General features: G+C 35.4%; 1 pseudogene; it reads right to left on the reverse strand.

Moving 5' to 3' along the window:
- Positions 1-31822: 31822 nt before the first annotated feature.
- On the reverse strand, positions 31823-33725 carry LOC149141038 (alpha,alpha-trehalose-phosphate synthase [UDP-forming] 6 pseudogene; annotated as a pseudogene).
- Between the last annotated feature and the right edge of the window lie 38364 nt (positions 33726-72089).

A 72089-nucleotide genomic window follows, 5' to 3' on the forward strand; every position in this document is an offset into this window, starting at 1 on the left:
ATGTTTGAGGCCACAGTGTTGTAACTGGGCTCTGATACCAATTTGTCACGTCCTCATAACATATACATAAAAAAAAAATTTACAATGCAAGAAATGACATTTACACAAACCCATGTGTTTCAAAGGTTCCACGTTTAACTGTTGCCTTTCCCCGCATTACTTTATGTCAGCTTAATTTACATGTTAACCTTAGGTTTATTGCTTAATATACTTATGTTGCATGGTGATCATTTTCGGTGGAATGGTTTTCGTTTAAACTAACCTACCCCCACCTTAACACTTGGCAAGCATTGAATAGGCACAGTGGTTGGAGGTCCGGCCGCTGTCTTTACCAGCGCCAAGTCATCATCCGCCTGTAAGGCTTGAGCTCACATGTTGACGGGTGGCGTGGGTTGTCAGCGGGGCCATGTGACTTCTCAGGCCTCCGCACCTCGCTCTTCCCGCTCCATCTTCCCGCGCAGTATTGACGGTCAGGATCATAGCTCCAGATCGAAGGGCTGGATTGTGTCTAAGGGTTTAGGGTTGATACTTAAACCCTCTCGCTGCATACCGAGTTCATTTGTTACTCAGCGCTGCGATGTCTTCGGGTTCCAGTCTTCGGCTCAGATGTTGTTAGCCGTCCAACTGAGACTTGTTCATCGCCCTACCCAGGTAATACAATACCCTTCTGCACATTCACTAATAATTATTCTTGTTTCCTTTTGATTTCTCGTTCAGGCTATGTATTTCTCAGAGATTTACACTGACTGTTTCCTGGTTGGTATTATGTGCAGGTGGCTCCGTCCAAGCTTCTGTCGGCAGCATAACCTCAACAACTCGGCCTACTCTGTGATTTCTAGGTTGGTTACATTTCACATGCGTTCATTCCTGGGTGCGAGAGCTTGAAGCTCCCTTGACCCTAATACATATCCGTCTTGTCTATTGCAGTATGGTCTTTTGTGGTTGATTCTCTTTGCTCTCATATTGCAAAGGTACTTCTCGAGGGAAATTCCTCACGGCTTATGAAGGTTGTATGTTTAGTTAGGTCATGTCCGGCTACTGGGTTTACAGTCCACCAGAATTATTGACCCAAACACCTACAGGGCTGGTTTAACATCGACGGCCATTAAGGGTTTTGGCACTGATGCCTCTGTTTAATTATCATAGCCATGTAATAATTAACTATATACCCATCTCTCGGGTTAACGGTACTCTGTTATGCATTTTCTCACTCAGTTTTGTATATATAAGTGTTATTTTCCAGACTTATAATGTTGGTACAAATCCTATCTGGTATTCGAGATTTGCCTGTTATTGAAATCTCTCACGGAATGATTATGTTTAAATACTATCTCCTGTAATTTGAGGTTCATATTGTTGATAATGATTATTGTCTTTGGCTGTAACCCGAATGTCTATCAGTTTCCGGACAGTAGTGTTCTCCGTTTTCTATATCGCTTTCTTAACATCTGATAACAAGGAAGGTGTCATATCCTCCATGTAAATCTGTGTCGTTAAATGGTTTAGACAATGATTTGTTGACCCGGGTTACGCGACAGCGTTTACATACTTTTCTTCCTGCAGAATAGATTGCATTTCATATAAGTTATATGGTAGCATGTACAGTTTTCTGTTGATATGAATTTATAGAGAATGATTTCATGCCGCCGGCTCACGGCTGAGGTAGTGCATACTCGGGTCTGTCGCACTTCCTTATTACAGTGTAGGTTATATTCCATAACTGGTGTATATAAAGTTACTCTGTGGTTTGCAAGTATTAAGCGTTGTTTTAAAAGACAATAGCTACAATAGAGTTCAGTACTCCTGCGACCGCAGGGTCTACTCTCTGTTTTCTTGAGGAACATGTTAATCTTTATTATATAACAAATATTGTATCCTATCGAGGATTCGACCTCTGTCTGTCAAGCTTAACAGAGAGGGTTGCGGCCGGTTGTGTTCTTACATGGCTCGACAACTTTCCAATGTTATTTTCGTTATTTTCTTAACTGTTTTCAGTCCACAGCATTCTCCAAATTACTTTAATGCATGCGTTTTACTTACAAAGAATTACCTCTATACCTCTATTCCTTTGGTATGTATGAGGTTAATGGTCTGCATTTCTAAGGTTGTTTGTCATCGGTTCTTCTATGTTATCAACAAGATAATCTGATATTTAAGTTACTACCACTGTTCAACCTAAATCATTCGTTATGATAATAGGTAACAAAATAAGTTCTCTGAACATGCAGCATTCGTTATGGTTTTAGTTGTTCAGCCATAGAGTTTTAAAGATTAAAACACACAGCCACATACAGACTACTATAAACCCTCTGTATATTTCATTCTTATACACTCAGTCTTTTCCAGCAGTATAAAATCGTACCTGGTTCACCAGGAATGCAATGAGTTCTTCAGTAACTTCACCTGCGTGCTAGTTCTGCTCTTCCACCCAGCCATGAGACCCATCCATCAGATGGAGTTCTCCCCCGAGCCGTCTTGCAGGCCTCTAGCCCTCAACAAGATAAGTGCACTTTGTGCCTGGTTATCTGGTCCTTACCAGACTTAACCTCTTTCTTTTCCTTTGTCTTTTTCCTTTTTCCTTAGAAAAGAGATTTCTTCTGTCTGTCCCAACAGCACAGAACTTCCTCCCTACAACCAGGACTTTTCCTGTTTGGGAGGGCAGTTTCCAATCAGTTATTACAACTGATCTCTTTCTTTGAAATCCACCTCCCAGAGGCTGCCAACATTTCAAGAAAATATTTAAATTATTCAATAATGTAGTTTATCACAGTTTTGTTTCTTTTAAACATAAGCAATAACTGCTATATTGTCTTTTACCATAGTAAAATTCACATTTACATCTACTGGGGTCATTACACTCAAAGAGCTTGATAAACATCTTAATTTCTTCCATGGTTTTCACCTATGTCAGAATTGTTCAATGTCATATAAAGCCCTCCAATTTCCTCATCAACAAGAGAAGATAAGTCAAGGTTCTCAATTTGATTTTAGCATTATTTTGTCTCATAATTTAGCCCAGTGTAATTCCTTCATAGACACTTGTGCTTATATGAGTCCTGAAAGGTCCGATACAGATGGGTATGGTGGATGCTCTGTAGATATATGGAGTTTGGGATTATCTTTGCTACAATGTACACTTAGAAGGTCTCGTCGTTTATGTCCAGGGTAGAGGCTTGATTGGCCTACTTTAATGGTGGCCATTTGTTTAGGTGACCCTCAATCCCCGCTGCCTAATGCATCTCCAGAGCTTCATAGTTTTATTAGTTGTTTCTTGCGAAAGGATGTGTTACTTCGCCATACTACACATGGTATTCTTTCACATCCTTTTTTGAAGAAGTATCAATAGCTATCTTGTGACCTGTTTCCCTCCTACAGTGTTTACTGTACATGTAGAATTTTGAAATCCTTTATATTTAGAATATTGTACTTGAGATCATTCATTGACTTGTAAGGAATGTACACTCTCTTGATCTCTGGAACTCTATTTCGTAAATCATTTTGCAATGCAACTGCAATTTTTTTACAACACTTTGTCATCATGTTTCATTTTGTTTTTCCAGTGGTAAATTCAAATGTATTCCTTGGAAACCCAATCATTGTCCCTTTCAAGCATCCTAGTTATTATTTCAACTATGTAATGTCAAAGTTATTCTTATTTCTAATTATGGCATGCAATCTTCCTATTTTTCCAAAATTTCATAAATATGCATTGTTTAGGATATGTTTGGTCTCCTTCTGCATCTTGGATATTCAATATTCATTGAAAGAAAATTTTGTTCTATGTGTTGTATTTAGTTATCAAGACTGTCGATCCATCTCATTAGATATAGTAATAACAATTCAATATTGTTGGCATGAGATAAACCTTCTACGTTTGGAAAGATAATTACTTGTATTGTACTATTTGCATCTTATGGATCTTTACCATTACCATGTAATATTGAATAGTTTTTTCTCTTTTTTTATGCACTAAAAAAGCTCCCTTTAAAGTTTACAAGGGAATGTTTTTTTGTTGATGATTTGAATCTGGTTTCTTGTTCTATATTACAAAAATTTAATTTAAGTTTCGGAGTTATTTATTGATTAATTTAGATTGCAAGCACAACTGCCACTAATTTCATGGTCCAAAACTATTTCCTTAGGTTGACTAGAACTATTATCGGCATGATCTAAATAAAGCAGTTCACATGGCTTAGTGTTGCTTATACAAGTCTGTGTGTGGAAAAGGTTGGCGGAAAGAAAAAATCAAAGGGTAAAAGGCTATTAGGAAATGAGGGAGAGAGTTTATTTAATTTTAGGCATGTTTGCACAAGTCTGTGTGTGGAAAAGGTTGGCGGAAAGAAAAAATCAAAGGGTAAAAGGCTATTAGGAAATGAGGGAGAGAGTTTATTTAATTTTAGGCATGTTTGCATTGAATGCATAGCTTGGAATATTTTTTCAATATTGTGAGTTTTCCTTTGAGCAATATGTGGTTGCAAGGGTCACAATTTGTTTGGTAATATGACGAGATGGTAAGTTATTTTTAGTATGCCCATTATTTTTAGGAATCGGTAGTAAATTGGCTTATAAATTTCTTATTGAGAAACAAACTGCGCATTACATTGAAATCAATATTTCAAGTGAAGATTTTAGCATTTGTAGGATATGATGTCAAGCTATTTGATTGCTTGCACTAGATGCATTGGTTCTAGTAGAGATGTTGATTTCTAATTATATTTGATTGTTTGCACTAGATGCATTGATTCAGTGTAGATGTTGATATTTTATTATATTTGATTGCTCGTACTAGATGCATTGATTTCATTGTAGATGTTGATTTCTAATTTGATGGCATTGGATGTATGATGGTACAGTAATTTTGAAGTGAATGTATTAACCATGTGATTGAGTTTTGTGTAAGCAAAAAAAATATTGACAATGTGCATTGATTTTTGTGTTATAATAATTCAACCCATTAATATTTGAGAGCAAGAGAGAAAATGTAAGATGTTTACTACAATAGCTCGAGTTAAAGATTTGAATGGTTTACGATTTGAACTACACTTTTCATATAATCGATATGAAAATATGGAAAAACTAACAGGAGTGACAATAAGAATAATAGAAGAAAATAGTTGAGATTGATAACAATGAAGACTATTTATAATTGACTACATTCTTATTATTCACATTTTTTTCTATGCAACACTATTGGATTGTCACTTTGCATTCAAAAATTTTATTTCATTGTTTTTCATAATTAAAGTTATTAACAATATCTATCATCTCGACAGATTGAGTAACTCAACAAATTTAAAATTAAAACTACTCTTCAAGATATATTTAGTACTACCTTGAGAGACACTTTTAATAATTAATTAGTTGTCAAAAACTATGATGCATAAAATTAAATGAAATAGATGTGAAATATCAATCCTCCTGCGAGATATTGACAAGATTGTCTTCCTTCTTCATCACCGACTAATTACTAATACACAATTACATACACATATAGAAATATAACACAAAAACTGTAACAATCACAAACATTACCATCCAAGTCCAAACACATAAAAACAAAAACCACTCGAAGCATCCAACAACTCAAAGCATCCAAACATAGATGTACAAACCATTCAAGGAAACCAACATAGATGAAATTAAAGAACATAATTATATGGCCATTTCAGGACAAGAAAACATAATGTAAATTTCAAAGTATAAAGTTTATCTCAAACATATACATAATAATGATAATCTAAAAGTATGGCATTGTTGTCCTTAGTTGGAACTCTTGTAGATCCATGTAACTCTAGATCTATCATGCACCGAGAGGAATCAAATCTCTCGAGGTGTAAACCTTTCCTTAAATGCTCTTGATACATGATAGATCCAGAATTAGATGAATCTAAGTTGGTGGTATGAAAAGGAGTCGATTCCAACTACTACCACTAAAAGCTCTAGAGATATATTTATAATCTTTCAACACACAAATGAACAAAAAGAAATTAAACACCAGAACACCTTACACATAAAATTTTATTTACACAATCATGGCCATTTAAACTACAATAACCTAACTTGTTTATATATTTTAAAATACATATAAATAATAAAAAATACAAAATCACAAAACACTAAACCTAGACTCTGCCCTATTGTAATTGCCTCACCTTGTGATCCCACCCTCTAAAAAGCATTTTACTTACCTCAACAAATAAATACCTTGTGATCCCACCTTCTCAAGAGCATTTTATTTACCTCAACAAATAAATCTGAAATCGAGAAAAAATCTGAGTGTGGAGTTACAGAAGATTTGAATTTGGATTTTACGAATTTTCGCGAGTATTAGTTTTCTATATGTGATGGACAGACTCCACATTTGGAGCCATACATCAATAAAATAATGATGATAAATTAAAAATAGAAGTCTACAAATATTTTACTTCCGAAAAATTACGTCGACATACCCCATATCACGAGCCATATGTCAATGAAAAAATAATAAATAAAAGATAGAGTTTGACAAATCTGTTACGTATCAAAATTTAAATAAATAAAAGATAGAGTTTGACAAATCTGTTACGTATCAAAATTTAACGTAGAATATGACAATTTTATATATATATATATATATATATATTTTACTCTTTCATTAGAAAACATAATGTTAGAATTAGGAGAAATAGTCTACTTCGGTTGGATTAGAATATAACGTAGGTACATGGTAGCTTATGCGGTGAAGCTTTAATATGTCATCGCAATCCCCTTTTTCCACAAACCATTATATTTATTTATTATATTTTTTTTTTTTTTTGTTTAATTTGAATTATATTTATTTATTATATTTTTTTTGTTTAATTTGAATTTGGAAGGTGTGGGATTCTGGTTCTCTGGTGGGTGTAGAAAGTAGGTGCACATATGAAGTCTTTGGTGGGCTGAGTGGAGCCACAACATGTGGCTCTTGTGGTTTTTGGTACATACTGGGGAAGGAGAGCTACTCTCCTGCAATTCACTGGGTTTGAGTGTCAAAGTATTCAACGAGAAGGGTGTTGGTATGCTTTGGTTCGAGTGGGTTTCATTTGAACCACTTTGAGCCTGGAATTTGACCACCTCGGTGCTTTTTCTAGCCACTTCCGCGGTGGAATCAATCAGTGGAGTGGCAAAGGGTGGTGGAAAGTAAGGTACTACTTCGGGAGAGGTATTGCCAGTTCACATTCTTACTCAAGTGATGGGAGGGTATTTCAGAGAGAAGACGGTGGTGGTTTAGAGCCGAGCTCACCTGGTTAGTGGGTGGTCGCTCTGTCTTTCCTGTTTGTAGTGGTTTTTGTTGTATCACATGCCCCTTCAGGATGAGGCCATCCCTACGGTATAGTCGGTCTTCGCTCCCTGTGAAGCATAACTCGACAAGACGTGAAGACACAAAATTTGCCATCCCACGAGTGAATTCGGGGCAGGAGCGTGATGGGTCGAGTTAGGGAAGCAAGGTTGCGGGACGTTCCAGGTGATTAGCTGTTGGTGTGTGAGGGGGACGAGGAGGTGGCAAGCAGGCGACAAGGAAAGGTGGGAAACCTCTATAGGCTCAGATGTGAGGAGGAATGATGCGTGGTGGGAAGAGGAACCGTGGATCTGGCAACTGCTTGGAAACCGACCCGCTGGAAATTTAGGACTATTGCCTCGAGAGTTGTCAAGAATTAATCCAGCCTTTACTAGATCAGATGGAAAAAGCTAAGAGAATCAGAAGGGACGAACATGCAGTGCTGGTAGCCACCTTCAATAGAATGCACTACTTCCAATGCCAGGTTTGTGAGCGAGTGGTGGTGGTTTGGCATGGCCATAACCTGCTTCGAAATGGTGGAAAAGTTGGTGTCATGGATGGCTCACTTCGAAGGGCATGTCCAATGCACCTTCTGCTCACTGCCTCCTCCAAGAACAACCCTGGATAACCCAAATTCCATCAATTCTAATGAATAGCATGATCACAAGTGCCCTCCTGGTATTACTTGTTTTTTGGAGTCATTGGCCCTCTCGGGATGAGAGTATGTCTTTAACATCATTTTTGTATTTTTGTCACCTCTTGCATACGGTGGCCAACAAACCTAGTCGGGGTGAGACCATCTGTTTTTCAAACTTTGGATGCATATTTTTTATGCAATTTGAATAGAATAGTGATTTAATATATATATATATATGTGTGTGTGTGTGCGTGTGTGTGTGTTTCATAATTTTTTAATTAAAGGTAAGGTATATGTTTTACTTGTCATTATTTTTATAATTTTGTTCTTTGTCAATCACCATGATAATATTAACAATTTTTTCCATATCATAATGACTCAAAAAAATAAATGTTATTATTTTTCTACAATAGAATCCTAAGTTGTTATGGAGCTCATGCATCCATGCATCACCTATTTATTGAAATTTCATCTTAGCAATGGGCATTGAAGATCGAAAGCTTTCATTGTGGGGAATCATTTCATTGTAAGGTAGAGGATAAACAATTGCAATTCAAATCAACTCCCTATGCTCATGTTGCTTGGACTTACAAATTGTACCTACCAATCTTCCATGGCTACACCTGCAACTCTTGTTAGTGCTTACTCTACCTGATTGTATTTACTTCATACTAATATTGCTTGTGTTTACTACTTGCTCAGCATGTTTGCATTTATGATTATTACTTGCATGTTTTTTTTATGTCTACTTAATAACAAGAAATGAAAATGGGCATAATGAACGAAAATTGATTCCATGCATGTGTGGTTCCTTATTATTAGAAATCCAATGCTAATTAAGTAGTATTGAATTTAAACATTCATTTTTGTTGACAAAAAAGAATGTTATTTTTCTGTTCTTTAGCCTAATTTTTTTTTTCTTCAGTCTAAATCAAGTAATAAGATTTTTGGAGAAAATTGTCAAAACTTAGAAGGATATAGATTATTACAAATAATACTTTATTTTGATTTCCTTAAAAAAAAGCAATGTAATTATTTAAATAATTAGACCAATTACCACTTAAGAAAGGAACAAGTTTATTGTAAATGGTCCTATTAAATTCCCTTCATATGATTACAGTATAGATTATAAGTAAATTATGTAACTAAATTCCCTCTACATAATCTATATACAAAATGTAAGTAGTTATATTAAATTCTTTATATTATTCCTTCGTACCTTATAATATTGGTGAACATGTTGAAATATAGTGTTCTAGTCTATAGAGAATATTCTTTGTTTCAGTTTTGAAATCTACACAACTTGACACCAAATGTAATATGTGTAAAATATATATAAAATTTAAAATTATTTTTTATTTTCATATGAAAAAAATAATTTATTTTATATCATGAATGTAACTAAATAAAAATACATTTAATCAATAAATCTAAATACATTGTATAAAATATCCATATTCATTTCATTTAAATTAAAAAACAACGACAACATTTTTTTCCCTATAAATCTCTTGATAATCCTTAATTGCCTCATCTCTTGATTAAAGTGGTTGGATGGAGACAAGAGCAGAGGAGCATCGTGTGAAGTACTGTTTTAGCAACTACAAAGATCTCTGGTTCTCTGCACGTCATTTCCCAATGAAAAATCACTACCGAATTCCCGGGTTATTGTTGTCTTGCGATTCAATCCGCCTTGCGGGTAAAAATTGCCTTTATAGCTATTTCCAATTAACTCATAAATATGATAATCAATGCAGAATGCAGGTCAGATCTGATTTCGCTAAAATTATCAATGTGTGTTACTGGAGTGGAAAACGAATATTTATTTTCGTTAATGTTATGTTTTCAAAAAATAATAAAATTAATTTTATTTAATGCTAATCAAAAAAATTAAATAATCATATAAATAAATAATTAAAAATGGTGGAAAGGTTTATTTTACAATCTAGTATAAAGGACATATGTAAGTATGACATTTCGTCAAAAAATAGTAAAAATTATTTTCATTAATGTCAACCAAAAAAATTTAATTAATTAACCATATAAATAAACAATTAAAAATCAACAAAAGGCTCATTTTACAATCCAGTGTTTCACTTTTATTCTACTTGGTTCTTTGATATTTCATTTTCACTCTTCAAGTAATAAATAAAATATTTCCATGTCTATCTTAAATAATATAATTTTATATAACTTTATAGAGATAAAGTAATTAAAAATATATATATTTTTCCTATAAATATTTCAATATAGAACTTAGATAGATTGTTTGAATACCCATATTAACTAATATATTTCAGTATGAACTTTCTCTCTCTCTCTATTATATGTGTATTAATGTTTACCTTAGTAAAATATACCAAAGCTAGAAAGAAAAAGTAATTGAAGATAAAATAATGTAGTTATGTCATATCTCCTATAAATATGTTTGGTAAAAACATTACAATAATATATATATATATATATATATATATATATGCAAAGTTTACCACTGTATGTATTTAATTCATATCCATTTACTAGGTAGGTACAGATGAGTAATAGCGACATGATACCGCTGTTGAAAATCTTGAGCTTATCATTTTGGGTTATGTGTCAATGGTGTTGTTGCATTTATTACCCATGCGCTCGACTTTCTGCCATAGTTGTTGATGTCGGTCCCATGGTGCATCAACTCTCTGATTTTTTTAAAACTTATAACCTTATGGCTTGCTGCTTTGGTAATTTGGTTAATTCTCGTTGTGTATTACATGCCTGCTTCGTTCCCTGTACGTGGCGCGATCAGATCTGACCTATTACAGCTGCCACCTCGGGGTCCTCATTATATCGACGGAGGTAAATCCTGATGGGCGATCCAACGGCTGGGTTGCTTCCAGCAACCTACACCTCCCTTAGTGCTGAAACGATGTTTCATTTTCCTAGTAGTTCCCATGGCACCTGCTCTGACTCCTATTTCCGCTCACGGGCTCGCTCAACGATCGTTCCAAAGATCAGATGCAGATGAAGAACTCTCAGAATACCAGTTCTTAGTCTTACTTCTGGAGACTGCTTCCCGGGTAAATTTGGTAATGTGATTGTGTTCACGGCATTGTTGTACAAATTTTCTAACAGAAGGTTGAGCTATTACAGGCTATGGCATTCTCTGAGTTTTAACTTTATTTGCGGTGTTCTGTTTTGTAGGAAAACTCCACTACAGGACCCAAGACTGTAGCTGCTGCCAGATGGGGTCCATGACTATCCTGAACAAGGGTACCATCCGAGAGTTTCCACCAGGTATGAAGGTCTTCAACCTGATTTTCTTTCGACATGGTATATTTGTTTAGATGCTGAAGCTATGGTTTCAAACTTCTATCACGAAAGGGGTTTATCCTTTCCTTCTGTGTAAGCTAGTTATTTATTTTGGGGAATGCCTACAAGGGTTAAGGAATGTTTGTATATACTTCCCTGGAGAGTCCTCAATTCCTCTGGTTATGGTCCAGAGGCCATGGACATGGTGATAATTTTTATGCTAAACTTATTTATTTGAGGAGGGTTTTACCCCTCCAGAAGAACTATTGAGCCACTATGGCCACCTCCGGAAATTGCAAACTTTGTAAGATTGATTCTCATGTTCTAGCCTCGGTTTCGATTGACACTTAATCCGAATTTTCATTTTGGGTTTATTTATATATTTGTGTGTTTGCCATTCTGCAATCGTTCATGAATTTCATATTCTTGGTTATGTACAGCTTAGAATGGGTATTTAGATTTATTGCAATGACATCTTAAGTTATGGCTTTTCGCCTATTTTCTCTGTTTATCTGGTTACTCTACTCTGTAATAATTTAGAATGGAAAATTGTCTTTGTTCCTTGCAAAATATTATTTGGCTCTTGTCATTCTTCATAGTTGAAAGTTGTTCCCATCGGTGTAATCATTTTGAGGGTTTTGTACCCAATTGGGGTTTTAGAGAATCCTACCGCCGGAATTATGGGGTTGAACATAGGGTTACGGAAATATTATATGAACCCCTCTAAGTTGTTTCTTTGGTTCGCGGACCTCCAAGGTTGGCCGGAGTCATCAATCTCATGGTCTTGGGTCTCACCACTATATACGCTGGTATTTTCTTGAATGATCTTAATTTAAATTCTCTGTTTGCAGTTCTATTACCATTAACTGGTTAATAGGAAGTGATTCACTGTTTCTCCGCCAAGATGACTCTGTTTTTTTTTTTAAAGGAAAATAGACTGTTCTATTTCTGAATGGTTCTGTGCAAGTTCAATTTATAGCTAGATTGTTTTCAGTTTCACGAATGTTTTAGGGGCAAATAATCCGGTTCTTTCTTTTTATTATATCAAATAAGTTTCATCATTAAATTCCATTTCAGGAAACGTTTACTCATGCAGATCTTTCCTACACTTGGAGTGTTCCGCTTTAACAGTTAATAGCTACTACTGTAAGAGAATTATTGATACGAAGAACTACCAGTTAAATTTGGCACCATTGATTCTTCCTCGATATTTAATAAGCAGAATAAACTATTAACTCTATTGTTTGTTTCTTGTTATCTAATGAGCATAATATAGTTATAATTCTATTGTTGTTCAGGCGCTTTGTACCACTAGATAATGTATCAACATAGTAAAACGAACTTCCTTTATTTTCTTTGTTTAATGCTTCAGAATACCTTTTTAATTATTTCCACTTACCTGCAATGTTGTAGGTTATGAACCTCTTCAAGGGCCGAGATCACCTCTATTCTCCTGTGGCTAGTCTACCACCTGTCCTTGAGATTCATCTTTCGGGACCAGAATCTCCCCCCTAGCTTACTTGCAAGACCACAGTCCTCAGCAAGTTTCTCGCACTTAGTGCATTGCTATCTGGTCATCACCAGACATAGCCACTTCCCTCTTTCCTGCCTGTCATTACAGCGCAGTTTTTCCCTCCCCCCACTTCCTTTTCTTTGGAAGCCTTTTCCAGTTAGGGGAGGTAGTTAGGGTTGTATTTCTAGCAACTGTCTTTTCCAACTTCCCTTTTTCCAGAAGTTACCAGTTCTGCTGATACTTAAATCATTTCTCATTTTCAATAATTAAAAATATTATTCAATTCAAATAGGTAATAACACTAAATATTCAGTTTGTTCTTACTGCGGTAAAATAAAATATTTACATTTTCCTGGGGACATTACATCTCCCCCTCCTGAAATCAAACATCGTCCTGATGTTTTCCGGCCATGAACAGTCCTGGATAAGCTTCTCTCATGAGTTGTTCATCCTCCTAGGTGGCCTCATCTGGCCCAAAGTGCTGCCATTGCACTTTAACCTGGGTGATGGCTCGTTTCCGCAGCGTTACTTCTCTCCGATCGAGTATATTCAGCGGCTCGACCAAGATTTCTCCTTCCGGTTCGACCTGAAACACACAATATTTTAAGTCATTTTTTCTTTCTTAGTCACAATCTGATTGGTTTACTGGAGATACTTTCTTACTTGTATGTCCTGCCAGCTGATTACATGCTTAGGGTCATAGACATATTTTTTTAATACCGATACATGGAAGACATTGTGGACCCGTATATGACTTGGCAGAGCGAGCTGGTATGCCACCGGCCCAACTCTCGCTAAGATCTGAAAAGGTCCACAAAACCGGGGTGCCAGCTTGGCACTCCCACTCCATTGTAACATGCTCCTCTTAGCTCGAATTCTCACATACACATGATCACCTACTTGGTATTCCTTAAAATTCCTCTTTCGGTCAGCAAAGTTCTTTTGCCTGTCTTGGGCTGCCTTTAAATTGGACTGTACCTTCTTGACCATTTCTTCCATCTCCTTAAGCATTTCGGGACCCAACATCAGCCTGTCTTCTGGTCCACCCCAGCTTGAGGGTGTGCGGCATTTTCATCCGTACAGCACTTCAAACGGGCTCATTTGCAAGGACGTATGATAGCCATTGTTGTACGCAAATTCGACCAAGTGCAAATAATCTTCCCACTTGGATGGTTGCTGCATTACATATGATCTTAGCATATCTTCCACAACCTGGTTCACCCGTTCTGTTTGTCCGTCGGTCTGAGGATGATAAGCAGTACTGAAATTCAGTTGAGTTCCCAATTCCCCAAACAGAGTTCTCCAAAAGACCGATGTAAATTTTACATCACGGTCAGAAATTATTGTTTTTGGTAACTCGTGTAGCCTAAAAATATTTTGCATAAAGATATGGGCAATCTGCACAGCTCTGTAAGTAGATTGCACTGGTATAAAATGAGCTGATTTTCTTAGTTTGTCCACCACCACCATGATGGAATCATTGTTTCTTTTTGACTTGGGTAGTCCTGTTATGAAGTCCATAGAGATGGTTTCCCATTTCCACTCTGGAATTGGTAGTGGGTGTAATAACCTAGCAAGGTGTTGGTGTTCTGCTTTAAGTATTCAGCCATGTCTTTCTTCATCCCCGACCAATAATATTCCTTCCGGAGTGTAGTAATCATTTTCTGATACCCCAGGTGCCCAGCATAATGACTTTTATGAAATTCATCTAAAATCAAGATTTTAATGTTATTTTGGTTGGGCACATACAACCTTTTTTTATAATACAGCATGCCAGCAACATCCATAGCATATCCTTGCTAATTTTCTTTGCTGTTTGAATTCTGAACTTGCTGTCCTATTTGCTGATATGTTGCATCTTGTTCTGCTACTTTTTTAATCATTTCATCGAAGGTACTTCGCCCCTCGCTGCAAGAAATTTCGTAGAGACACTGTATTTTCCGACTTAAAGCATCCGCTACCCGGTTCTCTTTCCCTTTCAGATGCTTAATCTCAAAGTCAAAACCACTTAGAAAATCCACCCACCATGCTTGCCTAGCATTTAAAGTGGGCTGACTAAAATAATTAGTCAAGCTGTGATGGTCCGTCAATAATAGAAACTTTTTACCCATCAAATAGTGACGCCACATTTTTAAGGCGTGAATAACAGCTGCCAACTCCAAATCGTAAGCTGAATATTTCTGCTCATGTTCTTTTAATTTCCTAGACTCATAGGCGATTACCTTTCCTTCTTGCATCAATACCCCTCCTACCCCTTCCTTACTCGCATCAGTACACACCACATAGTCCTTACCCGGATCAACTATACTTAATATAGGTGCTGTGGTGAGCAGATGCTTGAGTTGTTCAAAACTTCTTTGGCATTCTGCAGTCCATTTAAAAGTTTTTCCTTTTTTCTGCAAGGAAGTGATAGGGTAAGCCACTCTCAAAAATCCTTCCACAAACCGCCTATAGTAACCCGCTAATCCCATGAAGGATCTTATGTCCGCCACGTCCTTTGGCATGGGCCATTCCATTATGGTCCTTATCTTTTCGGGATCCACAGCGATCCCATCTTTAGTGATTATGTGTCCCAAGTATTGTATTTGTTCCTTAAAGAAGTCGCACTTGCTATATTTGGCATATAATTGGTGCTCTCGGAGAGTTTTCAATACCAATCTGAGGTGCTCCTTGTGTTCCTCCATATTCCGGGAATATATCAATATATCGTCAATAAAAATTAACACAAACTTGTCTAAATACTGATGAAATATGCTGTTCATTAAGCACATAAAGGTTGCAGGGGCGTTGGTTAACCCAAAGGGTAACACCACAAACTCATAGTGTCCATATCGTGTTCTAAAAGCAGTTTTGGCTATGTCTTCCTCTTTAATCCTGATTTGGTGGTATCCTGATCGTAAATCAATTTTTGAGAATACCATTGCCCCTTTTACTTGATCAAAAAGTTCATCAATATGAGGTAAAGGGTATTTATTCTTAATTGTCAATTTATTCAACTGACGATAGTCCATACACATACGAAGGGTCCCATCCTTCTTTTTAACGAACAACACTGGGGCTCCCCAGGGTGACACACTGGGGCAGATGTAATTTTTGTCCAACAGCTCCTGCAACTGCATTTTTAACTCTGTCAATTTTGGTGTGCTCATTCTATAAGGAGCTCGGGATACCAGGGCTACCCCTGGCACCAATTCGATAGTGAAGTCTATATCCCTCTTGGGTGGTAGTCCTGGTATCTCCTCCGGGAACACATCTACAAAATCTCGTATCACCGGGATACTTTCCAATGCGGCAGTTTTGTCTTTTGAGTTGGCATAACCCACTTGGATGGCATAAATCTGACATCCTTTTCTAATACATTTTGCCAACTGAGAAGCGGTTATTGGCTGAATCTGCACTGGCCTCTTAATACCTTGCATCTCCTGCTTTTCTCCAAGCTCATCCCTGTAGCAGATAGTTTTTGTTTTACAGTTTATAATGGACCAACGTTTTTCCAACCAGTCCATGCCTATCAACACATCATACGAACCAAGAGGAAGCACATTTAAATCTGCCATCACCAGCTGTCCTGCTATCTTCAAAGGGCAGTTATTGACCTTAGCTAACACATGTCTCTTTGCCCCTGTTGCCATCTGTACTAGCCAAGGGTCTTTAAATTTAACAATTTGTAACTTACATTGTTCCACAACCTTAGGACTAACATAGCTTAATGTAGCTCCAGGATCAATTAAAATAGTTACAGTATAATCAAAGATCTTACCTTCAAATTCCACCATGGTCGGCTGGTATTCTGCCTGACGATCTTCTAGAGCGGCATTAATTCTTGGTAAACTCCGTCCCACGTCGCCAACTGTAGATGCTTCATGGATCTGTGAAACCTGTTCAGTACCCTTTCGATGAGGACAATTTTTAATGTAATGAGGCCCTCCACAGCCCCAGCATTGTACTGGAGGCCTTGTTGTCCCATCATTGTCAATTTTTCCAGATTGTTCGTTGATTCTGGATTCAATGGGTGGCTTTAATCTGAGCGGGTTCTTTTGTATATTTCTGTTGTTTTTCCCTTTGGAAAATCCTTTGTTAACACTACCACAATTTCCTTTAGTATTCCCAGCCATCTTATTACTTCTCTTATCAACCCACCTTTTTCCTAGAATTTCTCCCTTCTGCTTACTTTGTTGATAACATATCCTAGCCTTTCGTATCACCTCATCCATCGTCTTTGGGTTATCAAACTCAATTCTTTCCCTCATTGCCAAAGGTAAACTACTAATGAACTGTTATACCTTAGCCTTCTCCTCTCGTATGTAGGGCACATAACGGAGTAACAAGGTAAATCGGGTGATAAACTCATCTATTGTTTGTTTTCCAAGTCGCAGGTCATGGAATTCCCTTGCTTTCTCGTTGTAAAATTGCTCAGTCATGTATCTTTCCTCGAAATATTTTTGAAAATTTTCCCAAGTTATATTTTGCTCACTTACCCCTTATACAATCTTGACCTCTTCCCACCACAAGGTGGCCTTCCCTTGCAATTGGAAAATGGCTAGCCGCGCCTTGAGGTTGTGATCGTATTCGTATAATTGAAAATATTTGTTCATATTAATAAACCAACCCTCGGCTGCCTCCTCCAGCTCTCCATTGAAGTGTGGCGGTTTTATCTTCCAGAATTCCCCTTGTAATTCTATCCGTTGTCTTTTCGATGTCTAGTGCTCAGAGGCATTATCTGACTTTTCTTCTCGATTCTCTTCCCTTCCTTCTGACTCTTCCTGTTCTGTGTGGTAGCCTTGTTCTTCCGACACTCGTTGCTGCTCAGGGCTAGGGTTTGGCGGGCGCTGATTCTGCTTGTCAGATAGGCTCTTCATGATCTTTTCCTATTCCATGGTTAATCTCGCATTATCCTCCCACAGGCGGGCCATCTCATTCTTTAATTCCTGAACTGTCTCTAATATCACAAGGTTAGTATTACGGGCCTCCTCTCCTAGCTGTACCCATATCTCAGGATTAGTTTCAGGGCTTGTTGCAGGTCCCTGACCCACCACAAACCTATGCGGAACACTATCCGTTCTCCTCATGGCTGTCGTCTGTTTCTTGGACTTAGCACAAGGAGAGAAACAAAAAAACAGGTTAACACAATAACTATTTTTTTTAAAATAAAAAGAATAAAAACACATTATCTGTTTATTTTCCATTCACAAATTGCCAGAGGCCACAGTTTTTGAATCCTTGGCTCTGATACCACTTGTCATATCTCCTATTAATATGTTTGGTAAAAACATTACAATAATAATAAAAAAAAATTATATATATAGATACGTATGCAAAGTTTACCACTGTATGTATTTAATTCATATCCATTTACTAGGTAGGTACAGATGAGTAATAGCGACATGATACTGCTGTTGAAAATCTCGAGCTTATCGTTTTGGGTTATGTGTCAATGGTGTTGTTGCATTTATTACCCATGTGCTGGACTTTCCGCCACAGTTGTTGATGCCGGTCCCATGGCGCATCAACTCTCTGATTTCTTAAAAACTTATAACCTTATGGCTTGTTGCTTTGGTAATTTGGTTAATTCTAGTTGTGTATTAAATGCCTGCTCTGTTCCCTGTACGTGGCGCGGGCAGATCTGACCTATTACAGCTGCCACCTCGGGGTCCTCATTGTATCGACGGAGGTAAATCCTGATGGGTGATCCAACGGCTGGGTTGTTTCCGGCGACCTACACCTCCCTTAGTGCTGAAACGATGTCTCATTTTCCTAGTAGTTCCCATGGCACCTGCTCCAACTCCTGTTTCCGCTCGCAAGCTCGCTCAGCTATCATTCCAGAGATCAGTTGCAGATGAAGAACTCTCAGAATACCAATTCTTAGTCTTACTTCCGAAGACTGCTTCCCGGGTGAGTTTGGTAATGTGATTGTGTTCGTGGCATTGTTGTACAAATTTTCTAATAGAAGGTTGAGCTATTACAAGCTATGGCATTCTCTGAGTTTTAACTTTATTTGTAGTGTTCTGTTTTGTAGGAAAACTCTGCTACAGGACCCAAGACTATAGCTGCTGCTAGATGGGGTCCGTGGCTATCCTGAACAAGGGTACCATCCGAGGGTTTCCACCGGGTATGAAGGTCTTCAACCTGGTTTTCTTTCGACATGGTATATTTGTTTAGATGCTGAAGCTAGGGTTTCAAACTTCTATCGCGAAAGGGGTTTATCCTTTCCTTCTGTGTAAGCTAGCTGTTATTTTGGAGAATACCTACAAGGGTTAAGGAATGTTTGTATATACTTCCATGGAGAGTCCTCAATTCCTCTGGTTATGGTCCAGAGGCCATGGACATGGTCATAATTTTTATGTTAAACTTATTTATTTGAGGAGGGTTTTACCCCTCCAGAAGAACTATTGAGCCACTATGGCCACCTCCTGAAATTGCAAACTTTGTAAGATTATTTCTCATGTTCTAGCCTCGGTTCTGATTGACACTTAATCTAGAATTTCATTTTGGGTTTATTTATATATTTGTATGTTTGTCGTTCTACAATCATTCATGAATTTCATATTCTTGGTTATGTACACCTTAGAACGGGTATTTAGATTTATTGCGATGACATCTTAAGTTCTGGCTTTTCACATATTTTCTTTGTCATTCTTCATAGTTGAAAGTTGTTCCCATCAGTGTAATCATTTTGAGGGTTTTCTACCCAGTTGGAGTTTTAGAGAATCCTACTGCTGGAATTATGGGGTTGAACGTAGGGTTACGGAAATATTATATGAACCCCTCTAAGTTGTTTTTGTGGTTTTCGGACCTCCAAGGTTGGTCGAAGTCATCAATCTCATGGTCTTGGGTCTCACCGCTGTATACGCTGATATTTTCTTGAATAATCTTCATTTAAATTCTCTGTTTGCAGTTCTATTACCATTAACTGGTTAATAGGAAGTGATTCACTATTTCTCCGCCAAGATGACTCTGTTTTTTTTTTTAAAGGAAAATAGATCGTTCTATTTCTGAATGGTTTTGTGCAAGTTCAATTTATAGCTAGATTGTTTTCAGTTTCACGAATGTTCTAGGGGCAAATAATCTAGTTCTTTCTTTTTATTATATCAGATAGGTTTCATCATTAAATTCCATTTCAAGAAATGTTTACTCATGCAGATCTTTCCTACACTTGGAGTGTTCCACTTTAACAGTTAATAGCTACTACTGTAACAGAGTTATTGATACGAATGACTACCAGTTAAATTTGGCACCATTGGTTGTTCCTCGATATTTAATAAGCAGAATAAAGTATTAAATCTATTGTTTGTTTCTTGTTATCTAATGAGCAGAATATAGTTATAATTCTATTGTTGTTCAAGCTCTTTGTACCACTAGATAATGTATCAACACAGTAAAACACACTTCCTTTATTTTCTTTGTTTAATGCTTTAGAATGCCTTTTTAAGTATTTCCACTTACCTGGAATGTTGTAGCTTATGAAGCTCTTCAAGGGCCGGGATCACCTCTGTTCTCCTGCGGCCAGTCTACCACCCATCCTTGAGATTTGTCTTTCGGGACTAGAATCTCCCCCCTTAGCTTAGCTGCAAGACCACAATTCTCAGCAAGTTGCTTGCACTTAGTGCATTGCTATCTGGTCATCACCAGACGTAACCACTTCCCTCTTTCCTGCCTTTCATTACACCACAGTTTTTCCCTCCCCCCACTTCCTTTTCTTTGGAAGCTTTTTTTGGTTAGGGGAGGTAGTTAAGGTTGTATTTCCAGCAACTGCCTTTTCCAACTTCCCTTTTTCCAGAAGTTACCAGTTCTGCTGATATTTAAATCATTTCTCATTTTCAATAATTAAAAATATTATTCCATTCAAATAGGTAATAACACTAAATATTCAGTTTGTTCTTACTGCGGTAAAATAAAATATTTACATTTTCCCGGGGACATTACAGGTTATTTGTTAATAATAGGAAAATGTGTAACTCATTCAATTTTTACTATAAAATATTGATACTGATAAAATATTAAAAAATACAATATAAACAATGAAAAATTACCACTATAGATCTATCTTAATCACATATTTACCAAGCATTAGAAGAGATTAAATTTCTTGATGTGTAAATTTTTGTTCAAATTTGAAATTTAACCTCTTGACTCTTGGTAAATCCGTGATTAAAATAAATTTATATTAAAAATAAAATTAATATTAATAATTTATTAATTAATCCATATTAAGAGTTACCTATAAATGTATTATTGCATAATATTGTTTAATCTACCCTACCTGCCTGTAAAACAAAACCAAGTATATTGTTTGTTCCCAACTCTAAGAATCTATTTCACACTTTAGATTCCAAGCAAGGTTTTCTTACTTCTCTAGGAAGTGTCATATTTTAAGAATATTATAAATAAAATATCGTATTTGTGTTAGCTTCAAACTTTCTCTGAGCCAAAAGTATGGTCTTCGTACGAGAAGTATTATCGGCATGATCTAAAGAAAGTAGTTCTTGCACGGCTTAGTGTTGCGTGTGGAAAAGGTGGGTGGAAAGAAAAAATCAAATGGTAGAAAGGCTATTAGCAATTTTTTTTCTAATTTTAGGCATGTTTTGCGTTGAATGCATGTTTTGGAATTGTTTCTCACTATTATCAGTTTTCTTTTGAGCAAGGGTCATAATTTTTTTTTGGTAATATGAAAAGATCGTAAGCTATTTTTAGAATGCTTATTATTTTTAGTAATGGACAGTAAATTGGCTTATAAATGGTTTATTGAGAAACAAATTGTTTATTATATTGAAAACCATATTTCAAGTGAAGAGAGATTTTAGCATTTGTAGGATTTCATGTTTTATATATATATATATATATATATATATATATTTCTTTTTTCTTAATGAGTTTTATTGATATATGCAAAGAATATATAATTTGAGAGCACATAGACTTGTTTCAGGGGGTGTTGGAGCCATAGGGTGCATTTCGTCTCAACATAGTAAGAAGAGAAAAATAAGAGGTTGCATTGATGTGGAGAATGATTTGGCTGTCAACTTGAATATTGTATTGAGCAAATAATTATTTATAATTGAAATAGTGACATGGTTTTCCAAGAGGAATAAATTTTGGAGGATCATTTTTATTAACCTCGCCTCTCTGTTGTTCCATCCATCTATTGGTATGGCATGAATTAGAGGATAAGGCAGTGTTGGTGTTTGCTTGCAAGAGAGAAAAATAGGTATTATAAGAGAGAAGCTGAATAGAAAGACCAACTTTTGAGGAATCAAAGTATGTACTAAGAAAGAGAAGTTAATAGAAAGGCCAAACGTAATATATTTACACTAAAGGTGCTCCTCTATGGCCTTTGGCTAGGCAGATTTAACCAAAAATATTTACATTAAAGGTGCTCCTTTGTGGGCTTTGGCTAGGAAGATTTGACCAAAAATATTCTTTGATTTTCGCTTTTCGAATCTCTCTAAGGCATCTTAGAGGACAACTCTCTTATTGAATCTCTCTGAGGTGTCTTGTAGGAGGGATATGCCTAATTCGTTCACAAGAATTAGGTGGAAGCGACGCCACGATTAAGCAATACAGGACCTCCATCCTCTCCTCCTTGCTCTTCTTCTCCTTAATTTGATTCTTCTCTTGTTAGCTATCAACTTGACTTACCTTCTCCATCATATTTCTTATGTGCCAAATCCATATTCAAGGATAACAACATTGAGTCATAGTTAACTAAAGCTAAGCTAAAACCTTAATAGCGGTGATGCCTTGGTTATTTTCCTTTCTTCCTTGTGAAGGAAAAAAAGTCAAATTTGATATCCTTCTTAACCTAAACGCCAAAATTCTTTCATCCTACTTTCAAACAAAAGTTGTTTCCCTTTAATTTGACAATGAAAAACCCTGTTTCTATGTGACATTGTTATGACATAAACTTATTGTCATGGCAACAACGGATTGGGAAAGTAATTTCGATACGTTTCCTAGATTCCTATAATTTAATGTTTCATAAATTGTACTTATACTTGCAATTTACAAAATAATATAACTTGTTATTTATTTCTCATTACATTAATAAATAAACAATGAAAAGATTTTTTGGAAAAATAATTTCAAAGATGATTTACGCAACCTTCGCATTTGCCTTGGTAAAACTCAAGAGTATTTATATTCTATGATTTAATTTTTCAAGATTTTTTGGAAAAATAATTTCAAAGATGATTTACGCAACCTTCGCATTTGCCTTGGTAAACTCAAGAGTCTTCATATTCAATGATTTAATTTTTCAAGATAATCATTAGTTTTTAAATTCAGTAATTTAACTTTTCAAGATAATCATCCTAAATCTTCTATTCTTTACGTGTACTTTGCACCTTTTTTTCCCCTAGGAAAAAGTCGTAATTTTATTCATAATTGAAAAAATTACATTTTGTAGATGCCGAGGCATATGCAAATGGCTGATCCTGCAATGGCAGGCAGCGAAACAGAGACAATAACACTAGGTAGCAAAATAACTATACCTGTAAATACAAGTAACAACAGAGTAACAGTAAAAAGTAAATAATGTGTTCCAGCGAGCTTATACTTTTCTACCCTTCTTCTTCTCCACCCGACGCCATCCTCCTGAGTCAGCAGTGGGTGTGATAATTGCTAGCTGGTTTTCCATTGTGATCATTTGTAGTTCTTTGTCTGATTCTGAGCCCTCTGAGCTGTGGGTTCTCTTTATACCACTTGTTTCCATTTGTAACTCCTGATGCGGATCTGAGATGATCGGTCCCGTATGAGTAGAAGGGGTATTCGCTGCCGGGGTTTGTTTTTGTCCCATTTGAGGGGCTGGTTCCGCCTGGTTCTCTGTGGGATCCTCATTTAAGTCCTCATCTTCTAATGGGTCTGTGTGCTGCCAGCCTTTGGGCTTTTTTTGTGTTTTCTTATTTTTCCTGGGGTCCTTTCGAGCCAATGGACAGTTGTATTGAAGGTGCCCTGTCTGCATACAACTCCTGCATCGAAATGTTGTGTTTTCATAGTCAAGCTGATGTATCCATTGTGTATTGTTGTAGTTCAGCGTGATATGATCAGGTAGCCCCTCACTCAAATCCACTTCTACACAAATTCTGGCGAATGTGAAGATTCCTCTGATAGTTCTTTCTTCATCCATCTTTAGGAATTTCCCCAAAGAGTTCCCTATGGCGATTAACACTTTTTGATGCCAGAAGTGTAGTGGGAGTCCATGTAGCCTCACCCATACAGGCATTTTTGAGACTATCATTGTAGCTGCATCGAAATCCGAGAACCAGGGGGTGATGAAGAGACCGGCACTGCCCCAGAACCAAGGGCCCTGATTGATAATGTTGTCTCTTTCCTGTTCTGTATTAAATCTAACTATGAAAAACCCTTTAGGGCAGAGGTAAATTTCACAGTTAGGTGACCATGTTGAGTAGATCCATTGATGCAGGGCATCTGATTTAGGCCAGAAGCCATTGAATCTACAAATAACTACAGTATTAGATAAATATGTATATATGCTATTTACCTCTGGCATAGTTACTTGTAGAGTTGGTGATTCTGGTTTTTGTTCAACGATGTAGGGTCCTGGCAGCTCTGATGGTGGTACTGTTTTATTGTCTATTTTTTTCCCTCTTACTGCATCCCGAAAAGAGCTGGTGTTTTTTGAACTGGTTCCGCTACTTCCACCACACAGTCGCAGATTAAGAATGATGGTTGAATCATTGGTAATGCCGTAGTGCTGGAGTGTTTGGCTGTCCTGTAAACTATACCCAGAATATATAAGGTTTTGATATTGGGCTGGGGTTCCAAGGTGTTCCTGGATCCTCTTCTTTAACTCGTGTACGTTCATCCCCTTACTGAGTCTGATACAAATATGTTTGCCTTCAATAGATTTAATGAAAATCTGGAGCAGATCTGTATTCGTGGGGAGTAGACCCTGATTCACTGGGTTAAGAGCCAGATCTGGCAGAAGTATAGCAGATCTGGGGTTCACATGTCTTCCCATTGAGGGAGAGGGAAGGCCGTCTCCAACCAACGGTTTATCCAATGCATTTTTCGCAGATTCGATGCGGGTTGCTGCAGATCCAGCTCTTCCAGCAATGACGTTCATGAGAGAGCCCCAGATCTGGTCGTCCCCATTCTGTTTGTCTCCCGCACACGTATTATTCCCCAGCCATTCCGCTTTTCCCTTGTCCAGCAGCACGCTTTGCGGATCTGGTCGTTGGTAGTCTCCAAACCCTATGTTTGAGCGATGCATCAAGATGTTGAATGCCCAGATCTGCGTTATAGAATGCAAAAGAACCCCAAAGTACCAAGGAAACTCCATACTCCCAGCCCATACTGTATCTTCGACCATAAGAAACGGCCCTATCTCAACAGATCGGCTCCATGGCATGCCCAATAGGGATATGGGGCCCTTCATACTCGGCTTCCCATTCACGCAGGTAGATCTGCCAGTGTTATGCAAGGCGTATGCATAGGAGAGCGCTTCCAGACGAAACCTCGTCCAGAAAGAGGCAAATCGATCCGGCTTCTGTTCGTATTGGTTCGGATCTTGTCGATCTTTTCCATCAGACGATTCCGCCCTGGGCCAGAGGAATGCATCGATGCCTGAGGGTCCTGCCGTCAGTGTTCCGCTCGCTCCACAGCGAAGCAACTCTTTAGGGCCTGCGGCAGCGGAGAGCTGTTTTCCTGAAACCCTAAGTCCGCGTGCAGCCTCCATCGCTCCGTCCCTCTTTTTCCTACTGATAAAAGCCTATTTTATTCATATATTATTCTTTGGTTATTCTCCTAGTTTCGTGTACTTTGCACCTTTAGAAACAATTACTTAGTTTTATTTTATATTTTAGATCTTAAAAACTTATATCAAAACAAATAAATTCTTAAAACCTAAATCCTATTTGTTTCTTTATCCTACTGTTATAAGAAATGGAGTTATAGTTGAATTGGAGAACAAAATAAAAGACAAGAATGCACTTTTGGGGATTTGCGAAAAACTCCAATGTTATTGAGATTAAAATATTACTTTTAAGACATGAAAGAGCATGTGTGAAGGTAACTAGGCTATGTTATGTTAGTCTAGGCTAGGCTAGGCTACATTAGGTTAGCTTAGGCTAGGATGGGATAGGTAAGCCTAGGCTAGGTTAGGCTAGGAATAAAGCTAGAAAGAGTGTCGGGAATAGTGCTAGAATTATAGCCAATATTTGCTTCCAATTTGGCTTCCCGTTTAGTTTCTAGTTTTGCATCAAGTTTTTCTTTTGGTTTTGCTTCAAGTTTTGCTTCTAGTGTGACTTCCAATTTCGCTTCCATTGTTGCTTCCTTTTTTTTCTTTCAAGCCCTAGGAATAGTTCGAGGTTTAGCACTAGGATTTGCATCCATTTTGGATTTTTATTTGAATCCTAGTTTTGCTACTATATATGAACTATCTATGCAATAGAAAAATATTTATAATAATTTATTCCTTTTTGCATGCAAATTCATTTATTATATTATATATTGACTTTATTACTCTGAATATAATATAATTAAAATATTTAAAACTATTTATTTAAACTTTTTCATTTCATAGTTGCAAACAAATAAATATTTAAAACAATTAAGAAATAGACACATGAAATTATTTAATTAAAAAAATTATTATATTTATGAAAAATAAATTATTAATTAATTAAAAAATTATTAGATTTATGAAAATTAAATTATATTTAACTTTTAAAGTCATTTTTTAAATTGCAACCGCCGAAGATGGCAATGGGTAAATTTAAATAGCAAAGATAGATTATACCATTTATTTTAATTTGAAATTGATCTTCTGATCTCAGCGAACAAAAGAAAAAGAAAAAAAAAGTCATTTGAGTATTTAATTTTTAATAACTATTATTAAATTTTAACTTTAATAAATGTATGTATATATGAGTTTTATAAAATTAAAAGTATTTTATATAAATATTATAATAATTCATAATTCATTGTGTTTATGTTATGATAAAATTTGCCCAGTTATATATATATATATATATATAATATAAAATAAATAATAATTTATTTATAATATAGATATCTTATGCTGGTAGAAAATTTTAAAAAATATTTAAAGCAATTTAGACAATATATTTTATGAATATATATAATAAATAGTAATCTATTTATAATATAGATATTTCATGGTGGTGGAAAATTTTAACAAAATATTTAAAGCAATTTACACATAATATATTTTATGAAGAGAAATCATAAATATGAAATTAATTAAATTATTATATTTATGAAAAGAATTAAATTAAGTTATATTTAAATTTTAAGGTTAATTTTTAAAGTGTAGTTTTAGAAGTTGTAAAAAAAGACAATGGGTAATTTCAAGTAGCAAAAGGACAGATCATAAAGGTTGATTTAATTTGGAATTAGTTCCAAAAGATAGATCATAAAGGTTGATTTAATTTGGAATTAGTTCTTATCTCTAAGTAATTAGAAGAGAATTCATGAGTATCATAAAGGTTGATTTAATTTGGAATTAGTTCTTATCTCTAAGTAATTAGAAGAGAATTTATGAGAGTATTTGATCTCCAATGCTTATTTTTAAACTACAACTTTAATAAATACATGCATACAAGAGTTGAAAGTTCATCGTGTCACTTGTAAGGATTGAAGTTGGGTAGGAAGAGTTTCAATTATTCTTACCAACCAGAGGGAATAACATCAATTAGCAAACTAAAACTGATTTATTAAAAATAAAAATTTATAAAATAATAACAAATAAATATATTATGGAAATTTTCCTTTATTTCTATTTTAATATTGATAAATAATTTCATATTATTTTTTATTTATACAAAAAAAAAATTTATATTCTTTTATAACAAATTAAAAAAACTCAGATCAATAATCAATTTGGTTCTCTACTAATAATCATTGTCCATATGAATTTTCTGATGTCCTTATTTGACTAATTGACAATGCTCTCTATATAAAGCCCTAGCTAGTAAACCCTAAAATCATTTTCCATATGAATTTTTGATGTCTCTATTTAACTAATTGACAATGCTCTCTATGTGAAACCCTAGCTAGTAGACCCTAAATTTAAGCTTTTCGATAATTTAATTATCCTCAAAATTAACTTTTATGTTCAACATCTCATCTAAAAGTTTCAACGTGCTTTAGTAAAAACTAAACACCACTCAATTTAATTATTCTACACCTTATAAAACTTACATCATCTTTATCTTAAATATTTTCTATCTCTACATTAAAATACTCGCATATATATCTAAATAATAATACTGATTATAAAGCTTATATCATCTTTATCTTAAATATTTTCTATCTATACATCAAAATACTTGCATTTAACAATTTCATAATAGAGATTTTTTTATTTTATTAGTATGGTATATCTAAATAATAGCGCTGATTATGGCATTATTTTTTTCAAAGTTCCACACTAATTGACATTTTTCTTCATCTTAATCAATTTATTAACTAGATTTCATGATAAGATGGTTGGACTAAAATCTTCATATTGGCAGAGTCGTCAGGGTGACGAGATTCCTCTTTATATTTTATTTTACGGTTTGTACTTGGACTTCGTCTAACATGTCAACCAAGGTTTTATTCCCAGAGTCGAGATTCCAAATATTTTATATCTTCACATGTCTTCTAAAGTAAAGTTTTATTTAAATGTAGAAATTTGTGAAAGGTATTTTAAAAAATCATTGTTTAATAATTTTCGTCACCAAATACTCGTGAATGTACAACTTCCTGTCGACAATAACGACATTGACGCCATTGAATTAATTATTTAAATTAAAAATATTTTTATATATACTATAAATATATACCCAGTATTAAATCCTTTATATATTTTATAAACATATATTTTAATTAAATATGTGTAAACAGATATTTTATTAGGTATTTAATTAAAAATAATAAAATTTTACATTTGATTTTTTAATTATACAATTTAATTGAAGTGTTTAAGTTTTTAGAGATTTTTTATACTAGATGTATTGATTTTAATATATATGGTGATTTTTAATATTATTTGATTGCTTACACTAGATACATTGATTTCAGTGTAGATGTTGAATTTTAATCATATATTATTTTTGCACTAGATGCATTGGATTCAATGTAGATGTTGATTTTTAATCCTATTTGATTGCTTGCACTAGATGCATTGATTAGATGTTTTCTAATTCTATTTGATTGCTTGCACTAGATGCATTGATTTAGTGTAGATGCTTATTTATAATCCTATTTGATTGCTTGCACTAGAAGCATGCATTTTATTGTGAATGTGATTTCTAATCTTATTTGATTGTTTGCACTAGATGCATTGATTTTAGTGTAGATGTTTTCTAATTCTTTTGATTGCTTGTACTAGATGCATTGATTTCAGTGTAGGTGTTGATTTCTAAGTATATTTCATTGTTTGCACAAAATGCATTGATTTCAGTGTAGATGTTGAATTTTTATTATATTTCATTACTTGTACAAGATGCATTGATTTCAGTGTAGATGTTGACTTCTAATTTGATGTAAGTGGATGTATGATGGTACATTAACTTTAAAGTGAATGGATTAACAATGTGGTTGAGTTTAGTGTAAGCAAAAAAAAATATTGACAATGTGCATTGATTTTTGTGTTATAGTGAATGGATTAACAATGTGATTGAGTTTAGTGTAAGCACAAAAAAATTGACAATGTGCATTGATTTTTGTGTTATAATAATTCAACCCATTAATATTGGAGAACAAGAAAGAAAAGGTAAGATGTTTACTACAATAGCTTGAGTTAAAGATTTGAATGGTTTACGATTTGAAAATAGGGAAAAACTAACAACAATAAGAATAATAGAAAAAAAAGTTGAGATTGATCACAATGAAGACTATTTGTAATTGACTACATTGTCATTATTCACATTTTTTTCATTCAACACTATTAAAACTGTCACTTTTCATTTAAAATTTTTATTTCATTCCATTCAACACTATTACACTGTCACTTTGCATTTAAAATTTTTATTTCATCATTTCTCATAATTAAACTTATTAACAATATCTATCATCTCAACATATTGAGTAGCTCAACAAATTTAAAATTAAAACTACTCCTCAAGATATATTTAGTACTACATTGAGGGACAATTTTAAGAATTAATTAGTTGTCAAAAATTGTGATACCTAAAATTAAATGACATAGATGTGCAATATCAATCATCCTGCAAGCTATTGACAAGATTGTCTTCCTTTTTCACTACCAACTAATTACTAATAGACAATTACATACACATATAGAAATATAACACAAAAACCCTAACAATCACAAACATTACCATCCAAATCCAAACACATAAAAACAAAAACCACTTGAAGCATCCAAACACAGACACAAACAAACCATTCAAAACATCCAAACATAGATGTACAAACCATTCAAGGAAGGCAACATAGACGAAATTAAAGAACATAATTATATGGTCATTTCAGGAAAAGAAAACATAATGTAAATTTCAAAGTATAAAGTTTATCTCAAACATATACATAATAATGATAATCTAAAAATATGGCTTTGTTGTCCTCAGCTAGAACTAGCGTAGATCCATGTAACTCTAGATCTATCATGCACCGAGAGGACTCAAATCCCTCGAGGTGCAAACCTTTCCTCAAATTCTCTCGATGCATGATAGATCCAAAATTAGATGAATCTAAGTTGGTGATATGATAAGGAATCGATTCCAACGACTACCACTAAAAACTCTAGAGATATATTTATAATCCTTCAACACACAAATGAAAAAAAGAAAAGAAAATTTAAACACTAAACCACCTTACACATAAAATTTTATTTACACAATCATGACTATTTCCGCAAATAACCTAACTTGTTTATATATTTTAAAATACATATAAATAATAAAAAAATAAAAAATCACAAAACACCAAACCTAGACTCTGCCCTATTGTAATTGCCTCAGCTTGTGATCCACCCTCTAAAAAGCATTTTACTTACCTCAACAAATAAATACCTTGTGATCCCACCCCACTAAAGAGCATTTTATTTACCTTAACAAATAAATCTGAAATCAAGAAAAAATCTCCGAGTGTGGAGTTACAGAAGATTTGAATTTGGATTTTACGAATTTTCGTGAGTATTAGTTTTCTATATGTGATGTAAGACTCCACATTTGGAGCCATACATCAATAAAATAATGATGATAAATGAAAAATAGAAGTCTACAAATATTTTACTTGTGAAAAATTACGTGGACATACCCCATATGACGAGCCATACGTCAATGAAAAAATAATAAATAAAAGATATAGTTTAACAAATCTGTCACGTATCAAAATTTAACGTAGAATAAGACAATTATATATGTATTATACTTTTTTATTAAAAAACCTAAGGTTAGTATCAGGAAAAATAGTATTAGAATATAACATAGTTACAGTAGGAAAAATAGTATTAGAATATAACATAGTTACAGGGATGTGTTATTTTTTATTATTTAAATTGTATTTTTTGAATGCTAAAGAGATTATATATAAGATTAAATAAAAAATTTACCATAGAGACTTATTTTTTTCTATATAGATATATATCAAGTTTATATCAACATATATTTTCAAATAGTTTATTTAAATGTCTTGTTGAAATATTTTTGAAAAGTATAAGATTGACACATCTGATTCACACATTTTTTTTTTACATCTAATTACTTTACAATATATTCATTTTTTTTTTAATTATAGCCAACATAGTTTTTTTATTTAGAACATAATTTTATTTTTTATTTTTATTTTAAAGGGGCACAGACGAACCGACAAACTTACACATCCCCTTAGATTGGGTTGTATATTGAGCCTCTCGGCTCAACAAGATTATGATCAATGACATGACATAAAGCAAAATACACAGCATCAAAACAAATAATTTTATTCAGATATTTATATTTGATTTATTCATTGAACCGCACAAAAGATTACATGAAAATAAAAGTCTTATTCATATATTTATATTTGATTTATTCATCGAATTGCACAAAAGAATACATGAGATTTGCAATCAGCCTTCTGAAACATAAGCAATAGCCCTTTGTGAACTTCGAGACAATTATTTGCTTGCCAATGTTGGTCCATGTAACATGTTAACTACTTCAATAGTACCATCTAGGTAATATTTAGCCTTACTCGACTTCTGACCAAAAGTGCATACAAAGAGCTCCCTCTCTGCAGTTTTTGGTAAGGCTTCCATTACACTGTCAATAATCTCAAACATGTCTTCATCTGAATGATCATCTCCTATACACAAGAAAAAATATAGAGGATTTCCTTGACTAGCCATCATTATTAAAATTTGTTCGGCTATAACACCCTTTCTCACTCCCAGCAGGTTTTGAATTCAAACAATTTAATAAACTTCCTATGTTGAAGATCTTCATGCAAGATGAAAATGACATAAAGCAAATTCATATCCTTGAAAAAAGTAGCCCTAGAATGCTTAATTGATAACACTAATGTGCAATACTTAAGCGTTACCTCCATAATTTCCTTTCTATGTATAACTTCATAATGGGGTCCACAACTTTTTTCCAACCAAAATCCATTGTTGGCACACAAGTTTTCCATTCCTCATCCTTCTACCACCTGCTCTGGCAATGTTAATGAAAAAGGTTAAAATGTAATTTGAACCTAGTAAATCAGCTATATTACAACTGCTTGTAGCAAGCATTTGAAAGGTGGGAAAAGGCTTGCATTCTTTGCTAATGTAAGCATATAAAATTAGAGTTCAAATACCTGAAAAAATAAACAGTCTCTACAGCAATCCCAAGATTTTTACAGGGTGAAAGCTAATCATTCAAAGTTTGTTTCCCTTGTTCACTTACAATAAAGACCACATTCTTTGGATCATTTCAAAGGGTGTTTAGGATTATCAATACATCTGAGTTTGGAGACCTGTTAACTAGAGTTTGAGGCATCATGGTACCATCACATTCCAAAAGAATGGATCGTCTATTACTCTTTTTGTAAGCCCAGACAATATGTTCAATTGAAAGCTTATGAAAATTATAATGAAGATGCATTTCTTTGGATCCCAATCTAAATCCTAGTTTATAACATCAATTTCTATAGTGTTTTCTGCAAGTTCTTTGCAAGTCTCCTGTGAAACTCTGGGCCCAAAAGGCTACATCATGAGTGCTGACATACCTAAAATGTTTTTCATGTCTCATTTGCTTCTCAAAATCTAGCATTTTAATGGAAATATTCATAGCATCAACTAAAGCTTCAATACTCCCCGTATTTATACAAATATATCCACTTACAGAGGAGGATCATCCAATAAACTCATACATTACCAGTATACTTCCTTTAAGGTTATGAGATGTGATTCCAAACCTACCGCCTAGTTTTGTAATACCGTGCCTACAAACAAAGTATTCATATGGGATCCAACTCATACCATCCTGGATTGCAGATACAACACAACATTCTACAATTATGTATTATACAACCATTTTATACAATGGAACATGTCTATGCACCAATTCAATGGGTTAATATATTTCAGTTCTGAATGACTTGTTTATCCTTTCTATGGTGACATATATCTCCTCCTAGACCTCCAAGACATCCCTACCCTGACCATGTGCAAGGTTGAGAATTTGCACCATTACCAATTCACCAACCAATTTCATTCATAAAAGTTTCAATCCTATGCCCTTGAAAATGTCCATGTGATCAACCCTAAGAAGTACAATCTTTCCCTCATTCTTTGCCTTCAACACACAAATTCGCCACTTCGCATCAGAAAACCTCAAGACACCCCCAAGTTGGCTCATCTGTATGCCCATAGGAATAAACTTGATCACTATATTGCTCCCATAATACTTCAAGCCTATATACCCTCTCTTGGACTCATGCTCAAATCCCAACATCCTTCTGCAACAAGAAAGAAAGTGCCTCACATAATCGAATGCATGGAAATCAATTAGATCATCATTGAGAATACTCCTCATACACCATAATAGAAAAGGCAATCTACAACAAGAAACTGAAATTTCTTATGATTGTAGTCCAAGAAACATATATAGAACTTAGAAGCAAAAAGTTCTTATGATTACAGTCCAAGAAACACATATAAACTTAGATGGAACAATGTTTTGATTGTGGAAATCATTTGAACCTGAATAGATCTCCTATTAAAGTGGCCCAAGTCAGCAAACATGGAATCCACACCTCTTTTAAATAGACAAAAGGCCAGATAAGGCAATGTCTCTTTTTCTAGCAAGTGATTAGAGGGTATATACTCTGAGATATGAAATTAGTGTTTAACAATATAAGAAAAGATATTGCTTTGACTAGAAAAAGGAAAACAAATTCAAATTTATATGGCATACATTATAAAATATCTTGAATTGAGAACAAAAATGTTATGCATAAGATATATATCCCAGAATAAGGACTTTCAAGAGTGAGAGTCGTGAAACCATCAATCCTTTTGCTTCAAAAATCAAAATACAATGAAATATGGACATGTTGTGTTAGAGGACACATTGAATATGTGAAGCAATGAGGATCAATTAGAGCCATATTATAATCATATTCCCAATCAAAATTTCTCTCTAAATTTCTGAGCTCTGGCTAAGGCTATTGAATGGTGGATGTGGTGATAGTGGTGGTGGTATCTTTCCACTCATGTGCCTCCACCTCCACCTCTACCTCCCATTCCTACATGCGCCTATGCTCCTCCTACAAAATGTGAAACCTCATCGGCGCATCCATCAATGATTTTGTTGAATTTTTTTGTTGTTGGGTTCTCTGGTTTATTAGTCATGTGCAAGAAAGATGAACAAAGTCACGAGGATAAGAATCATTTCATCTCTTGGAAGGTTAGGGAGCTAATAGATATTTGGTTGTGATTGATTTGGTTTGCCTCCGGGCCTCTACCAATGAAAGGATTTCGAATTACGAAGGAACCATTTGAGATTTCTTGGTCGGAGGTTGTTCATGTCTGATGCAGGTGCAAACCATGTACAAAACAAAAATATTAATGGAGCTCTTTGAGGGAGAAGCTAAGGTTTTGAAACCCTGCTATGCCCAAGGCCCGAACTAGTATCATCGGTGATGAAGGTGACATAACATTTATCGTCAGTGGTGAAAGCCATGCATTCACATGGGCCTAAAACTTGAACCCACGTGTCAATTTTCTATTTGGAGGAGGATAACGAAAATACGACTTTGTGATTGGTTGAATTTGCCTAGCCCAACCCTGCAAAGGAACACCTATTGGCATAATTATTTTATAAATAAATCATTTAATAATTTAACATATAATTCATTGAGTAACATGTAGCTTTCCTCCATTGTTTTACATTACTTATTTTTTAATTTCTCATTTTATCTCATTAATTAATGGTCGTTTATGGAATTTAACTTCTCCCTCAAACAAGTGCTAGTGGAAAAATATTAAGCACCATGCACTAAGTCAATAATTAGTTTACTATCTTTCCATCTTGCCTGTTGAATAAAAATAAAATAATATTTAATAGAAAAGATGGAAAGGTAGTAAATCAATCATTAACTTAGTGTTTGATAGCTTAACTTACCTCATACATACATTACTATTACTTTTCCACTTTCTTTTATAATACACCTACATTGAGATACAATATGAGAATCTATTTTGACCCTATTTAAAGGGTTTTTCATTGCATTTTAAAATTTCAGTTTTAAATTGAGGAGGAACAACATAGAAAGTTATACTTATGTTATGGTATTTTTGTCCTTAGAACTCAGTATTTGTGGTTTTAACCAACTTTAAGATGGTTCAATTATCGATTTTGGGGAGTTTTCTTCTTAGAATTTGATCTTTTCGTTCTGATCATTGATTTTTTCAAAAAGTATGGTTGTAATCAAATTTTGAAATGATTCAATTATTATTTTCAAAAAATAAACAAAATATATGAAAATGAGTCAATTTGAGCAAATTCAAAATTGAAGTGGTTATTCTCTTTCATGAAGTCTCTGCATTGCAAAAATATTTTCTATGTCAATGAAAATTAAAACAAAAAATTATTTTTAGAATTTGAAATAATATTTGTTTCATCCTCTCTGTACTCTGCAAATGACATTACCCTGATCCCTGTGTCGTCTGCCTTCTCTGCACCCTTGGAAGTCGTTGCTGCACCCTGACGTCATTGTTAATCTAAGAAGGATCATGATGGAGCCTCCTGGAGGAGGGGGATCCGCCCCCTCCTTCAAATTTGTTTTCACTGGCACATCACGCCCCTCTACTGCCCCTACGTCTAGCTCCAGCCAGCACAAAGGAAAAAAATCGGAACAGCCGACCCTAGGTGCCTAGTGGAAGTCGCGTATGAGAAGCCACTGCTTACCAAAGGAAACCAAGAAACCCAAAGTGGTGATCCCTAGCAGTCGTCTGGAACAATCTCGCCAGTTCATACAAGATCATGCAATCATATGTAAATTAATGGGTATTTGGCCCAGAGAAGTTGATATTTTGCATTGGATCCAACTTAAATGGGAACCAAAAGCCCCGTTTGATCTTCGGCTACATGAAAAAGGTTTCTTCTGAGTCATCTTTGACGATCTGGAAGATTGGAAGCGAATCCTAGACAATGGCCCTTATTTCATGAATAATGTGGGTCTTTTTATGAGACACTGTGAACCCTGTTATAACCCAGAGAAGGAACAATTCTTAGTTGTTGTGATCTATGTTTGGCTATATTCTCTCCCATCAGACTTTTAGGAGCTCGATATCCTGGGATTAATTGGCAATCCTATAGGAGACTTTTTCCAAGTCTCTGAGATCACACTACGCAGAATATTTTCCTTGTATGTTTAGATCTGTGTGTATATGAACATTTCCAAGCATCTCCCAGAATCTGTGGAAATAGAATACCAATATGAGATCAAGTCCGATCCGTTGGACTAAAAGCACATATCGTTAAGGTGTAGGCTTTTCCATAAATACAAACACTTATTTCGGGATTACCCTCACCAAGCCCCGAGTCCAGTAGAATCTTCCCCCTTAGACAAATTCCAAGAAGTTCAGCAACGATGTCCCCTGGAAAGAAAAGCTTCCCCGTCTTTCATCCCAGTAAAAACTTCGCATGCAACTCCCAGTTGAGCGTCTGGACCAACGCAAGTGGCCCCCAGCTGCCCCTTGAGCAGCAATCAAGCAACACTGCCTGGCCTAATAGGAAACCGTTTTTCTATCTTAACAGATACATCAGATCAGGACATGGAGGTTGCATCTGGATTTGTTCCCCCAACTCGAGTAGCAATGGAAATAGAACAGGGTATGAACAACTCCAAAAACAAACAACTAAGAAAAGGAATGACCCCAAAGGTCCAAGCCAACAGTAAGGAAATTTAGCAAGTCCTCGCCCAGGTTCACCAAGCTTTGGAACAAGAAGTGAAACTGAATCATCTTAACTCAGACGGGCGAGTAATGGTTTCCTATCTCTGAAGTTGCGAAAAATATAGAAAAGCGGATATCCCTCACGATCAGCTAGACCAATTCCACTAAATCTACAAGGACTAGGAGAAATTCCAAGTCATGGCACAACCTTCTCCTCAAATGGCTCTTGTCATCTAAGAAGAAAATACACCCATGCAATGAAAAAAGCCTAGCTTAGGTGCCCAGAAGAGGGACAAAAGGCCAACCCATGAAGTCATATGGGAAGCAAGGTAAATCTTGGTTAACTCAGGAAAACCAATGTCCTGAAAGAGTATTACCAGCGGTCTCTCCCCTCCCCCCTCAATGAAACTATTATCATGGAATATAAGAGACCTCAACTCTAAAGGAAATTTGAGGTACTTGAAAGATCGAATCCAAGTAGAGAAACCGGATATAGTAATCCTACAGGAAATCAAAGTGATGCAAGAGAAACTCAAGGAAATTGTTAACAGAAGTAGGCCAGTGGCGAAGTGTATGGCTCTGATGCCAGGGGCAGTGTAGGGGGTATGGGTATCTTATGGGACCCTCGATCTATTTCCTTCAGGTATTTGATCGCCAATCCCCACACTCTTTTAGGACAATTTCAATGCATTGGCTCATCAGACAAGATCTCGTTGACTAGGGTCTATGGACCCACGTTACTAGGGATGGAAGCAAGTTTTCTCCACAGTATTTGATACCTCAAGGAGCTTATGGGAGAACCAACTCGATAGTGGTTAGGGACTTCAATCTTATCAAGGACCTAGGTGAGAAGAAGGGAAACATTCGGCACTTGGATCTGATCTCCTAGGATTTTCAAGCCACCATCCAAGATTTGGGAACGAAAGACATTGACTTCAAGAATGGATCCTTCACCTGGAAATATTGGCACAGTCGTAAGTATCAAATAGCCTCAAAACTCGATCATTTTCTTCTTTCAGATAATATCCTCTAGCGGGACCTATTTTTTCAGGCTAATATTCTATCGTGCCTTGGATCATACCATTGGCCAATTTGTTTAGAGATTGATCTATGCATGGCTCCACGGAATCGGTTGTTCCGTTTCGAAGCTTTCTAGCTCGAAAAACCAGACTTCCTGGGTAAACTGGAGGACTGGTAGAAAGCAATAAGGGTAACTGGTTGCAACCCAATGGAAACATTTCAACTAAAGCTAAAGGAAATAAAAGGAAAAGTCAAAGAATGGAACAAAATGGACTTTGGAAATATTCATTGGGAAAAAAGGAGACTTGTAGACGAAATTCGATCTCTCCAGCAACAGATCATCTTGGAAGGGGGATCTGACAACCTCATAGCCCAGGAAGGTTAGCTCTTAAATGACATAGTGCCTTAGTGCAAAGGTTTGGTGGCATCGGGTGCAAGGTGGTCAAGAGATATGGAAGCAACTATGGGCCAACAAATTCAACATAGAAGGTTGGCAAGTCCCACTACAGAACCATTAAAACTTACCAAATGGATCCTCGATCTGGAACTGAGCAAAGGCTCAACAGGGCATCATATGAGATCATGGGTCCTGGGAAGTCACGAATGGACTTAGGGAAAAATTTTGGGATGAGAGCTAGATGCAGAACCCTAGATTGGATCAAATCCCTGATCTCATCGATCTCCAAGTATTCACCTCTCAACCGGGAACAGATCGTGTCAAGGATTTCTGGAGAAACTCCCCCCCTGGGGAAAAATGGTGAGAGTGGAAATCTTCAATCAATTGCCTGGTCCACAATCCTCCTCTAGGCTGGGAAGCACTCACTTTGATCCTCCGAAAACACCTTATTCTTAACAATGGTGATCCTGGTAAATTGAGATGGGTTCATCGATCGGCAAGAACATTCACCCTCAAGGAAGCCTACTCAATTTTATCTTCATCAGGTGATCAAGAACCATACCCACTATGGAAAATGATTTGTTACTCAATATTATGGCCAAAAGTATCATTCTTCCTATGGTTAACGATTCATGGAAGGCTTCTCACATGGGATAAAATTTGGAAAAAGGCTTCTTGGGTCTGTCTTGGTGCCCTTTATGCTACAACGAGGAGGAAATGGCTAACCACCTTTTAACCTTCTTCCCCAAGGTGGTGGAAATATGGGACAAACTCGAAGCGGTATTCAATGCATATGAATGGTCAACAAAAAGTTTACGAGAATTCCTGGAAGCTTGGAGATGGAATCTCTTCAAAAACCCCATTGTTAATAGAGCCTGGTGCATCTCACAGGGTTTTTTCCTATGGAATATATGGAAAGCTAGAAACAGAGCAGTGTTCCACTCAGAAGCCTTTTATGCCTTAAATGTATGGAAAATCACCCTTCAAAACATCAAAGAAACTCTGTCTATCTCACACTAGACTGAGGATGACTAGAAAGCAGAGGGGTGTTAGCACACCATTTTAGCGAACCTTGATCTTCATAGAGAGTCCATGGATTGTGAGCCACGTCACCACCCCCCAGTGTAGGCTACTTCATCTGGAGTGTTCACCTACCCTCCTATGGGTTTCCTCAAACTCAAGTTCGATGGGGCCTCGAAGGGCAACCCAGGGTCAGCTGGCCTCGGGGGCTAATCCGCAATGACACGGGGCAAGTAGTCAAGTTCCATGCAGCATCATGTGGCAGTATCACTAACAATGTGGTAGAGTATCTGGCCTTGGAAAGGGGACTCCATGTAGCTATGGATCTAGGGGTCTCCAAGCTTCAAGTCACAGGAGACTCTCATATAGCAATAGTTATGCTTCAAAGCCTTATCAATAGATCTTCCCCAGAGAAATTCATCAAAAGATGGTGGTTGGAGCTAATAGGCGAGCATATCCATTCCCATCTCTCCTCCTTTGATTATGTAATCACATAACATGTTGACTGGGAAGGAAATAAGGCAGCGGATAATCTAGCTAATTGGGGCAGTGATCACCACGACCAAGATCTTCTACAAGACTGGCCCCCCGTGGAGCTGAGTACCAACTAAGTAATCTATGTTAGATAATGGAAGAGGAATAGGTTTCCCCAATGGGTGTGAGGTCCTAGGACCATGTGGCTCCTCATGGCCCATTTCAGTAGTCATGCGGGAAGTGGAAGGGGGATGGGCCCCTCAATCCCCTCACTTCATAAAGCGATCAGAGGTGAGTAATGCAGAGCGTGTGAAATAAGCCAATGCCTCGTGGATAATTTAAACGACATGCATGTTGAGGTGGTGGTTCAGCTTCATGCGTTTGAGTGGTACTATGTGTAGAAGCAAAGGCATAGGAATTTGGCCTTTTGGTTTTGGAGGCATTGGAAGCATTTTATCTCCGGGTTCAAGTGAGGTTGTCTGGTCCTGTCCTTGTCCCAGGAAGCATTTCCCAGGCATTTCTTGGTCTGGTCTAGCACGAACTAAAGTAACAATAGCCACCCATTTTTTTTGGTTCAATTTGAATTTGGAAGCTATGGGATTCTCTTTCTATCGTGGGTTTGTGGGCGAAGTCTCTCGTGGGCTTAGTGGAGCCACAACATGTGGCTCTTGTGGTTTTCAGTACATACCAGGGGAAGGAGAGCTACTCTCCTACAATTCACTGGGTTTTAGTGTCGAAGTATTCATCAAGAAAGGTGTTGGTGTTCTTTGGTCGGAGTGGGGTTTATCTCGACCACTCTAAGTATGGAATTCAACCATCTTGGCGTTTTGTCTAACCACTTCTGCAATGGAATCGATTGGTGGAGTGGTGAAGGGTGGTGGGAAGAAAGGTACTACTTTGGGAGAGGTATTGGTGGTTCACATTCTTGCTCAGGTGATGGAAGGGTTTGGATTTCGGAGAGAAGACGGTGGTGGTTCAGAGCCAAGCTCACCTGGTCAGTGGGTGGTCGCTCCAGCTTTCCTATTTGTAGTGATTGTTGTGGTATTGCAAGCCCCTTCAGGATGAGGCAATCCCTGTGGCATGGTCGGTCTTCTCTCCCTCCGAAGCATAGCCTGGCAGGACGTGAAGACCCAGAATTGGCCATCCCACTAAAGAATTCAGGGCAAGAGGGTGTTGGGTCGAGTAAGGGACGCAAGGTTGCAGGGTGTTCCAGGAAATCCACTGCTGGTATGTGAGGGGGATGCAAAGGTGGCGGGAAGGCGACGAGGAAAGGTGGGTGACCTCTGCAGGCTCATAGGCAAGGAGGAACAAAGCATGGTGAGAAGAGGAGATGTGGGTCTGGCAGTAGCTTGGAAACCGACTCATCGGAAATTCAACACTACTGCGTGGATAATTGTCGAGAATTAATCTAGCCTTTACTAGATCAGATGGAAATAACTGAGAGAATCAGAAGGGAGGAACATTCAGAGATAGTAGCCACCTTGGACAGAATGCACTACTTCGAGTGCCAGGTTCGCGAGCGAGTGGTGGTGGTTTGGCATGGCCAGATCCTACTCCGAAAAGGTGGAAAAGCTGGAGTCATGGATGGCTCACTTCGGAGGGCATGTCCAATGCACCTTCCGCTCACCGCCTCCTCCGGGAACAACCTCGAATAACCCAACTTCCATTACTTCTTATGAATAGCATGATCGTAGGTTCCCTCTTTGTATTACTTGTTTTTTGGAGTCACTGGTCCTCTCGGGATGGGACTATGTCTCTAACATCCTTTTTATATTTTTGTCACCTCCTACATACGATGGTCAACAAACCTGGTTGGGGTGAGACCACCTGTTTTTTGAAACTTCTGATGTATATCTCTTATCATAGTTGAATAGAATATTGATTTACAAAAAAAAAATGTGTTTCATATTTTTTTAATTAAAGGTAAGGAATATGTTTTACTCGTCATTATATTTATAGTTTTGTTCTTTATCAATCACCATGATAATATTAACAAATTTTTCCATATCATAATGACTCAAAAAAATAAATGTTGTTATTTTTCTACAATAGAATCCTAAGTTGTTATGGAGCTCATGCATCCATGCATCACCTATTTATTGAAATTTCAACTTAGCAATGGGAATTGAAGATCTAAAGCTTTCATTGTGGGGAATCATTTCATTGTAAGGTAGAGGATAAACAATTGCAATTCAAATCAACTCCCTATGCTCTTGTTTCTTGGACTTGCAAAATGTACCTACCAATCTTCCATGGCTACACCTGCAAATATTCTTAGTGCTTACTCCACTTGATTTTATTTACTTCATACTAATCTTGCTTGTATTTACTACTTGCTCAGCAAGTTTGCATTTATGATTATTGCTTGCATGTTTTGTTTATGCCTACTTAATAACAAGAAATGAAAATAGGCATTATGAACGAAAATTGATTTCATGCATGTATGGTTCCTTATTATTAGAAATTCAATGCTACATAATTAGTATTCAATTTAAACATTCATTTTTGTTGACAAAAAAGAATGTTATTTCTGTGTTCTTTAGCCTAATTCTTCTACATTTTAGTTTTTTTCATCTAAATCAAGTAATAAGATTTTTAGAGAATTTTGTCAAAACCTAGAAGGATTTAGATTACTACAGATAATACTTTATTTTGATTTCCTTTAAAAAAAACTCAAATGCAATTATTTAAATACTTAGACCAATTACCACTTTAGAAAGAAGAACAAGTTTATTGTAAAACAATTTCATTGTAAATGGTCCTATTAAATTCCCTTCATATGATTACAATATAGATTATAAGTAAATGTTCTAATTGAATTCCCTCCACATGATTTATATACAAAATGTAAGTAAATAGTTATATTAGATTCTCTATATTATTCCTTCATAGATTGTAATATTGGTGAACATATTCAAATATACCTGGAGTTCTAGTCTATAAAAGATATTTTTTGTTTCAGTTTGAATTTTGCACAACTTGACACCAGATATAATGTAATGTGTGAGATATATATAAAATTTAAAATTATTTTTCATTTTCATATAAAAAACCATTCTTTTCTATTTCATTTAAAAAAAAAAATCTAAAACACCCTATAATAAAATACGCAACACCTATCTACATAATTGATGTGCAATATTGTTTAATCTACACTACTTGCGTGTAAAACAAAACCAAGGATATAGTCTATTCCCAACTGTAAGAATCTATTTCGCACTTTAGCTTCCAAGCAAGTGTCATATTTTAAGAGTATTATAAATAAAATATCTTATTTGTGTTAGGTTCAAACCTTCTATGAGCCAAAAGTATGTGTCATATTTTAAGAGTATTATAAATAAAATATCTTATTTGTGTTAGGTTCAAACCTTCTATGAGCCAAAAGTATGGTCTTCCTACTTTCTTAGGAAGTTTAGCACTTCAAGGAGATTTATGGTTCTACTTGTGGTGTTGCATCACATTTCCTTGGGGCCCTCACTTTCACAGGAAATCCGACATCTTTATGGTAATACATAATATATATAATAAAAAGAATAATATAACTTTGTTATATAAATAAATTATTTTAAAAATGGATGGTTTTAGTAATTATATTTATAAAAAATTATGAAGAATAGTTGAAATAAATATTTATATATTATATTTATTATTATATAATGTGATATATAATTAGTTGGGGTCTGTAAATATGTAATATTAGTTTAATTTAAATTTATAGTAAGTAATTTTATCAAATTGAAGGATATGGATAGGTTTTGATTTTTTTAAATGTGTGTTAATAGATTATTTAATAGAATTTTTCAGGGTGGAACCACAAATTCATTACTATCTTATTGTACCCAATGTTTTCACCATTGAGTCCAACATGCCATGTTTCTACATAATTATATCATGGTTTAGATCCTTGGACATCCTCTAGGCATGCAACATTAAATATTTTTCTTCATTTTTCTCCCCAAGTGTTTTGCACGACCTAAGTTCACTTAATCTTGGAATATGCCTTCATCATTAATTAATTAATTTAAGGATGTGGAATATTAATTAACCAAATTCTAATATCAAAATGCACAGATATAAAAAACAAAACAAAAAAACAAAAAAAACAAAAAACAAAAAACAAAACAAAACACCATATATAAAGTCGATCAATAATCATGTGGGTAGCTAACCAGTCTAATGCTTGAAGCATTCATATGATAATGGAAAGATTTACATCCGAGACCCTTTTAGCTTACATCACGGGAAAAATCGTGCCAATGTATACAACTAGCAGTTGTCCCAAAAGGTACAAAGAGAGGTCGATAGGATTATAAAAATAGAATTGTTGAATTTCTCTAGAAGAGATGTTGGTTCAAGCCTAACGGATGAGCAAATTGAGCTGGTTAAAGGCCTTCTAATTGTTTTTTATTATTGTAAAATTATATTGATAATTCATTGGTTTTACTTTCAAAAGCTTGAAGGAATTTGAAGAGCAGGTATGGAATTGCTTTGTGGGATTTGATCCCAAGTGCTAAGTTGGTTGCTTTAGCTTGCCTGGAATAGCAACCTTGAGTGCTTTGATAATTGTACCTCTATTGGGTGCTAGTGATCGTATCGTCTCCCCTTGCATTTTGATTATTATTCAGAGAGCTAAAGAATGTTCCACTAGAGTCAACAACAGATACATTTTTATTAAGTGCATTTGAAACAGTTATCACAACCATAGGAGCATTGAAATACAAATATAAAGTGAAGAAGTCACCAACTTTAGAGGATAATTCTATTCCTGTGGCTGCCTCTACAATAACCTTACTATTGGTTGCTATCGTTTGGTTCACAATCTGTCGCTGTCCAAGTGCTTGAAAAGTCATTAAAGTATCATACGTGAACTCTTGCGAAGTATTAGTAGTGAGCTTGCCATGAGAGGATTCTACCCAGCCAGAGGAAGAGATCCTCCTATTGCCAAATGTGTGAAATGATCCATCCAGCTCTTTGAAGTTTGACATCAGAGACAACTCCAACTCCGGCTCCTCGTGTCCAATAAATTGCCCTATGATTGCACTACTAGACTTCCCATCAAGCCACAGGTGCAAGTTCACATCTATAAGCCAAACATCCAAAGCATTGGTCATTCCGAAACCAAATGTGTGCTTTTTTCCATCCAACAGTTCCCCTAAAAAGGGTGTAACCTCAATCTCATAGTTAAACCCATTTTTGCAATAAAAAATATAATTAAAATAACACATTCCTACATTTATCAAAGTGTTTGTTATGCACTTCACTCTTATTACATTTTACCACCTTTAAAGTGACAAAAATCAAAGTGCATATGAGCTTCCTAAGAGTGGCCTCAAAATAGACCAGAAATGTTCCACATCAAAAAAACATTTTCTCAGCATTTGGTAATAACAAATATTTCAGAGGTCAAATACCTTTTGCAAATATTTTAAGAATATACAAAGAACTAAGCAAGGCAGTTTGGTTTCCTGCCATATTAAACAGGTTGCATTTTGACATCACAACAATCTGAAAATATACACAATATTGAATATATACTCTATACACAGTACTAGGACAATCCACTATTTTACTTTTTTTTGGAAAGTTTTCAAAGAACAATCCACTATCTTATCACTATTTTACTTCTCTGACAATATTCAAAAGTTTCACCCGATACTATATCTACATGTAAAAGAAGAAGAGAAGAAGCTCCTAATGATTATCACTAGAAACCCTAATGGTTCAACATAAGTATAAATGAAACTAACACTTTGAAACATAAGCTAAAAGTAAACATCGCACATTAACCCTAAACTTAAAATTAACCTAACACTTAAAAATAAAAACCAACATTGTAATGGGGCAGTAGGCTGCGTTTATAGTCACTAACCCTTCTAATTGAAACCCCTAAATTCTCTAAATCTAGGTGACACTGTCCATCAACAAGTTGTGGGCGATGGCAAATTCAGCAACTGCTTCCTTATCTTTGTTGCCTACTGGGCCCTCAGGAACCTGCGGGGGAATTGCTATATTCATAATAGGCAGCCCAGCGTCGAAGCAACTTAGCTTCTCCGCCATTGCTATAGAAATATTAGAATGTGAGTTCATGTTCATTTAGCTCATTTACCTATACTTGAATCCCCTGTCAGGATGCAAGCTTCAAATCTCTGCTGCCTTCCGCTTACTAAATCTCCTCCTTCACTGCCAATTTCCCATGGTTATTCCTACACAGTTCCATTGATTTCACTTCTTCATTAAAGAAATACAAGTTTTAAAAGATTTTTCAAAAATATAAGGATTACTATCGGCGAAAGGAAAAACAACAACTTCCATGGAAGAGTTTGGTTTAACAATCCTCTGAATAATTAATATAAAAATACAGTGTGCATGAAAATGGGCGTTAATGCAAAATATCTATGCAAAAAATGCAATGACTCTTCGATAATATTTTTCCTCCAAAATAATACACGGTAGGAAATGAACTCTTTATTTAAAACAAGAATTCGTAAGCATTACTGTTAATGCAGGTTCAAGCTGGAAGCCCTCGGTGTGAGGGAATTCAATTTAACTATACACTAGTCTTGCACTCACGATTTGTTTTTTAAACAATAAAACCCATTCATTTTATACTCACATTAAAGAGTTAGCCATAAAAGACCTTGAGTGCCATTTTTATGGTAGCAAGCAAGAAAAAGTAACAACTCTGAAAAACAATCAGATTATGATAGGAACAAAAATTAAACAACTAAACAACTGATTTAGATGACTATAATAGGAGTAATGAGTAAAAGATTTTTCATTACAATGTTTCAAGGTACACACTGCAGAGTCAATGAGTCGTGCGATGGCAATGGCGAATAATATTGTTCTCGAATTCATAGACGTTGCACCTTCAATCCAACGGGCAAACCAATCTGGCAGGCAATGGGTGTCAGCGTTGGATAACCCTATGAACAAGAAACAAGGCAAGCCAATGCAATGCAGAGTATTGAAGAAAATGATGAGATGAAAGTGAGAACACGCTCTGTGAGATGCTTAATACTAATTAGTGCTTGCCAAAATCCAGGGAAGAATAACAGCAACAACAATTGGCAGGGAAAAAGCAGTAAAAATATCTTCAAGAGTGACATAAAAGAATGGAAAAAGCAGTAAGGCAACTCAACCAATATTTGGAAAAAGCAGTCACACTTCAAATCAACAGTTAAAAGTGTCTCACCTGATCCAACGGAGCAAGGTAAAAGTGTTGACAATTGTTGATGCATAGGAAAGACCTATCAGCCTAAAATACCTCTATCCAAAATAATACATGGTAGGAAATGAACACTTTATTTAAAAGAAGAATTCGTAAGCATTACTGTTAATGTAGATTCAAGCTGGAAGCTCTCAGTGTGAGGGAATTCAATTTAACTATATACTAGTCTTGCACTCATGATTTGTTTTTTAAACAATAAAACCCATTCATTTTATACTCGCATTAAAGAGTCAGCCATAAAAGACCCTGTGTGGCATTTTTATGGCAGTAGGCAAGAAAAAGTAACAACTCTGAAAAACAATCAGATTATGACAGGAACAGAAATTAAACAACTAATTTAAACAACTAAACAACTGATTTAGATGACTATAATAGGAGTAATGAGTAAAATATTTTTCATTACAATGTTTCAAGGTACACACTGTAGAGTCAATGAGTCGTGCGATGGCAATGTATACTAGTATTGTTCTCGAATTCGTAGATGTTGTGCCTTCAATCCAACGGGCAAACCAATCTAGCAAGCAACAGGTGTCGGCTTTGGATAACCCTATGAACAAGAAAGAAGGCAAGCCCATGCAATGCATAGTATTAAAGAAAATGATGAGATGAAAGTGAGAACGTGCTCTGTGAGATGCTTAATACTAATCAGTGCTTGCCAAAAGCCAGGGCAGAAGAATAGTGCTTGCCAAAAGCTAGGGAAGAAGAAAAACAACAACAACTGGCAGGGAAAAAGCAGTAAAAATATCTTCAAGAGTGACATAAAAGAATGGGAAAAAGCAGTAAGAAAACTCAACCGATATTTGGAAAAAGCAGTCACACTTCAAATCAACAGTTGAAAGTGTCTCACCTGATCCAACAGAGCAGGGTAAAAGTGTTGACAATTGTTAATGCATAAGAAAGGCCTATCGGCCTAAATATGTTGAACATAAAAATTTTGAGCACCAACACCAAGTTTTTGAACTCTAGGAAGAACACCAAATTTCTCAGAGCACCAAATTTTAGTTGAATGCCAAATTTCAACCCAAGCACTAAATTTCAACTCAAATGAAAAATTTTGGCCAATCATCTAGGGGGAGAGGCACAAACTATCTCAATACCACTGGCCTGCATGTCCGCACGCCCAACAAAATGTGACCTCAGTCCTGCCCTTCTCGGACTCATCTTAAAAAATCGTTTGACACATCTCACTGAACTATACATCACCCAAACTCGTTGTACGACTCTTGAACTATGTTGTCGCTCTTGGTTCCGTTGTCTCAATTATAAGTATGGAGTGGTTTCCTACCCCACCCAACTACCATGGTACTCAACCCTTCAATATGGCTGACATTACACCTCCCAGATTGATGTCCTTTCTAGCTATCACATGTTCCAATTCACTCCACCTGACCCAATCCCATGTTGTGTTGTGCCTTGACTCCTCTTAGCTGACTAATCTGTTATTTCTTATCTCTACACTAGTGGGTTGGTTCGACCCAACTTGTTCTATTCTACAAGATGTTATACTCTAGCTGACTCATCGCAAATTTGTGGTATCTACTTGGTCGACTTTCTTAGCGTGTCTTAGCATGAAATCATGCCCAATCATTCTAGCACTTTTTATGTTGATTTTACCTTGTTGTGTGACTTCCCCTAACACATAATGAAGTGGAAACCTCAAAATTTTGGTGCCCTGTATACATGCACTCATTCAAGGTGACAAACCACTCTCCTTGATGTGTCCATGTCATGTGACTTAGGTGTTGCAACATGGCATGGAACCATAAAGTTGTCTGAAATTGAGTGAGTGACTAGGGTTCCCGTCTCAACTAGGGGACCAACATGTGATATCACAGATCCCTTGCGCGTGCATTGGGCTTGGGCTCTAGGGGAATTACATCCTCCCCCACTCCAAGTCATTAAAGACCTCATTATTACTCCTACATGATACTTCTCCTTGAACTGATAGATCTTATGTACTCACTTCCACAACACTTCCTTCATCTCCCAACCATTTTCCACCTATAGACCATCCTTCCATATAGCAAAATACTCACTGATATTATGGGCCAAGATTTTGTCAACCTCCATCCATGGTCAATGGACAATCAATGTTGGTGCATGGGATGGTTCGACTTGACTCGGGTCATAGATGTCTATATGGCATTGTTTCAACTCACTAATGTGGAACATAGGATGATGAGATTTCAAGTGAAATGGAAACTCTAACCTATAAGAAACTTCTGTGGTCCTCTCAAGTACTTTGAATACACCCTGAAACCTCTGAATGAGTCTTATTCATCCTTGGGGGTCGCATAACTTCTCCCAACTCAACCTAATAAGAACCAAGTGTGCTACATTGAATTCTACAACACGTCTCTCATGATATTTCTATCTCTTCAATCCTTTCAATTGGGTTACATTTAAGTGCACTCAATCCAGCTTTACCTTCTCCTACTGTTGGAATCCTCTCATATTAATATCGCATCACCAAGTAGTGTCTGATGGGCATCTTCCCATTGGTTAGCTCAAATGGTATATATCATGTCATAAAACGTTTCTGCAAGCTATAACTAAATTGTGTTTCATCTAGAAAATCTAGCTAATCCTCCTCATTAGCTCTCACAAAATTCCTTAAATAATTCTCTGAGAACCCATTGAGGAATTATATTTTCTCATCCATCTATGGATGAAATCTAGAACTATGCAACAATGAGGTTGCAACAAGCTTTAAAAACGACATCCAAAACTACCTATTTAACCTCATATCCCTTCCTGATACAAATCTCAAAGGAAGACCCCAATACTTCACAACATGTTTGAAAAACAAGTTCACAACCTCCTGTACTTCATAATGTCCATTCTTTGGAATGAAGACCACATACATAGAATAATGGTCAAATACAACCATAATCTCAACATATCCCTATGATAATGGTAGTTTTGTGATGAAGTCCATGGTAGTTTTGTAATTAGTAACGGTTGTAATACACGTGCATTCATTTTTGTGTTAGGCTTGTCCTGTTGACACATGATAAAATTCTAGACATACTCCCCAACATCTCTTCTTATACATACCCAAAATTATCCTCGCCCTAATCATGATAGAGTTCTTTGCTGTATTGGGTGGCCAACCCATGACAATTCATGACATTCCTTGAAGAGACTACCTATTCCAAGCAGATAGATACATTCACTAAAATACAAGAGTCCATCATGTATGAAAAAATTCCTCATATCTTTCTCCCTCACCTGCTATATGATGTTTCTTACTATGGGATCTTCCCATAATCCTTCTTGAATCCTACTCCATAACACCTCTCCAATATGAATCTAACTCCCATCTAAAATAGGAAAATCCTCCTCCTCAAGTGTAGAAAAACATGTCTTCTTCTCAGGGAATTTTCCTCGCCAATGAGTTGACCTATCTTGTACTCAATGGTCATTTCAAACTTTACTAAGAAATCCTACCACCATGCCTGCTTTGGTGACAACTTCAAGTTAGTTGTGAAATAGTGCATTCCATTTTTGTTTGTTTTAACCGCAAAGGGTTTTCACATCAAGTAATTCCTCCATGCTCATAGGAAATGCACGATTGCAAACATCTCTTTTTTGTCAAGTGAGTATCTCCTCTCCTAATCCTATAACTTGATTCCCTCCAAAGCTATCGAATATCCCTCCTATGTCAAAACTCCCCTAATGGAAAATTCCAAAACATTCATTTGTACTTCAAATGGTAACTCAAATTTTGATAGCTTTAATATAGGTGCTAAGATAATCATATGTTTTAATTCCTTGAATGCATGTCCACCTCCATGTTTGTCCTTTTTAACAAATTAATGATAGGAGCAACGATCTTGGAATATCCCTCCACAAAGTTCCTATATTACTTGCCTACCCCCAAGAAAACCCTCACTTTATGTAAATTCTTCAGCTCTGCCCAATCTTCAATCATCCCAACTTTTGCGAGATATGAGGATACATCCATGAGCTATCACATGGCTAAGGAATAGTATCTCTCCCTATGCAAAGATGCACTTGAATTCTTCATATACAATTTTTATTCCTTCAATGCCTTAAATACCTATGGCAAATGCTTCTTATTCTCTTCCATGTTCTTTCTATATACAACAATCTTATCGAAATACATTGGCATAAACTTTTTTAAGAGAGAACTAAGTACATCATTCATCAACATACAAAAGGTAGCATGCATGTTGCATAGGCCAAAAGGCATAGCCAAGAAATGAAATCTCCCATAACTCATCATCATGGCCTTCTTTACCTCGTCTTCTTTTTCAATCCAAACCTGATAATAACCATGTCTCAAGTTCAATTTCATAAACACTTTGGCTTCACCAACCTATCGAAGCAATCTAAATAAATCATAAGTGGATATTTGTTCTTGATTGTATGTTTGTTTAAAGTTCTGTAGTTAATACACATCCTCAACTCATTCATATCATTCTTCATCTAAAATAAATATTGTTGCACCATATGAGGATCTAGAAGGATGTATGGAAGCTACATCAATTGACTTTGTCAGTTGACGTCTCAATTACTCCAACTTTTGTCCCAATAGTCTATAAGGAGCTCTTGTTGGTAGCTACAATCGTGGTTCAACATATATATGATGGTCAATAGTACACTTTAGCAGCTTCACTTTTGGAAATGCTTATGGCATATGATCAACATACTTGTCCACCAGGTTAGAAAATTCCTATAGAATAGGCATCCCTACTACATTGTATTTAATTGCTCTAATTACTATTGCAATTAATTATATCCCTTACTTCTTTATTGCTCTCTTTGTGCTTACCACAAACACCAACCACACCTTTCCTCTAGGATTTTGTGTTGTCATGTACACAACACACATTCCCTGGTCACAAAAGAGAACCAACTCATCCAACCACATAATCGAAATAACTTGATGATTACATATAAATTCATGTCCTAATATAACTCAGAAATTATTCGTCTACATGGCTGTAAAACTTTTTCATCCACTCCATTTATCCATCTGTAAATGAACCTATGAGACAATCCTATTGGTTTCATTTTCCTTAGAGTTCACTATCTTCACCGCATCCTTGTTTGCAAATACTTTCAACCCAAACGCTTGTGACAAATTTTTCGCCACAAAGTTATGCAATGCATCTATGTCCACAAGTGCTCTGACCAAACTCCAATTTATCTTCATGTCAACAAAACATAATCCATGCACGTTTCCACCTTTTTTTCCTCCCAAAGCACTATTCCTCATACTTGATGCCTTATATGAATATAACTAAACATGAGCCAACATTCCTCGTTGGCCACATATCTTTGTGAAATATGTCAACATCTCGACTCATACAAAACTACTATGATACCGCACCCCCCTAGAGAATTATGTTGCGACCAAGGTCCTCAGATATACTCGAGGCATGTGGCACCAACAATACTTAATCTTGGACTATTCTTTCACAATTAATTAGTTTTAGCATGCAAATATTACTTGACCAAATTCTCACATCAAAATGCATAAGTAAAAAAAAAAACCATATACAAAGTATATCATGAATCATGTGGGTGGCTCACTAGCCTAATACCTAAATAATTCATATGATAATGGCAAGATTTACATCTAAGACCTTTGACTTACATCATAGGAAAAATCATGCCAATACATACAAGAAAATTCTTGTAAGAACTTTTAGGAACCTTGCACCTTAAAAATGATAAGAAACTAATAATCACAATCCATTTTGAGGGGAATCCTCCTTTTACAATGAATACTATGTACGAGATAATTATTGATGATTCTAAGACTAGGTCTCCTTAGTGTGTGTGTGTGTGTGTGTGTGTGTGCATAATAAAATGGAAACATGATGGGCTCTAGGATACATAACAACATAATAATACAAATATAATCACTCAATATCTACAACTTAATAAAGGGTTTTATGGTTAACATGGGACTTATATGGGGTTTAACATGTCCCTCTACCTTAATCATGTGTTGTCTTCAATACTTGATTAATTGCTATTAATTCTACAAGAATAAGTCATCTTCCCATTTCATCTCATCTAGTTGTAGGCTCTTATGTTTGATGATTTACTTCGAAATTACTGGGTTACTTGGTTACTTAATCCTTGTTTCAAGGATTGTTTCTACTTCTAGTATGATTTTTTCTTCTTCATTTATCTTTGGTACACTTCTTAGCTGCAAATGAATAAAATGATCATAATCTCAATTAGGTGGAAGGCCCTTAGGCATAAATCTAAATGCCTTGGATAATTGTTGACAACTAGTATGAAGATCCCCTAACATAGAAGATATTGTCATTTGAACATTTAATGAACATAATTGCATCATTACACCCAGGTGCCCCTTTTTGAGTAATTTTGTCATTCCATTAGCATTATTACTTTAGAGGGTTTCCCTTGGATACCTCTTAGTTCAATTTCCTTTCCTTTTGAGGTAAATCTTATGAAAAGAACTTGAAAATTAAAGGTCATTTTTCCCATGGTTGTAACCATTGGATCCCTAATACAAAATTAACACCACAAATTTGTGTTGTAACATGAGACTATTCAAAAAATGCTCCGTCATATTGAACTTAATGCTATGACACTTCTCGGAACAATTTATGGTGCCTCCATCTAGAACCATTACTTGAAACACTTTAGATCTAAGAAATAATTGAGAAGTTTTGCTAATTTGTATTTATTGAAGTTATGGCCACTTTTCGAATCAATTAAAAATATAACTTTTTCCTTTTTGATATATCCTTCTATCTTGAGGGTCTATGGAGTATTGACTCTAACCAATGTATGGCAGGATATTGTTGGAGTAGTCTCTTCTAGCTCTAGATCGTGTGACTATTCCACTTCTTTATCTTATTCCTCTTCATAGTCTATGTAGAATAATTTCCTCTCACTGCATTATGCCCTTTACTATACATGTTTTCACAGTTGAAACATAATCTCTTTTCTCTCCTTTCATTCATATGTTGAGGATTCAACCTTGTTGGTTTAGGAGAGACAGCGTGATATTTTCTATAGTTATTAGTGACCAGTTTTCTAGTGCCCATATTTTTACTTTCAACTTTCTTTCCCAAATTGAAAGCATGCTCTAGAGAGTTAGGTTGAAAGAGATGAAACTCATGTTGCATGCTTTCCTCTAAACTTACCATAAATAGGTATAGAAATTATCCTAAGAAATATTCTTTATTTTGAGACTCAACTTTTGGAATTGTTAAATGTGCTATATAAATGCACCTTTCTATCAAATATTTACCAATTATCTAAAGAATGTATTGCGTATAATATCCTCATAATGTGTTATTAATTCCTTTGTAAAAATTGACCAAGATATAACATAATCATTTTTCCTTTCACAAAGCCATTGATACCATACATGTTTCTCTTGGTCTTAAAACAAGAGTGCAATATGTACCTTTTCTAAGGATGTTACTTGTGCAGATCAAAGTATTGTTCCATCTAAAATATCCATGTTATAGGAACATTACCATCAAACTTCCTCATATCAATTTTTGGAATATAGTAGTTCCTTGGTGTTGACCTGAAGCCATGATTCAATGTGGATCTTAGGTTGAAAAATCATGATTATGATTCTACTCTTTAATATATGTTCTCTCGAATTGTGATAGCATATTTCCCATATGAGATTTATTCTCAAAATCTTGATTCTCCTTATGTTCATGATTTAATTGTATCACTATATTCCTTTTAGGAAGCCTCTCCAAGAGAAGATTTTCCATGGAAATAAAGGATTTTTGTATTTCTTCCTTATTTTCATTCATCCTCTTTTCTATTTATTCCTTATTGTCATTCATCTTCTTTCTTATCCCTTCCTTATTTTCATTTATATTCCTTATTTTTCCTTCCTTATTTTTATTAATCTTCTTTTCTATTCCTTCTTTATTTTTGTTAATCTTCTTTTCTATTCCTTCCTTATTTTCATTTATTTTCTTTTCCATTTTTCTTTTAAGATTTTCATGAAAACCTGATAAATCCACATTTTTCAACATACTACCATCCATTTCACTGTCTTTATTGCCTAATTGAGATAATCTAAATTCTAAGTCCTCACTTTATTCTTGAGTCAAGGATTAGCCTTCAATAGATTTAACTGTTTTAGTAGTTTTCTTTGAAGACATGTTGGAAAATTATAATAGCACTCCTATTTATCACAATTGTTAATCACAAAAAGAGAAAGGGATATTTTAATCAATAGTTAGGTCACTATTAATTTATGTACATGAATTTGGAAAATATTAGAATGGATAAGCTTCTATTGATATATCCCTAATATTTGAGCCCTTATGGATCTAAAAATTTGTTCTATAATACTTTGATATGTCTTTTTTTCAATTACATAGGTGTAAAGTTTTTGTGTCAAGTGAAAGTTATGGTAACTTTCCCAAAACGTGCTTATATGTTTAGACTCTTCCCATAAGAAAACTTGTATAGTGTGTTAGGTGTCCAATTCTTCAAATATAATTTTGAAATTTGTACCTGAGATACTTTTGTATGTCTCCTGAAATCCCTAAATATTTCATAGTTTGAAAAGGCCTAGATAAGAAGATACAGGAAAAACACCATGCTAACATGTTTAAATTTTATTTTAGGATTATTCACAAACACTAACTTCCATATGATGTAACTCTGAAAATATAACGAACCAAACTCTGAAAAATTGACCCTGATGTTCCATGAGATTTCTTCTTAATATGTTCCAAGTTTCACTATATAAAACATTAAAGAAAAAAAAATATTGCGAAAATTATAAATTGACCTCTTGGAAACATATTTCAAGAGCATTCAAGAACCTACACTTCCTTAGAACATATATCTGAAATTATAGTGCACCAAGATCTGAATTTTTAACTAGATATTCACCATGATTTTGCCTCAATGTGATCCAAGTTTCATGTTATGAAACCTCACAGGAAATCATTTATAGAAAAAATTTGAAATGATCTATTTGAGACAATTATAGGAGCATTCAGAAACCCAAACTTCTGTGAAATTAAATCTCTAAAATTCAAAATATGAAATTCGAACTAGATATTCCCAAGATATATTCTCTAAGTTTCACCATATGAAACCTCCCAAAAGAAACATTATAGCCAAAATTCCATGATGACCTATTTGAAGTAGCAAAACCTTAGGATCATGAGCTCTCATACTAAATGTTATGAACCTTGCACCTTAAAAATGATAAGAAACCAATAAATATAGTCCTCTTCAAGGGGGAAACCTCATTTTGCAATGAATACAATGTAGAAGACAATTATTTATGATTCTAAGACTAGGTCTTTGTAGTGCATATATACGATATAGCAAGTAAAACTATAATGGAATGAGACCAACATGGGTTCTAACCTACACAAAAATATAACAAAAGAAATGTATCACTCAATATTTAGGGCTTGATAAGGAGTTTTAGGGTTAACATGGAGCTTATATAAGGATTAACATGAACACCAAATTTCTAAATTCCAATCAAAACACCAAATTTTGACATAAACACCAAATTTTAGTTCGACTTCAAATTTCAACCTGAATGCCAAGTTTTAGCCCAAACACCAAATTTCATCGCAAACACCAAATTTCGGCCTGAATAATAAATTTTAGCACAAACACCAAATTTTAGAAAATCATTTGAGGGGAGAGGCATGCCACAAAAACTATGTTGAAACCATTGGCCCACCTATCCACTCATCTACATGACACAACCTCAGTCTTGCCCTAATCCAACTAATCTTAGAAAACCATTCAGTCTATCTCACCAAACTCTACCATAACTAAAATCACTTTCTAGCTATGCTTCCCTTCTTTGTTGGTGCCTTCTCCATTCAACCATCTCATTTATATATATTGAGTGATCGCATGCCCTGTCCAACCAGCGTGGGTTGCAACCCTTCGTCTAGTCAATGTTACATCTCCCCGATTTTCATGGTATTTACCTTTTGTATGTGCCAAGTCATTTTGACCAAGCAATTCCTATGTTGCACTACACCACAACTCGTCTCTGTTGACATATCCATTATATCAGGGCTTCGCTCTTGCGAGTTGGTTCAACCCAACTCAATCCATTCCGCAGGTGGGTATCCCCTAACCAACTAATCTTAATTTTGTAGACAGTGCCTAACTGACATATTTGGCCTAACTTAACTTGCATTGATGCCTAATTATCCCAACACTTCATGAGTCAATTTTACCTTGCCACATGACTTTTCCATCACACTATCAAGAAAAAACCCAAAACTTTGGGTGCCCCATACCACACTCACTCATGCAAGGTGACTAACGACTCTCCTTATTATGCCAATGCCATGTTACGCACTCATCACAACATGACATGACACCATAAGGATGTCTTAAGTGGAACGAATTCCCTACACACTCATCTTAACGGGTGGATATTGGACCAAACATTATGTTTATTTATTTAAAAGTAAATAAATTTTATTATTATTTATTTGTATTTATATATAAAAAAAATATATATATATTTTTAATATTAAATTTTACCATCAATTATAAATCAATTATAATTTATAATTTCAATATATTTTATATTACTATATTTCAATAATTTAGATCTCATAATAAGGTAGAATCTTAGACCCTCAACTACAATCTAAAACCAATGGAATATCATGAAAAATTATTAGTGTTTTTTTACATGGTTTTGATTAAACAAAAATATTTAATTAAAATTATGTTTATTCTTATGTTGAAACGTGTATCATGTTTATATATTTAAAAGTAAATAAATTTTATTATTATTTATTTGTATTTATATATAAAAAATGTTTTTTTTAATATTAAATTTTACTATCAATTATAAATTAAGTTTTATCTATAATTTCAATATATTTTATATTACTATATCTCAATAATTTAGATCTCATAATAAGGTAGAATCTTAGACCCTCAACTATCATCTAAAACCAATGGAATATATTGAAAAATTATTAGTGTTTTTTAACATGGTTTTGATTAAATAAAAATATTTAATTAAAATTATGTTTGTTTTTATGTTGAAAGGTGTATTTTTTAATTTGCGGAAGATGTGTAATTTTTTCTATTCAATTTCTAGTTGAAGTGTATCTTTTTTAAAATAAAAATAGAATTTTGTCAACTATAATAAAAAATGCACATACATATTTGTTTAATTTTAATCAAAATCACCTCAAAATATTAATAATCTCATTTTGGTTATGTCTTTTTGGTTATCTAATTAATATGACTGATTACGATCCAATATGAAGGAGATGTATAATTCCTTATATGCAAAACATAGTATGGTATTTAAAAATATTCATTAATAAATAAAAATAATATTTTTTCTTCATTTCTATATTAACATAATTTTATATCAATTTTTTTATAAATAGAGATAAAGTAATTAGAAAAAAAATAAAATAAACTTATATTACAAATATTTTAATAGAAGCCTTAAATAAAATATTTAGATATCTATGTTAACAAACATATATATATAATTTAAGTAAAAAAAATTATGATAATTATAATATTTCAATGTCCACATTAAATCCAATAAATTGAGAGAAAAATCTTAATATAAAATTGATACGTGGTATTTAAAGAATATTAATAAAAATATTACTAATATTTCAATGTGAAATATGTACATATTTTATAGAACAATTGAAAATAAAAAATTAATATGGTTAAAATATTTTAGGTAATTTAATTATTGTAAGTTTTCCCTCATTTCTAGGTATTTGTTTTGGTCAAATTTGTTAAAAATCTAGTAAAGATTTGTTAGAATTGTAAATTTAAGCTATATAGTTTGTAAAGTCCTATTAATCAAAGAATTTTTGAGAGATTGAATCCTTTCATCCATTCAAAAATGTAATTTAAAAATATATTAAGATATTTGATCTCTTTAGGCCTTTATTTAGGTTAATCTTGGATATATCAAGCACAAAGAAATATCAAATCTTTGAAGTTGTAAACTTGATTATTCTTTTAAATATATGATAAATCTAAACTTAAAATGAATTTATATTGATAATAAAAATAAACTTAAAGTAAATTTATATTGATAATAAAAAGAATTAATAATAAATGATTAAATATTAAAATTTTTATTTTATAAATATTTATCATTTTTAAAATGATTTTTGTAAAATAATGAAAATGGATTAAGGTATAATTAAGTAATTAGGTATAATTGAGTGATGTACAACAAATAACATTATAATTTTATTTTATTATTAATTAGTTTTTTTAACCAGTTAAATTAATTCAAATAATTGAAATATAAATTACATTATATATTAAAAATAATAATTTCATAAGAAATTCACCCACCGCAAACTATAATTCATGCCGCTAGGGTTACACATTCGGATCACTCTTGTATTTGATAGCCATCTAGCTCACATGAATTCCATAGTTGCTTGGCACAAATGGCTTCAATACATTGCAATGGGTGTACTCTCTCATTTCATATTTTGGTATGAGCTCTCCCTCATAACTTACGGAGTAATCATGGTGGTTCATTATATTCATGTCGATATTCAAGGAGGTGGTGTATGAGCAATGACATGATTAACCCACACACTTCTTTCATTCCATTTACAAGCTAGGAATAATATCAGGTAGGGTCATCTCTCCGCTCTGTAATGTTTGTGACTTCATCCTGCCATACCCACATTCTTGATCATTTCCCTTCATTCATTGGGTACTCATTTTGTTAGCCTGCACTGGTCCTCACAATGGTGGAGTATTAACAGTGTTGCCATCTTCGGCACCTTTCCTCCTCCTCCAAGAGTTTGGGGATCATGGTTACTTCCTTAGCCTTTTTTCTTAATGATAATGGTCTGTCTCTCACAACAGCTGATTGTCTTCCTCTCGATGAGCAGGAGGCTCTGAATGTCCTTCATCTCATGGGAATCTCTCCGATGGTTCACCAATGGCTCATGCAGTGCAGGTCCAGTATGGTCTCAATCTTACTGACTTGGGTCAAACAATGGCAAGAATTGAATCTCTATATGGTAAGCTTAGATATGTGCATGGAGATAATTACATGTTTCCCTCTTGCTCCTGTTGAAAATAATGGTTCTTGGTAGGGACTCTGTCACTTCTAGAATTGGAATCTCAATATGATGAGCTTGACACATTTAACTATGGTAATTACAATAATCCTTCAGGTTTTTCTTAAAATTCATGGCTCTTGGAGGGAATTCACCTTGTTTCTTACATGCTTTCTTAGATCATACTTCGCTACTTTGGGGGAGGTGTTGATGTGGTGGACTGGTGGTGGATTTCAATTGATGATAGTGCTTTGCATCTTCTTTGTGGTGAATGGTATCCTTTTGTAGGGTTCCATATTGGTTTTCTCAGCATGCTCAATGGATGGAATGCTCTTAATCATGACCCTTCATGTTTGGTTTGCTGCTTATTATCATGGATATTCCTCTCGGTCAACTGGTAGTGGGGGCAAGGAGTGATTCCATTTGAGGCTGACATTGTTCCATTGGATCTCATTATGGCCAAGTCATCCTAGTGATGGCTCTCCTCACCCGTGGCTCTTTGCGTAACACTTACAAGTTTTTGCAAATCTTCTTTTTCATCTTAATTGTCATGGGTAGCTCCTTTTTGTCTCAGATTAGTCACAATTATTTTTTCAAGCATATCTCCTACAATTATGCTCTCATATCTATGTATGTACTCTAGGATTATGCCTTCTTTTTGTTGTCCAAACTGTTGAAAAAGGAAACTTGCAATCCTTAGACTCTCTTTCTGTACTATCGGTATGATTTCCAAGTGGATAGACTAATAGTATAGAGAAATATCTTATGTAACACTCTATTATAGTAATAAAGTGATGGCCTTAAAAAAAGTTCATCAAAACTACAGTTTTTTTAATTTTTTAAAAGATTATATCACATAATTATAAAATACGGGGAAAATTTATAAATCAAAAACATAGAATATATAACCATTTTTCTTTGAAACAAAATTAAGAAGGGGGTTTGTGGGGAAGCAAGTCCCTACCTTGAGTGGGCATTCAATGGTGATTAAAATCTAGAAAGGTGCACAAGTTCCTCAAAATGATGTTGGTGTAACAATCTCCTCCCATATTTACCCACTTTCACTGATATTCCAGGTAAATAAGAGACAAATCTATTATAACATGACCCGACCTCCTAGGTTCTATCAAGGAAATGGGATTGAGCATTATAACCAACTGACATCTCAACACATCCTATAGGGTCTATAGGTTACTCAAAGGCTGAGAAACCACCCTGAGTGACCAAACCTTGAGCTGGGCCACCTTTTCCTTGCCCTGAGCCCTCACTTGCTCCCACAGAAAGGAATTCATGCAGTTGGGAGCCTCTAACCACATGCATAAGACTATATCCCAATAGTTGCAACCCAAAATGTCCAGTTGAGAGCATGCGGTCGCAGATTCTGAACCTAATTTCCAAGTCAGCCTCTAGACCATTGCCCAGAACTCAGTGAGACTTTCCAAAATCATAAATGACATCAAGAAAAAGAAATTCATACAAAATTTACTCAAATACTTAACCTAACCAGGCCTAACCATGGCAATCATTTCGTCAAACACATTGTGAACATTTAATCTACAAGTCATGAATGCATATCTGAACATAGGGGTCTGATACTTATCTGAGAATCATCAAGAAGGTCCAATTTCTTCTCATAATAGCTAAAATAAGATCTATCAGGACATGCATTAAATAACCATTCATTTACCAATCAAAACATGATAAGAGCCATAACTAGAATTCGTCATGAAACCATGCTTATAACCAACATATAACTAGAATAATAACAATGATAGAATAACCATCAAAGACACATAATAAAAAGTATAAATTCTCATGAAATACAAGAGGAACACAAATCTTATTAACATATGCAGAAGTTAACCAAGTCATGTACTTCCTTGTACTCCTCAACCATAGATTGGGATGAACCAAATCTTTCTTTCAACCAATCACCCATGTGCCATATTCCAAGCATGAATGTGGGACTCACAACAAAATAACCTGGGCTTCCTTAGGATTTATGACAATCCCACCAAAATCGGTCAAGGGACTCCTAGGCCCAAATCAACCACCTACACAACCTAGCTTTACCGCAATCCCACCAAAACTGGTTAAGGGATCAGTAGGCCCAAAATGAGAACATACACTACGTGGCTTTACAGAAATCCTACAGATACAGGTCAAGGGATCACTAGACCCTAAACAAGATTGGATGAATCCATATGTCTTCACCAATACCTTAAGGATTTTTCCTATCTCCACCCTCATGATTTACCACAATCTTGCCAAAATTGATCAAGGGATTCCTAGACCCTTGGGAATTTCCTTGAGACCACCTCAGTCGTTTCCAAAACCATCTGACAATCCAAATATCAACCAAATAAAAGAACCCCATCACACCATGGCTATACGAAAATGGCAAGGCAAGTCTGAAACCACTGCCACACCTGGTAAAACCCATGCCAATGATAGCAAGAGAACCACATCCATACATGCATGTACCATGCTTTCAAAAAATAGCTAGAAAATCACACATGCAACCTATTACTTGAATGTATTCTCGTTGGAGTTGCTTAATCCAACTTTTGCTTGCTTGATCCTCTCTTTCCTTTGGTTTCTTGTCCTTCCCTTGCCTTCCTTTCTCTAATGTTAGAGTGCTCCAAGAATGCTCTAAGTGTGGAAGAGTATGAGATAGAGAACAGAGAGAGAGCTCCAAGATAAAAGTGACAAAAGGTTCCACACACTCACAAAAGATGTGAACTGATCCTCATAAGCCTTTTTATCATTGAGGCCTCTATTTTCTTCATTTTCCTTCATTTGTCTTCACATGCAAACCTGTGACCTTTCACCTTCCTTTTCTCCTAATTTCCTTTGTTTTCATAAATAAATGCAAATTAATACGGTCCCTTTTCCTTTTCAAATCCCTTTCCAATGCCTTTTCCAATTTCCTTAGCCATAATAATCCAAATGAACACCCACTAGGATTTGTTTCCCAACATTCAACTTGGAATATGAGTCTCATGATCTTGGTCTTGTTTTACCTTATTAACTTTATTACATGAACCTAGCGTTGTTACATACCCCTCCCCATTAGGGGAATAATGTCCATTATTTTCAATGATACCTATAACCAAAAAAACCACTAAAAACAAAAACATACTACCCATGGAGCTTTATAACTTAGTTCGATGCAATATTTACAATGAACAACTTGTTGAAAATAAAAACCAACATGATAAACATAACAATGCAACAACCATACCGCTTATTGGTGCTTTATAACACAACTCTTTTTGGTATTTACAATAAGAACCATACATAAACATATGCATATACCAAACTCCTTTGCCTCAACTTGAAAATAATGAAGGATACATAGGCCACATCTGATCAACCAGCTCCCATGTAGCTTCGTCAAGCCCAAAGTACTTCCACTGCACTTTATCTTGGTCGATTTCTCTGTTCCAGATCAAAAGTTTTTTCTGCTACAATATGCACTGAGGTTCTGGCTAGAATTCTCCTTCTAGCTCCACCTGCAATATAGACTAGTCAATCACATGATCAACATCTTTCACATATTGTTTAAGAAATGAAACATAGAAAAAGTCATGGAAATTCACTATGAGAGGCAGCCCAATTTTGTAGGTCACTAGTCCAATCCTCTCAAGGATATTGAAAGGCCCACAATACCTAGGTGCCAACTTGGAACATGATCCAATCCTCAAGGAGCTCCTCTTGGCCTTAATGCGCAAGTAAACATGCTCCCCAACCAAAAACTCCTTAAATGCCTTGTGTTGATCTGCATAGCTCTTATGTCTATTTTATACTTCCTTTAGATTCTTCTTGATAACCTACATTTCATGTACCATATCTTCCAACATGTCGAGTCCTATCAATATTTTGTTCACTATATCACTTTAGCTTACGAGAGTATTAAAACTCCGCCCATAAAGTGCCTCAAACAGACTCATTCTCAATGACTCATGATACACATTTTTGTAAGAAAACTCAATCAGTGGAAGATAATCCTCCCATCTCGTTTGTTGGTTCATAACATACATTCTCAGCATGTCCTCTATAATCGTGTTGACACTCTCTGTTTTTCCATCTATCTATGGATGATAAGCTATACTAAAGGCCAAATCTATACCAAACCTCTAAATAAATCCTTCCAAAACTTGGAAGTGGACTTAACATCTATGTCTGACACAATCTTCCTAGGAATACCATGCAATCTCACTATCTTCCGATGAAGACCTGTGCTACCTCACTAGTTGAATAAGTAGACTTCACTAGAATAAAGTGAGCTACCTTGGTCAATCTATCAACCACAACCATGATAGAATCATGTTTTCTAGATGTCCTTGGAAAACATGTAATGAATTCCATAGAAATTACCTCCATTTCCATTATGGAATCAGAATCGGTTGTAGTAAACCACCTAGGTGCTTACACTCTGCTTTTACCTATTGAAAACCCAAATACCTAGAGATGAACTCAACTTCATCTTTCTTTAGATTCGGCCAATAATAGAACTTTTTCATAACTGTTAGAGTATTCTGATATGCCAGATGACCAAGATATGGCTTGACATGAAATTCCTGCAAGATAAGCTTCATGATTTCATTGTTGTCTGACACATAGTTCGTGTCCCTAAATATCACCAAACCATATGTCGTTAGATGATAATCCACATCCTGATCACTTGTACCCTAATTTTGTAACCATTTCCTAAGCTCCCTATAATTGAAATCCTGTTGTCATGCTTATAAGATTTGATCCTGTAAATCTATCACGTATGAACTCATAGTTTCTATGTGATTCACCTACACTCTTTTTCTAAGAGCATCTACAACCTTCTTCTCTTTACCCTTAATGTACTTGATCTCAAAGTAAAAATCACCAAGTGTGGCAACCATCTAGATTTCTTTGAATCCATATTAGGTTGGTCAAATAAATATCTCAACCCACTGTGATCACTCATCAACACAAAGCTCCTACTAAGAAGACAATGCCTCGATATCTCCAATGCATGAATGATCACTTCCAACTCAAGATCATGTGTCACATAGTTTTGCTCGTGCTCATTATGTTTCCTTGACTTGTAGCATGCCACCTGTCCCTCCTGCATTAAGACTCGATCAAGGCCTCTCTTGCAAGAATACATACACACCACAAACTCTTTGTCTAGATCTGTAATCTTTAAAACTAGAGCATTTGTAAGTGATTTCTTCAACTTCTAAAAACTTGTTGCACATTCCTCTATACATTCAAATTTATTTCCCTTCCAACGTAATGATGTAATAGGATAGGAAATCCATGAGAAGTTCCTAATGAGCCTCCTCTAATAACTTACTAACCCTATGAATGAAATAAACTCATCCACATTTCTAGGAGTTATACATTCCATGATAGCTCTAATATTTTCCAGATCCACTTTTATACCTTCCTTGGAAACAACATGTCCCAAGTAATGTACCTCTATTTGAAATAAGCTACACTTACTAACATTATCGTACAAATGATGCTCTCTTATCAATATCAACATTGTTTCTAAGTGTTCGACATTCTCTTCCTCATTCTTAGAATATATCAATATTACCATCAACGAATATAATCACAAACTTGTTTAGATAAGGACGCAACACACTATTCATCAAACACATGAAAGTGAAAGGAGAATTAGTTAAACCAAAAGGAACCATACCAAACTCATAATGCCCATACTTGGTCAGGAAAGTAGTCTTGTAGATGTCCTCTTCTTTGATGCGTACCTAATGATATCCTAATCTCAAGTCAATTTTCGATAAAACTAATGCTCCCTTCAACTAGTCAAACAAGTCATCGCTCCTTGGAAAAGGGTATATGTTCTTGATGGTTACCTTGTTCAACCTCCTATAATAAATACACAACCTGAGAGTACCATCCTTATTCTTCACAAAAAACACTAGTGAACCCACAATGATACACTTGCCCTAATGTATCCTTTATCAAGCATTTTCTTCAACTGCAACTTCAATTCCACTAACTTTGGCATGCTCATCTTGTACGATGCCTTTGATGTTTGTGTTGCCCTTGGTACCAACTCAATAGAAAATTCCACTTCCATGTGAGGTGGTAAATTTGAAATATCTGTAGGGAATACATCCTAGAACTGTTGTGAAATTGGGTACCTCTTCAAGACTTCTGCATCCTCAACATCCTTAAATTTATCAATGGAAATATGCACTGCAAACAATACACACCCTTTCTTGTGACTGCACTTTGTTTTCATTGTTGTAACCATTCTAACTAATGTCACCTTCTTCTTACCCTGAAATATTCTACATTCTCCATTTTCATCCAAGCACTCAATAGTCTTTTCATAACAATCCACCTTAATCCTATGAAGATACAACCAATACATACTTAGACGCATATTGTATGATCCCAATGGAAGTACATTCAGATGCATTGATGTAGGCATATCATTTAGATCAAATTCACAAGCTCTTACCCAATGATGAACTATTTTCTTAGTACCTGTAGCCAACTACACTAACCAAGACTCTACATGCACTTCTTTTCTTAAAACACACTTATCCACGAGGTCGGGATTAACACAACTATAATTAGATCCAGGGTTAATAAAAATAGAAACAACTTGATCACAAAGATTATTGTCCATCTCGATAATAGAGACATGGTGATATGCCTGCCTATTATCCAATGTTTCATAATTCTAAGGAATTCTCTTCCCAACATCCCTAACTGTTTGCGCCTTCTGAGCATTGTATGTCTAAGCACCACCACCCTGATACGACATAAAATCATTCCTGAGATGCTCCTTGCCACATATCCAAAACTGAAACTATCTCCTACCATCACCTCTATTTCGTTTCTCTCCAAGTTGTGACCCATGCCCCTTCTCAACTAAATTAAACTTCTTGTAAGGAATAACATTCTCTTTCTCACCTGCATCCTAAGGTCTTGTTTTCTTCAGTCACCATTTACCTTTAGTCTTGTTATTTCCTTTCCAACCTTGCTTAGACTTAGTCTTACACTTTGATTGCTCATAATAGTGTTCCAACTTCCCAATTACTTCTTCTAGCGACCGAGGCTTATCATACCCAATATGTTCGTTAAATTTTAATGGAAATCCACTAACAAACCTTTAAACATCGTCTTTCTCATCCTTAAGATACGACACAGACCTCAACAACTCTAGGAACTTATTCATGTACTCCTCATATGTCATCAATCCCATCTTTAGCTCACATAATTCATTGGCATTAACGTCATAGTACCTCTCCGACAAGTACTTCTTCTTGAATAGTCTCTTGAATTCATCCCAAATCAACTCCTCTGTTTTGATGTCATCGACCCATTACACATCTTCCCACCAAATGTATGCTTTCCCTTTGAGGATGGAAATAGCTATTCTAACCTTCATGTTCTCTGTGTAATCATGCAACTCAAAGAATTTCTTCATTCCAAGAAACCATGCCTTTGCATCTTCCAATTTCTTCAAATCTCCATCAAATGTAGGTGGCTTGGATTTCTTGAACTCATCCAGAAAATATCCCCTATAAATCCTCATGTAAGGATGATAGCGATGATGACCATGATACCTATCTAAACCAAAACTAGAGTAGAACCCATATCCACTGTCTCTCCTATTAGGTGTATCCACCTTCCATCTCTAACTGTGACATCCCTATCTGACCTTTGCCCACCATGAGGCCTGCTACCATATTCTCCATTAGTCCTATCCATAATTGATATGTGTTTTTCCATGTCTTTGTAAGTATGACAAACTATGAAGGATAACTACATTGACCTCTACTTCTTTCCCTTGTGCCCTGGAAATTATTTCCTGTGATTGAATTATTTTATCATTGTCTTCTTTGCAACTCCTTATCTATGCCTTCAAGCTTCTCAATTTGTCTCCTATGTCTGAAGAGTACTCATCTCTTGGTTGCTCATTTGATCTATAATGGGATTCTTGTGAATTGTAGTCCATCGTTTTCTAGTCATCTTTGATCTTCTTTTTCTTGCAAACTTACCATGTCAGATAAACCAAATATGCACATAATCAACATACCTTAGTGAAGTCCAGGGGAGGCTATATCGTCTACAAAATCGGTCCAGATTAGCACGATACATGTATATTTGTAATCATATCAATATACCAACATCACACATGATAATACCAACAACATACCATGACCTCATGCATGACAACCATAACCATGACAATGCATGCATAACAACCCTATAAACACTAACATGCATGCATGACAAACAAATTTTGCCCATCCAGTCCAAGTATTGAACCATGCTCTAATACCAACATGTAAACATGAGACAGAAAGCTACTATAACATGACCCAACCTCCTAGGTTCCATAAAGGAAATGGGGCTAACTACTGACAACCAACTGACATCTCAACACATCTTGCAGGGTTTACAAGTCACTCAAATGTTGAGCAACCACCACATGTGGCCAAATCCTAAGTTTGACCACCTTTTCCTTGCCTTAATCCCTCAATCACTCCCACAGTAAGGAATCCATGGATCATGTGGTTGCCAGCCTCCAACCGCATGCATAAGCCTATATCCTAGGGGTTGCAACCCAAAATGTCTAGTTCAGAGCATGCAGTCCCGAATTTTGAGCCTAATTTCCAGGTCAGCCTCTAGACCAATGTCCAAAACTCAGTGAGACTTTCCAGAATTGTAAATGACATCAAGAAAAATACATTCATACAAAATTTACTTTAAATGTGACCTAACCAGACCTAACCATGACACTCATTTCTCCAAACACATTGTGAACATGTAATCTATAGGTCATGAATGCATATCTGAACATAGCGATCTGATACTTATCTGAGAATCATCAAGAAGGTATAATGCTCTCTCATAATAGTTGCAATAACATCTATTAGGTTATGCATTCAATAAACATTCATTTACCAATCAAAACATGATAAGATCCATAACTAGAATATGTCATGAAACCATGCTTATAACCAACATATAACCAAAATAATAAAAATGATAGAACAACCATCAAATCCACATAATAAAAAGTATAAATACTCATGAAATACAAGAGGAAAAGAGCTCTTATTAACATATGCAAAAGCCAACCAAGTCAGAGACTTCCATGTACCACTCGACCATAGATTTGGCAAAGCCAAATCTTTCTTTCATCTAATCACCCCTATGTCATATTCTAAGCATGAATGTGGAACTCACAACAAAATAATCAGGGATTCCTCGGGCTTTACCACAATTCTACAAAAATTGGTCTAAGAATGTTGGGTCCCTATAATACTAGTGATTACCCCATTACTATTGTAGTTATACCCCTTATTTATATTGTTGTGCCCCTATTACCCCCATATTGTTATTTCTGTGCCCCATAGAATCCCTCTATTGTTATTTTTGTGGCTTTATATTATTATTGTTAGGTCGGCTGGATTATATTGTGACTCCTTAGACTCCTATATATAGAAATGAGGTTTTGTCATTTGAATCATCCAAGAATTGTTCATTTATGTAATGTAAAGGAGGTTTCCCCCTCGAAGAGGCTGAATTCTAAGGCATTGATCTATCTTTTCTATCTTCTCTTGAGCTGGTTTCATAACATTTGGTATCAGAGCTTTGGATTCTAGGGTTTCGCTGCTCCAAACAGGTCATCATGGAATTTTCGCTATAACTTTTTTTCTGTGACGTTTCAGAAGTCGCAAATAAAACCCATTTGAGAAGAAATCGCGTTGAACCTTGGTTCTGAATTTCAGAGCTTTTCGCGATATATTTGCGGAGATATGATCTGAGGAAGTTGGTATTTTTGCAGACTCCTGAATTACATTCAAAACAGGTGACCTGGGGAAAATCGTCATAACTTTCTCTCTGGGAATCAGATTGAAATTTCGTAAGAAGTTACAGAAAGAGGACGGACTGTAGTTTCTTGTGTATCTTTTTCAGAACCAAATATCGAAAATTGTACACGTGGCACTTCATACAACTTCGCTCTTCTGGAAAGGTCTATAATCAGGTCATCTTGGAAGATTGTGCATAACTCTTTCTTGGAGAATCCAATTTGGACCAGACTGGTGGCATTGGAAAGAGGACACAGAGAGCTACTACAGGTCACAAATTCAGAGCTAGATGATTGGAAAGTACAGAGATACATCAGAGGCAATATCGAGCTCCTACAAAGTGAAAAAAGGTGTGTAGATTTTTTTAAATTTTTGCTTAAGCTTGGTTTGAAAATTTATTTTGAAAGAATTCAAAGGGCATAGTAGAGCATTATTATCGGTAACTGATGCCCCGAGGAAAGAAAATGCAAACACCTAGTAAGGAACCTGAAAGCTCTAGCATGACTCATGAAGAAGAGGAAGAAATGCTACATGATATATCAAAATTACAAGAACAAGTGCAACAAATGTCACGCTCACAAAAGTTAACAGAAGCTAAGATAAATGGCGTGGAAGCTAAGATGAATGGCATGGAAGCTAAGATGGACAATTTGAAGATAGATTTGAACACAAATTTGAAGACAGGCATGGCAGATTTGAAGACAGATTTGACAAATTTTCTACAAGAAATACTTACTAATGGTGAAAAGGTAGTAAAGGAAACTCATGATGAGAACAAAAGAAATGTTAATCATGATTCCATAGACGCTAATGTTGGATCGAAGAATCACCATATTCCAAAAATCGATATGAGGAAGTTTGATGGCAAGGATCCCGCCACATGGATATTACAGATGGAGCAATTCTTCGATCTCAATAATGTGCAAAACACACAAAAGGTACGTATGGCAACTGTATATTTGGAACCAAATCAGTTTGTATGGTATCAATGGCTTTGTTCTCGTAAACAATTTATCACTTGGGCAATTTTTACGGAAGAATTGATAGCACATTATGAGGATACAAAAAGCAACACTTTTTTTAGCCAATTGATAAGTCTCAAACAAAAGGGTTCAATAATGGAGCACATTGAGGAGTTCCAAAAATTGAACATAAGGGTAAAAGATATTCCAGAGGAGCATAGGATTGATGTGTTCATAGGGTCTTTAAAGGATAATATCCAACATGATGTTTGCCTTTGGGAACCTGATTCATTAGAGAAGGCATTCAGGTTAGCAAGAAAAATGGAAAGCAAAATTATGGCAACTAGGAAGCATACCACTCACAACTATAAAGACGGAAGTGTTGTTGCCCCTAGTCTTCCACAACCTACAAGGTTGACACCACAACAATTGGAAGAAAAAAGAGCAAAAGGGCTTTGTTACATTTGTGATAGCAAATACACAAAAGGTCATAAGTGTGCTGAGAAGAAATTATTCTACATAGATTGTGAAGAGGAAGAAGAAAAGGAGCAAGAAAGGTCAAAAGAAGAGGATATACTCCAGGAACAAAGCCTAGATGAAGAACAAATAAATCCGACCATATCTTGTAATGCATTGGCGGGAATTACCACTCCTCAAACCATCAAGATAGAAGGACAAATCAAGAAGAAAAAGGTAATAGTGTTGATTGATTCAGGAAGCACCCACAATTTTATTCATTGTAGGGTAGCAAAAGAATTGAATTGCTTCCTATATCCAGCACCAGAGTGTCAAGTGATGATTGCAAATGGAGGAACAATAAATTGCTCTGGAAAGTGCCATAATATCAAGCTATCCATGGGAGAATATGTATTGACTAGCCCAATGCTTTCCATTCCAATGGGAGGTGCTGATGTTGTACTAGGAGTCCAATGGCTACAATCCTTGGGTACAATAGCTTTTAATTTTCAAGAACTTTTCATCAA

Source organism: Pinus tabuliformis, chromosome X (assembly GCF_031772625.1).
Source record: "Pinus tabuliformis cultivar Carrire ecotype Pingquan chromosome X, CPIR1, whole genome shotgun sequence".
In the NCBI taxonomy this organism is placed as follows: domain Eukaryota; kingdom Viridiplantae; phylum Streptophyta; class Pinopsida; order Pinales; family Pinaceae; genus Pinus; species Pinus tabuliformis.